Source organism: Oncorhynchus mykiss, chromosome 9 (assembly GCF_057628025.1).
Source record: "Oncorhynchus mykiss isolate SJ-2025 chromosome 9, ASM5762802v1, whole genome shotgun sequence".
In the NCBI taxonomy this organism is placed as follows: Eukaryota; Metazoa; Chordata; class Actinopteri; order Salmoniformes; family Salmonidae; genus Oncorhynchus; species Oncorhynchus mykiss.
This window is the reverse complement of record NC_143030.1, coordinates 6,788,260-6,845,568: the sequence shown is the minus strand read 5'-3', so window position 1 is coordinate 6,845,568 and position 57,309 is coordinate 6,788,260. Positions and strand designations below refer to the sequence as shown.

The 57,309-nt window shown below is 43.0% G+C and overlaps 2 protein-coding genes and 2 long non-coding RNA genes across 6 annotated transcripts; 1 reads left to right on the top strand and 3 right to left on the bottom strand.

Moving 5' to 3' along the window:
- Window positions 1–6,101: 6,101 nt before the first annotated feature.
- LOC110531336 (ladderlectin-like) lies at window positions 6,102–10,307 on the bottom strand. 2 transcript variants are annotated; one of them, XM_090183385.1, is made up of 6 exons: window positions 10,230–10,307; window positions 8,825–8,890; window positions 8,595–8,692; window positions 7,104–7,280; window positions 6,310–6,418; window positions 6,102–6,210 (listed from the first exon to the last, which is right to left on the bottom strand). In XM_090183385.1, the coding sequence occupies exons 2-6, from the start codon at window positions 8,880–8,882 to the stop codon at window positions 6,119–6,121; spliced, it is 534 nt and encodes a 177-aa protein (XP_090039511.1). In that variant the 5' UTR covers window positions 8,883–8,890; window positions 10,230–10,307; the 3' UTR covers window positions 6,102–6,118. The 2 variants fall into 2 exon arrangements, with proteins under 2 accessions (XP_090039511.1, XP_036842945.2); XM_036987050.2 differs by lacking the exon at window positions 7,104–7,280.
- Window positions 10,308–13,837: 3,530 nt separating this feature from the next.
- Window positions 13,838–14,174, top strand: LOC149980730 (uncharacterized). 2 transcript variants are annotated; one of them, XR_016483037.1, is made up of 3 exons: window positions 13,838–13,931; window positions 13,963–14,000; window positions 14,100–14,174. It is a non-coding gene; the product is annotated as an uncharacterized LOC149980730 (long non-coding RNA). The 2 variants fall into 2 exon arrangements; XR_016483038.1 differs by having other exon boundaries at window positions 14,063–14,159.
- A 2,338-nt stretch (window positions 14,175–16,512) lies between these two features.
- On the bottom strand, window positions 16,513–42,972 carry LOC110531340 (tripartite motif-containing protein 2). Its single transcript, XM_090183377.1, has 15 exons — window positions 42,786–42,972; window positions 37,459–37,972; window positions 36,816–36,967; window positions 36,440–36,620; window positions 36,002–36,158; window positions 29,386–29,488; window positions 27,772–27,910; window positions 27,286–27,465; window positions 26,234–26,426; window positions 25,409–25,512; window positions 25,085–25,252; window positions 19,906–20,074; window positions 19,358–19,428; window positions 19,059–19,199; window positions 16,513–17,620 (listed from the first exon to the last, which is right to left on the bottom strand). The coding sequence occupies exons 2-15, from the start codon at window positions 37,552–37,554 to the stop codon at window positions 17,468–17,470; spliced, it is 2,007 nt and encodes a 668-aa protein (XP_090039503.1). The 5' UTR covers window positions 37,555–37,972; window positions 42,786–42,972; the 3' UTR covers window positions 16,513–17,467.
- Window positions 42,973–50,202: 7,230 nt separating this feature from the next.
- Window positions 50,203–52,981, bottom strand: LOC110531345 (uncharacterized). Its single transcript, XR_002474651.3, has 5 exons — window positions 52,893–52,981; window positions 52,316–52,373; window positions 51,234–51,365; window positions 50,914–50,995; window positions 50,203–50,826 (listed from the first exon to the last, which is right to left on the bottom strand). It is a non-coding gene; the product is annotated as an uncharacterized LOC110531345 (long non-coding RNA).
- Window positions 52,982–57,309: the final 4,328 nt, after the last annotated feature.

Genomic DNA, 57,309 nt, shown 5'->3' with positions numbered 1-57,309 from the left:
ATATTTTGCTACAGGGGTACCATAAGAACCATCTTACACAATAAACCTGTTTCAAGACATTCCCTACATAGTACACTGCTTTTGACCGGGGCCTATAGGGTCACAACTAGTCCACTATGTAAGGAACGGGGCTCTATTTGGGACATACCTCATCCATCTATTCCATCGTCCTGTTCTTCCAGAAATACAGAAAGTCACCTTGATGACAAGGTTTGGTGAAAGAGCGGCTTGACCCTCGCAAAGAAAAGGCACGCTAGTTGTTTACCCTCTCCCACCTTCTCTCCTCCTCACAAAGGAATGCTGCTGGTCCTACGGCATATCTCTCTTCCAATACTTTAGCCTTAAGACATTGATCTATCACCTCTCCTCTCATCTTGCAGACTGTTTTAAATTAAATCACACTGAGATGATGTGGTTTATGGTATTTTTTGCGCAATACTTTTGCACTATGATTATGTAAAAACCCACTACAAACTTCTGCTAACATTAGCCACCGCTAGCTGAGAATCATTGGTAGCGGTGGGGCAGGCTGTGCCTGTACTCCTCTCTTTGTTTTGCATTTTCAATGGTCTGAAAGATGCTGGAAATGAATATCTTGTTAATGCAAAGACCAGGAAACTCTGGAAAAAAATACAAGTCGATTATTTAAATGAATGGCTCTGAATGCACTGTCGGCATGCAGCCAAAAGTTACCAACCACTTTTGGAGCTAACTAGCTGGTGCTCATAACATGGCTAACATTACAAGTTATATTAACAGGATAGATAGCTGGCCATTAGCAACATTGGGTTGTCAATGAGACAGAGCTCGCTAACCAGCTGAGCCAGCAAACAATATAACAAAATAATAATTTTGTATTTGAAAAAACTCCAGGAAGGAATCACAGGAATCACAGTAGCAAGTATCCCTGGTGCACTGTTAAAATACTTAGCAATTTAAACTATCAGTTTTTCAATGAAAATTTTTTTTTTTTTTTGTAATCCTCTCAATGGATTTCATGTCTCATGAGCTTGTCCAAGGTGTTGGTCTTGACGACAGTTGCTACGTCAGTTGCTCTGATCAGTTGCCCAACATTCTGGGACAAAAGATCAATGAGACAGACAGCAGTTAATTCAAATGAATGTAACATTCCAGAACTTATAGTTAAAGTGATGCTGCATCTAAAGTCTGTCTGGTGACATCACAATGAATGTAACATTCCAGAACTTATAGTTAAAATGATGCTGCATCTAAAGTCTATCTGGTGACATCACAATGAATGTAACATTCCAGAACTTATAGTTAAAATGATGCTGCATCTAAAGTCTATCTGGTGACATCACAATGAATGTAACATTCCAGAACTTATAGTTAAAATGATGCTGCATCTAAAGTCTGTCTGGTGACATCACAATGAATGTAACATTCCAGAACTTATAGTTGAAATGATGCTGCATCTAAAGTCTATCTGGTGACATCACAATGAATGACAAAAGGTTTTCCTGCTCATTATTTATCTCCTTCTGAAATAGCATTGTGTTTCCAAGACATTGTAATGCACTTCAGACTACATCTTCATCAGCTTCAATGAGGTAGAATTAAGTCTCTTCATAACAATATTGTGACCCGATATGCAACACCTGAATGTGTTACAAAAGTTGAATACCTTCACTTTGAATTGACCCCAACCCTGTCAAACAGGTAGATGTCAGACAGGTCCAGCAGGGTTTGGGCTGGACAGAAAGTATGTGGAGGGTTGAAGGATGAGAGCGAGAGAGAGAGCGAGAGAGAGAGAGAGAGAGAGAGAGAGAGCGAGAGAGAGAGAGGTAGAGAGAGAGAGCGAGGGAGAGAGAGCGAGGGAGAGAAATTTTGAAAAATAGAGGGAGGGGTCTGACTGGACAGGTCCTTTAAAAAGGAGTTGAGGTAGAACTCAACTCACAGGCAGGACAGAGAGAGAGAGACCCAGTGAAGACCTTTGAAGAAGTGAAGCTACAACTGAAGACTTCAGAAGGTGAGATTTCAACATCTGTTCATTTAAAAGTGTACCTGCCTATGTCCCAACTGACCTCCCATTCCCTTTGTAGTGCACTACTTCCCTTTGTGGCCATGAGCTATTCTCTATTTAGTTCACTGTGGGCCCTGGTCCAAAGTAGTGCACTTACATAGGGGATAAGAAGCAATTTGGGAAGCATCCATGTTCCAATGTCCGTTGGTCGTGTGAGTATCTGTGCCTTGTTGTTTTGGCTTTCGTGCCACTTGTATTGTGCATAGATGATTAGGGGTCTCGTCCCGTGTTGTATCATTTTGTGCTTGTGTTTTCGGGTCTCCTCCTGTGTATTTATTTGAGGTACTCCTCTCTCTTTTGAATGGGTTTCAGCCCTGTGTTTTGTATATGTGTTTGCTTGGTCTTCGTCCCCATGCCTTTACATGGCACACTGTAATTTGGGAAAATAAAAAAACCCTATTACGCATTCCTGTCTCCTTTATGACAATGTGACACTCTCCTCCAGTACCCCCAGCTATACAGTAGGTTATGTACAACACAGTGTCTCCTATCCTCTCCTCTAGTACACCCAACTATTCCAGTGATTTGTAGTGTTCCAGTACAATCACAGCTGATTCTAATGCTCATCTCTCTCTCTCTCCAGACTATCACCATGGTGACATTGACCATCATTCTGCTTGTCAGCACAGCTTTTGCTCTGGGAGACACCTTTGTTCCCATAGGTAAGAGTGACACACCTCACACTGACAGTTGAAGTCTGAAGTTTACATTCAGTTACATACGTTTTTCAACCACTCCACAAATGTATTGTTAACAAACTATCGTTTTGGCAAGTCGGTTAGGACATCTACTTTGTGCATGACACAGGTCATTTTTCCAACAATTGTTAACAGACAGATTATTTCACTTATAATCCACTGTATCACAATTCCAGTGGGTCAGAAGTTTACATACACTAAGTTGACTATGCCTTTAAACAGCTTGGAAAATTCCAGAAAATGATGTCATGGCTTTAGAAGCTTCTGATGGGCTCATTGGCATCATTTGAGTCAATTGGAGGTGTACCTGTGGATGTATTTCAAGGCCTACCTTCAAACTCAGTGCCTCTTTTCTTGACATCATGGGAAAATCAAAATAAATCAGCCAAGACTTCTACAAGTCTGGTTCATCCTTGGGAGCAATTTCAAAATGATAAATAAAAGCTGAAATAAATCAATAAATCATCTATTATTCTGACATTTCACATTCTTAAAATAAAGTGGTGATCCTAACTGACCTAAAACAGGGAATTGTTACTCTGATTAAATGTCAGGAATTGTGAAAAACTGAGTTTAAATGTATTTGTCTAAGGTGTATGTAAACTTCCGACTTCAACTGTACTAAGTCAACAATTTTATAAATATAAACATTACTGGGTGTTTATCTGTCCCATGTCACACAAGTACAATTATTAATACCCAGGTGTGATTTGGAAATATGTTTCTTTGTACATCTCATTCTCCTTGGGACACCCTCAGAGAGGACAGCCTCAATTTAACCTTTAGTTAAGAACACATTCTTATTTACAATGATGGCCTACCGAAAGGGATTCAAAATAAACACTATAGGACAAAACACACAAGAGAGACAACGCTACACTACATAAAGAGAGCTCTAAAACAACAACACAGCATGGCAGCAACACATGACAACACAGCATGGCAGCAACACATGACAACACAGCATGGCAGCAACACTGCATGGCAACAACACAACATGACAACAGCATGGCAGCAACACATCATGAAAACAACATGGTAGCAGCACAACATGGCAGCGGCACAACATGGTAGCAGAACATCATGAGGCAATGGTGACATCATTGAGGACCTTTAAGGTTGCAGTGACACATGCATAACCTGAGCGGAAACCAGACTGCATACCATAGAGAACATTATAGACATCAAGAGAGCCAGTCAGTTGATTGACAAGTTCTTCAAAACTTTTGATAAACAGGGCAAAATAGAAATAGGCCTATAACAGTTAGGATCCGCTTGATCTCCCCCTTTAAAAAAAGGACAAACCGTGGATGTCTTCCAACCAATGGGAACCTCCCCAGAGAGGAGAGACAGGTTCAAAAGGTCAGCCGTGACACCAGATAAATTAAGGTTGTGCCCAAGGGCATAGACAGATATTTCAACTTCTCATCTCAGGGATTCAAACTAGCAACCTTTGTGTTACTGGCCCAACTCTCTAACCGCTAGGCTACCTGAGACTCCTCTTGTTCCAGAGATGTATGTTGATGTATAAGATTGAGATTGACAGCCCAAGCTTCCAGAATGTTTGTCCAGCAATGTTATGTCATGTACACATTACAATGTATGTTACCTGTCTATCAAGATGGCATCTTCCACCTCAAGACCCGCTGTGAGCGTGCTAGAGATGCCGCGACACACGGCCCAATTGGAGCCTTCATCCCCACTTGTGACGACGATGGACAATACACCCCTGAGCAATGTTCAGGCTCTACAGGTTAACATGCACACACACAGAAGCACACAGTAAATTCTCCAATTGAGTTGAACGTGACAAATTCAATGTGTTACAGTCATGTATAAATATATATTTAACAAGTTGTTAACATGTCTTTCTGGTAGGTTACTGTTGGTGTGTGACCAGTACTGGACAGAAGATCCCGGGTACTGAGACTCCACCAGGCACTGCTAGCAACTGCTAGCAACTGTTCCACCAAGGTATATACACACACAAAAACACTCTCATTCACTAAATCTTATTTCTTTGCAGCTGGTTCTGGATGTTCTTGTATGTTGTTGTTTTGTCTGTAATTGTAGATGGACGTAGATGAAAAGCGTTGGAACGAAGACGTTGAAGACTTGACAGTTGTCTTTGCTGTACTACAGGAACTAATTCACTTTCCATACAAATAAAAGCCAGAGATTAAACTGATTTCTTTGGTGTGATATGCTGAACAATTTATATGAACCTGTCAAATTAATCGTTTACCTTCGATCGGATGTTTTCACTCACGAGACTCCCAGTTGCACAATAAATGTTCCCCTATTTGTTTGGCGCATTATGTTCAGAAATCCACAGAAGTGGCACGACAAATTACAAATAGTTTCCGTAACGTCCACAGAAACATGGCAAACTTTTTTTTTTTCTTCATAATCAAGCCTCAGAATAAAATATAGTATCGATAATATCAACCGCAACGGTCTTGTTCAGTAGGAGGGAACGGCAATGGCTTCCCACACTCTGTTGCGCGAGCGGAACTCATGCGAACACTTGATGGATGTTGTTCTGGCTCATTTTTCAAAATAAAACCCTGAAACTGGCTGAAGACTGACAACTTGAGGAAGCGATAGGAAAAGGAAGCTGGTTGATATCCCTTTAAATGGCACAAAGGGAGGCTATGGAACATGAAGTTAAAATAGAAGCCACTTCCTGGTTTGATATTACTCAGGGTTTCACCTGCAATAGCAGTTGGTTTATACACAGACAATATTTTGACAGTTTTGGAAACTTGAATGTTTTCTATCCAATACTAATATGCATATATTAGCAACTGAGACTGAGGAGCTGGCCGTTTACAATGGTCACCTTTTCATCCAAGCTACTCAATACTGCCCCTGCAGCCATAAGAAGTTAAACATGTCTGTTGAACCTTCAGTATCCTAAACATACTGTGTCATTTCACAGGTCTACATTTACAAAGTTAAGCACAGTGACAATTGTCCTGGTGGCTCAGTCAAGCATGGCACTTGCAACATAAAGGTTGTGGGTTTGAGTCCCACAGGGGAAGAAAGAGTACCAACTACAACATGTGTTATGATGCAGAGTTTCAGGTGAAGTGTTACAGGTTGTACTTAATGTCAATTTGACACAAGTTTTGTACGTAATATCTATTTGACAAATCCATTTTGGGATGCGAATGTACCTTTTAGAAAACTCTAAAAACATGGGACAATTTTGGCAGTATGATTCATCTCGTGAGACAAAAAGTGTATATATTTTATTGGCTGCAAACAATTCCTCAACATTTGTGTAGTAACAGACTTCATTTAACAGCAACAAAGTATTTGACTTTCCCATTAAGTATTAGGACAAAGACACTACAGAATAGCATTGCTGCTTTTAATGGATACTCTGGCGAAGCGGCAGGAGCCTCAGGGAGCACACAGAGGGCAAGCTCCTTTCACATAATGCATTGTTCCAGAGCTGTTGACCTGAAGACAAAACCAGAATATTCAGCTGCACACACAGTAGGAAAGTTAAATTAACTAGGAATAAGTTTAATTTGATGACTGATACTGAGTTTACTGTACCTCCAAAGTTGATATGAACACAAGACTCTCTGGCACCAGCATCAGGCCTTCCTTCAGCCCAGTTCTGGTGATCAAAGTCGGAGCCATCACTCCAGAACCACCGCCTGTCCTGAGGGGGGAAAGTGGGGTTTGAGAATAGAAACTAAATGTAGTCCTTCCTCTACCACCTGAAACCAAACAGTTTAAGCTACCACTACTTCAAAACCCACCGACTGGGACTGTTGCTTGTGTAAAGATCGTACAGTCTACTCCTCACATTTGCAATCATCCCGATGCATTTCTAAGACTATAACAAGTCAACTTTTGAAGCTAGAAACCCCACACGTTTAACAAGACTGTATGGAAGATATTACTTTGATCAAATGTATACTTACCTAGAAACATTTTACATGAGTATAAAGGCCTCCTGAAGTTCAACGTAAAATAATTTAGCAGATTCATCTAGAATGACCTACAGGGTCAATTAGGATTAAGGGCGTTGCTCAAGGGCACATCAGATTCCACGGAGTGAGCTCTGGGATTCAAACTAGCCTTTATTGGCCAACGGCGAGGCTACCTGTCGCCTGGCAACTCTTGATATTTTATATGGAAACCATTACAATAGCTGGGGTCCACACAAAATGACATCATAACATTAGACAACTCAGACAGAACTACATGAACAAATTACAGGTAGCCTACATGCCACATCTCCCATTTTTAACCAGGTTTGCTGTTCACTTGAGCAATAGGAGATGGAACGGCGTTCCTTGCAATAATGGCTCTATATAACACTGTAGGCTTAATGGTCCCACCTTAACAGAATAAAATCCGCCAATCCAGGTAGGAGGGAAACCAACAGTCTTGACTAAGACCAACGCCTGTAGAAAATGGTCCTCCTCAGAGCTGTGCACAGATGCCAGGTTTGCGCCAAGGTACTCCACAACGTTGGGTACAGACACCAGTTGATCACCAAGGGACACACAGTACCGCTAGAGAAGTATTAATTTAACTAGGCAAGTCAATTGTTATCTACAGTAACAGCCAAGCAGTAGATGGGAACAAAGACATTTCATGTATTAGTCAGCCTTGCTGAGAATTTGTCTTCTGGACTCTCAACCAAATATTGACCATCACAACTAATTCCTTTTTAAAACTCTTAAAGATACTAGTTTATGTCAGTCTTAAGCCATGTCCGGTGGGTTCCAGTATACAGGAGGCACGATTCCACATTAAATATTTAAAATGTATAGAAAACTCCCATCTTAAACCTGTTGCGACTCTAGGGGCTGTATTTTCATTTTTGGAAAAAACGTTCCCGTTTTAAAACGGGATATTTTGTCAGGACAAGATGCTAGAATATGCATATAATTGACAGCTTTGGATAGAAAACACTCGAACGTTTCCAAAACTGTAAAGATATTCTGTGAGTATAACAGAACTAATGTTGCAGGCGAACGCCTGCGATAACGCCAGTCCGGAAGTGCCCCATATTTTGAAAGCGCTGCGTTCCAATGAGTCCCTATTGAGCTGTGAATGTCCTATCAACGAGCTTACGCTTTCTACGAATTCCCCAAGGTGTCTACAGCATTGTGACGTAGTTTTACGCATTTATGTTGAATACCCGTAGGCGGCTATATTGCGTAAGTGTTCACATGATGGCTCCCAGGGTGACTCTCGCGTAAAATACAGAGGTAGCCATTACTCCAATCGGTCCTACTGAAAAACTAATTGTCCCGACGGATATATTATCGAATAGATATTAGAAAAACACCTTGAGGATTGATTATAAACAACGTTTGCCATGTTTCTGTCGATATTATGGAGTTAATTTGGAATATTTTGCACCGTTTTCATGACTGGAATTTCCAGGCGATTTCTCAGCCAAACGTGAAGAACAAACGGAGCTATTTCACCTACAAAAATAATATTTTGGGAAGAAATGAACTTTGGCTATCTACCTGGGCGTCTCGTGAGTGAAAACATCCGAAGCGCAAAGGTAAACGATTTAATTTGATTGCTTTTCTGATTTCCGTGACCAAGTTACCTGCTGCTAGCTGGACAAAATGCTATGCTAGGCTATCGAAAAACTTACACAAATGCTTGTTATGCTAATTAGTTTCAGGCGAAGATTACGCTCCCGCATGCAGGTTTGGGAGTCACAAGAAGCATCTTAAAGGGAAGTTCAGTATTTCACATCAGTCATGTGTTGCCGTTTAAGAAAGTAGCACCTTCACGGTAATGTCAAAGAGCTAATTTCAACTACATTTCCCCTTCAAATTCACAGTAGATGGTAAGGGTGATACCTCTGCTTCAGGCCAGCTCCTTGTAGTCTTTACAAACATTAAACAGCGTGATCCATATTTGGTCCAACCGGAAGGACACAAGTCTTCTAGCAATGAATCTGTAAGGAGAATTTACATGTGGCTTTTAGGCAAATGGAGACAGTTGTACTAATCACAGCAACAATATTTGTTGATCAGTCAGTCACCTCTGCTACAAGAAAAATACAGAACGAGTCAAGACAGACTCTTACTTGCATCTCCCAGAGCAAAGGCAGCACTGAGAAGCAGAAGACTGGTCAACATGGTCATGGAGTCTCCTGAGAGAAACAGAGTGAAGCCATTAAAACAACAGATTCAACTCCACATACAGTAGATTAGAACAGGAATATGTCTGCTTTCCTAAATGCCAACCTATTCCCTAAACAGAGCCGAGGAGAATTTCTGGGCAGTTATTCCTCTCCACTCATACAGGAATAGAGGCCTAGTTACCCAATGTAGAAATGCCCTGCAACTTTGGCTACTGACAAAGGTGTCAGAAATCAGGCATTATGGTTGAACCATATTCAATTGGTTATTTTATTATCCCCAAAAAATAAAAGCACAGTACAAAAGGCTGGCAGGTAAGGCATAGTGGCTTGTAACACCAGCAGGTAAGGCTTAGTGGCTTGTAACACCAGCAGGTAAGGCTTAGTGGCTTGTAACACCAGTCGGTAAGGCTTAGAGGCTTGTAACACCAGCAGGTAAGGCTTAGTGGCTTGTAACACCAGCAGGTAAGGCTTAGTGGCTTGTAACACCAGCAGGTAAAGCTTAGTGGCTTGTAACACCAGCAGGTAAGGCTTAGTGGCTTGTAACACCAGCAGGTAAGGCTTAGTGGCTTGTAACACCAGTCGGTAAGGCTTAGTGGCTTGTAACACCAGTGGGTAATTTAGAATGGCCATCAGGAAAGGCTGTGATACGTTGTCGTGCTGGAGGGAATACACCACATTAACATACAACTGACCAGTAAGTTCCACCACAGCCCAATATTAGATTAATCAATGAAGCAAGGTCTGAGGATATTCCATAGCAACAGCTTGCTAGATGACATGGTTCAATAAGGTACCTGCTAGCACAATGGGGTCCCACCGCTGAAGATCCAGCCATAATACACTAGATGGTTCTGATAAAGCAGCATTTACAGCACTGAGCAGTGATCAATAACTAAATCTAGTTTAGACAAGGCCCATCCAAATATGGCAGCCAATGTTTTGTTCTGGCTTGGCACGTACATGTCTCCTCTACTTCCAGTCTGGCCCTGCATGGTTCCCATAGTGTGTGAGATGGATTAACTGACCACAACATGGAACCCATTTCAGTTTTTTTTTTTTTGGGGGGGGGGGGGGGGCTACTGGATTTCATAGTTTCTTGTTCACTGAGACGCAGTGCAACCAATCAGAACAGTCTACAGGATTATAGATGTAAGACACATTCTTCTAGCAGGAACCATCATTATACCATGTCTCATCTCACAAGCTGTAACACTTCCCTTACAGTTCAATTAAAGGTCTAATACTGGGCCAGCTACACCATAACAATATACTTGCTAGGATGAACAGGATATTACACCACAATGCAGGAAGTTAAAACCCTAGAAAAGTTACAATAGCAGGAACTTACTTTAGCCAATCAACAACAGGAACTGGGACACCACAAATGCTGAACAAACCCAGGTAGAACAAGCTGCTTATATACCAGAAGAATGGAAGAGGAATTGGTGATTAGCAGAGTGAGTTCAGGTGTGGTGAGTTAGCAGGAGAGGGGCGTGTCAGGGTATAATTGGGAGTTTGTGGAATTAGCATTAACCTTCAAAACAAGTGCACTACATGTGTCCAGGGCAACATATTCACTATGGGCTCTGGTCAAAAGTAGTGCACTTCATAGGGAATAGAGGGCTATATGGGATACATTCACATACAGAATTAGATAAACCGATGTTGAAATCTCACTTTCTGAAATCCTGCCTGTGAGTTGAGTTCTACCTCTCCCTTTGGCTGAGATTGAGTTCTACCTCTCCCTCTTCTCCTTTTTAAGGACCCATCCAGTCAGACCCCTCACTCTCGAGTTTTGTGAGGAAGTTGGTGGAGATGGCGGAAGCAAAAGGGTCATTTGAAGTTGAAAGCAGGTTGAGTACAGTTAGCGAGAAAGATGAGTGGAGAACAGTGAAGTCCAAGAATGGAACAAAAACGGGTTCAAATTGTTGTGGAAAATGAGTCTGATTAATCGTTGTTTGTTGGGGTACGTGATGTCATCACATAACTATAAATCTTCAATCCTTTAATTATAAAAGCAAAGTGATTTATTTTGACGTTTATTATGCCCACTGCATGCCATTTTTCATATTTTCTATAAAAAAAAATTGCATTAAAATTACTATCGTGACTTTCAAGAATGCCGGAATTGCTTCACCTTGCTCTTCTGGTAGGCTCGATGCAGGATTCACCATACAATTATTTCAGACATACAATGCAGTTCCACCATGGCACGGACCATGATGATACCTTGGTGCAGACCATGATGATACCTTGGTGCAGACCATGATGATACCTTGGTGCAGACCATGATGATACCTTGGTGCCGACCATGATGATACCTTGGTGCAGACCATGAGGATACCTTGGTGCAGACCATGATGATACCTTGGTGCAGACCATGATGATACCTTTGCGCAGACCATGGTGATACCTTGGCGCAGACCATGATGATACCTTGGTGCAGACCATGATGATACCTTGGTGCAGACCATGATGATACCTTGGCACAGACCATGGTGATACCTTTGCACGGACCATGACGATACCTTGGCGCAGACCATGATGATACCTTGGCACAGACCATGGTGATACCTTTGCACGGACCATGACGATACCTTGGCGCAGACCATGATGATACCTTGGCACAGACCATGGTGATACCTTTGCACGGACCATGACGATACCTTGGCGCAGACCATGACGATACCTTGGCGCAGACCATGATGATACCTTGGCACAGACCATGGTGATACCTTTGCACGGACCATGGCGATACCTTGGCGCAGACCATGACGATACCTTGGCGCAGACCATGACGATACCTTGGCGCAGACCATGACGATACCTTGGCGCAGACCACCTCTAGGTACATTTTGTTTTTGTTGGGGGGGCGGGGTGAAGTTATTACGTCCAGTTGTTTTTATCGACACAACAGTTCAACGAAATCTCACTGTAGCAGGCAATTCTTGGGTACTAGAGTAGTATTCAGATGATTTACAAGAAAACAACATGTACACTGAATTCTATAGTGTTATTCAGATGATTTACATGAAAACAACATGTACGATGGGTAACATAGTAGTATTCAGATGATTTACATGAAAACAACATGTACAATGGGTACCATGGTAGTATTCAGATGATTTACATGAAAACAACATTTACAATAGGTACCATAATAGTATTCAGATAATTTACATGAAATCAACATGTACAATGGGTACCATGGTAGTATTCAGATGATTTACATGAAAACAACATGTACAATGGGTACCATGGTAGTATTCAGATGATTTACATGAAAACAACATTTACAATAGGTACCATAATAGTATTCAGATAATTTATATGAAATCAACATGTACAATGGGTACCATGGTAGTATTCAGATGATTTACATGAAAACAACATGTACAACGGGTACTATAGTGGTATTCAGATGATTTACATGAAAACAACATGTACAATGGGTACCATGGTAGTATTCAGACGGTTTACATGAAATCAACATGTACACTGGGTACTATAGTGGTATTCAGATGATTTACATGAAAACAAAATGTACAATGGGTACTATAGTAGTATTCAGATTATTTACATGAAAACAACATGTACAATGGGTACTATAGTAGTATTCAGATGATTTACATGAAAACAAAATGTACAATGGGTACTATAGTAGTATTCAGATGATTTACATGAAAACAACATGTACACTGGGTACTATAGTGGTATTCAGATGATTTACATGAAAACAAAATGTACAATGGGTACTATAGTAGTATTCAGATGATTTACATGAAAACAACATGTACAATGGGTACTATAGTAGTATTCAGATGATTTACATGAAAACAACATGTACAATGGGTACTATAGTAGTATTCAGATGATTTACATGAAAACAACATGTACAATGGGTACTATAGTGGTATTCAGATGATTTACATGAAAACAACATGTACAATGGGTACTATAGTAGTATTCAGATGATTTACATGAAAACAACATGTACAATGGGTACTATAGTAGTATTCAGATGATTTACATGAAAACAACATGTACAATGGGTACTATAGTAGTATTCAGATGATTTACATGAAAACAACATGTACAATGGGTACTATAGTAGTATTCAGATGATTTACATGAAAACAACATGTACAATGGGTACCATGGTAGTATTCAGATGATTTACATGAAAACAACATGTACAATGGGTACCATGGTAGTATTCAGATGATTTACATGAAAACAACATGTACAATGGGTACTATAGTAGTATTCAGATGATTTACATGAAAACATAAATACATATATACATACATTATTCCATAATACATAAATAAATAGCATTATAAACACACCAAAATGATTATTTTTAAATTATGTTTTATTGTTACATACACCATCGTAGTATGATACGTGCAGTGTATTGTGCTGTTTTACAGGGTCAGCCATAGTAGCATGATAGGTGTTGTTTTACAGGGTCGGCCATAGTAGTATGATAGGTGTTGTTTTACAGGGTCAGTAGTATGATAGGTGTTGTTTTACTGGGTCAGTCATAGTAGTATGATAGGTGTTGTTTTACAGGGTCAGTCATAGTAGTATGATAGGTGTTGTTTTACAGGGTCAGTAGTATAATAGGTGTTGTTTTACAGGGTCAGTAGTATGATAGGTGTTGTTTTACAGGGTCAGTAGTATGATAGGTGTTGTTTTACAGGGTCAGTAGTATGATAGGTGTTGTTTTACAGGGTCAGTCATAGTAGTATGATAGGTGTTGTTTTACAGGGTCAGCCCATAGTAGTGTGATAGGTGTTGTTTTACTGGGTCAGTCATAGTAGTATGATAGGTGTTGTTTTACTGGGTCAGTCATAGTAGTATGATAGGTGTTGTTTTACTGGGTCAGTCATAGTAGTATGATAGGTGTTGTTTTACAGGGTCAGTCATAGTAGTATGATAGGTGTTGTTTTACAGGGTCAGTCATAGTAGTATGATAGGTGTTGTTTTACAGGGTCAGTCATAGTAGTATGATAGGTGTTGTTTTACAGGGTCAGTAGTATAATAGGTGTTGTTTTACAGGGTCAGTAGTATGATAGGTGTTGTTTTACAGGGTCAGCCCATAGTAGCATGATAGGTGTTGTTTTACAGGGTCAGTAGTATGATAGGTGTTGTTTTACAGGGTCAGTAGTATGATAGGTGTTGTTTTACAGGGTCAGTCATAGTAGTATGATAGGTGTTGTTTTACAGGGTCAGCCCATAGTAGTGTGATAGGTGTTGTTTTACAGGGTCAGTCATAGTAGTATGATAGGTGTTGTTTTACAGGGTCAGTCATAGTAGTATGATAGGTGTTGTTTTACAGGGTCAGTCATAGTAGTATGATAGGTGTTGTTTTACAGGGTCAGCCATAGTAGTATGATAGGTGTTGTTTTACTGGGTCAGTCATAGTAGTATGATAGGTGTTGTTTTACTGGGTCAGTCATAGTAGTATGATAGGTGTTGTTTTACAGGGTCAGTCATAGTAGTATGATAGGTGTTGTTTTACTGGGTCAGTCATAGTAGTATGATAGGTGTTGTTTTACTGGGTCAGTCATAGTAGTATGATAGGTGTTGTTTTACTGGGTCAGTCATAGTAGTATGATAGGTGTTGTTTTACAGGGTCAGTCATAGTAGTATGATAGGTGTTGTTTTACAGGGTCAGTAGTGTGATAGGTGTTGTTTTACAGGGTCAGTAGTATGATAGGTGTTGTTTTACAGGGTCAGCCCATAGTAGCATGATATGTCCAGGAATAAATAACCCCAAATAATGAATAATAACATAAATACATTCAGAATGTGAACCGAAATGTTCTTCAGTATTGTTGGGGTCACTTCCTATAAGTGTTGGAAATGTAGGTTAGACATTTGTTTGATAGTCAGTATTCTACATAGCACCCTGTCGTGCCTAACTTCGACCAAGGTCCACAGGGCTCTGGGAAACAGGGTTCCATTTGGCACACAACCCCCTGATTCCTCATCCAATCCTTCCCATTAGCCTACAGATGTTACAGTATTGTATATTTATTTACCATTATTTAACGAAGCAAGTCAGTTAAGAACCAATTCTTATTTTCCATGACGGCCTAAAAACAGTGGGTTAACTGCCATGTTCAGGGGCAGAACGACAGATTTTTTACCTTGTCAGCGCAGAGATTCGATTTTGCAACCTTTCGATTACTAGTCCAACGCTCTAACCACTAGGCTACCCCATGGTATGGATACAGGTTTGAAAAGTGCTTTTAATTTTCCCATATTTCCATGCAGACTTTCCAGAAATCCAAGTTATAAAATTCTAGGATTTCCTGCATATTCCTTCCTGATTCCGGGAATCTTACAACCAGGATTTCTGGGAAACCTGCGTTGAATTTTTAGGGAACTTACCAGAATTTTGGAACTCTGAATATGATTCTAACAGAACTCTGTTTGATCCTAACAGATAGATGCGGTAAAGGAGTCAATGGAACACAGACGTTCCGTTGACCAGATTGGCGCACATTCAACAAATTCTGATGTAACCGAGAGGATATTTGTCAAATCCATCATGATTTATGTATTGTAAGAGGCCCACAATGTGGTTACTGAAGTTCAAATTGGATATATTTGTCTGTTTTCGCTGCATGATAAATGGAAGTTGTCCCTTTTTTAGATTTAAGAAATGACTGCTAAATGTGAACTCCCGTTCGTATAAGCTGGTTGGCATCGTTAGCATACAGAAATTGGTGGTGGAAGTTTTTTTTAACTGTAATGCGGTTGATTGGTAATGATGACGTGTTGGGGTTGACATCCATACAAGCATCATACTCTGATTTTTACCTCAACATACCGTGAAATACAAATGTTAACATTAGCCTAAATGTAGGCAAATTTTGCTGGGGGGGGCAATGAAGAGATTCAGGATCTTTCCCCCATGGCCGTTTCCATGGCAATTCCATTGTTCCGGTTGAGTTCTGTTGAGCTCTATTGATACAGTGACTGAAAACAAAAAGCATGCTTCTAGAATACAAGTTTTTTTTTCTTCTAGAAAACACTGGAATTGTTCTAGAATACTCTGGTATTCCGTTATGAGTGATATATTACTGTACTGACAAGCAACAGCGAACTTAACCATAAAGAAACTCATTTGGAATCCTTAACAAGAAAATGATTAATCAAATATTAAGGGCTCAATTCATGAAGATCTACGCTATAGCGTAATAGAAATTTAAAAGCAATGTTCCCGCGTTCCTGGAGACTGCATTCACGGTTCAATCAGAAAGGACCTTTGAATTTAAATCGTGCTGAGCCCTACTTCTAAAATTTTATATATTTTTCTAATGAGGGGGTGAAAACAGCATTGATGAGAGTTAGTTTGCAAATGGTTATTGATCGGTATTAATAATAAGGATAAGTCCCAAATATATATACTCTTCCATGTTATCTTTCAACTGTGTCCGTCTCCCAAATAGCACTTTGTTCCCTACGTAGTGCACTACATAGGGAAGCGATTTGGAAAGCACCCAGTATTTTATTTTCTTCTGAAAAATTGTACTGGTTGAATAAATACCTCATCCAAGTGTAAAGTCACAAGTTGCCTTTTAGCTCAATCAATCAAGTCAACCAATCATCAATAATGAATGAATTGATTGATTTATTAATATATCTGTGGAGTGTTAGAATAACCATAGCCACGTTCTTGAACATTACTGAGCATTCCTTATTGATTTTGCACACAATGATCCTCGAACGAACCATAAATATTATTATTCTATAGAACGTACATTTATCAATATTGTTCTCTAGAACCCATATGAACAATTTGTATCGTACTTTAGAACCCATACGAACAATTTGTATCGTTCTTTAGAACCCATACGAACAATTTGTATCGTTCTTTAGAACCCATACGAACAATTTGTATCGTTCTCTAGAACCCATACGTACAATTTAATATTGTTCTGTAGACTCCATAGGTTTAAGAACAGATTAACAGGTTGAGATTAGTTTGATATTGAGTCAGATTAACAGGTTGAGATTAGTTTGATATTGAGTCAGATTAACAGGTTGAGATTAGTTTGATATTGAGTCAGATTAACAGGTTTCCACGGTGGGATGGGGAGCTGTGACACCATTTTGGCAAGCCGAGAGCTAGGTCTCAGGACCAATGCTCTCACTGTGCAGCTCTGGCCAATAGTAAGGCAGATGAGTGACGTGTCGTCAGTGCAAAGAGAAGAGCAGATTTGATTGGTCGTCATTTAAGTTCACACCAGGAAGTGGTAGACCTTGAAACGGTGATTCTGTCCATCCATCTCTCCATCTCTCTTCTCCCTCCATCCATTCTCCCATACCTCCCTCCCTCTATTACTGTAGGTATCTGTAGACCTTGAAACAGTGGTTCTGTCCATCCATCTCTCCATCTCTCTTCTCACTGCCTCTATTACTGTAGGTATCTGTAGACCTTGAAACAGTGGTTCTGTCCATCCATCTCTCCATCTCTCTTCTCACTCCCTCTATTACTGTAGGTATCTGTAGACCTTGAAACAGTGGTTCTGTCCATCCATCTCTCCATCACTCTTCTCACTCCCTCTATTACTGTAGGTATCTGTAGACCTTGAAGCAGTGGTTCCCAGAGTCGGCCACCACCACGTGTCCATCAGAGGTGAGAGCCAGACCCTGAGGTCCGTAGAGAGGGTCAGCTGATGTGTTGATATAGGACAGGAAGGAGCCACTACCGTCAAACACCTGGAGAGGAGAGGGGGAGGATACTTATGTAAATGTCACACCTGGAGAGAGGGGGGAGGATACTTATGTAAATTAATACTTGGAGAGGAGAAGGGGAGGGTACTTATGTAAATTAACACCTGGAGAGGAGAGGGGGAGGATACTTATGTAAATTAACACCTGGAGAGGAGAGGGGGAGGATACTTATGTAAATTAACACCTGGAGAGGAGAGGGGGAGGATACTTATGTAAATTAACACCTGGAGAGGAGAGGGGGATGATACTTATGTAAATTAACACCTGGAGAGGAGAGGGGGAGGATACTTATGTAAATTGCTTGCCTGCTTATATGTCGCCTGTATGTCGCCTGTATGTCACCTGTATGTCACCTGTATGTCACCTGTATGTCTCCTGTATGTCTCCTGTATGTCTCCTGTATGTCACCTGTATGTCTCCTGTATGTCACCTGTATGTCTCCTGTATGTCACCTGTATGTCTCCTGTATGTCACCTGTATGTCTCCTGTATGTCACCTGTATGTCTCCTGTATGTCTCCTGTATGTCTCCTGTATGTCTCCTGTATGTCTCCTGTATGTCACCTGTATGTCTCCTGTATGTCTCCTGTATGTCTCCTGTATGTCACCTGTATGTCTCCTGTATGTCACCTGTATATCTCCTGTATGTCTCCTGTATGTCTCCTGTATGTCTCCTGTATGTCTCCTGTATGTCACCTGTATGTCACCTGTATGTCTCCTGTATGTCTCCTGTATGTCACCTGTATGTCACCTGTATGTCACCTGTATGTCTCCTGTATATCAAACAGCGGGTTTGGAATCAAAAATCTCAAATTTGGACTCATCAGACCAAAGGACAGATTTCCACCAGTCTAATGTCCATTGATTGTGTTTCTTGGCCCAAGCAAGTCTCTTCTTCTTATTGGTGTCCTTTAGTAGTGGTTTCTTTGCAGCAAAGGCACACCTGTTAATTTAAATGCTTTCCAGGTGTTTACCTCATGAAGCTGGTTGAGAGAATGCAAAGAGTGTGCAAAGCTGTCATCAAGGCAAAGGGTGGCTACTTTGAAGAATCTAAAATCTAAACAATATACTGATTTGTTTAACACTTTTTTGGTTACTACATGATTCCATATGTGTTTTTTCATAGTTTTGATGTCTTCACTATTATTCTACAATGTAGAAAAGAGTAAAAAGAAAAACCCTTGAATGAGTGGGTGTGTCCAAACCTATGACTGGTACTGTATATCTATATATATATATATATATATATATATATAAAACTATACCTGTAGGACTGGTACTGTATATCTATATAAATATATCTATATATAAAACTATACCTGTATGACTAGTACTGCATATCTATATATCTATATATATATATATATACATATATATCTATATCTATATCTATATCTATATCTATATATATAAATACAACTATACCTGTATGCGGCTGTTGCCCCAGTCAGCTACAATGATGTTCCCGTTCACATCAACGGCCACACCTGTAGGAGCATTAAATTGACCGTTGCCCTCTCCGTTAGATCCAAACTTCAACAGCAGCTCTCCCTCTGGGGTGAACACCTGGGAGGGAGGGAGGGAGGGAAATGGGGACTTTTTTAATTGAACCAGGACTTTTTTCCCATTCATTCTGTTGGTTTAATTAACAAAGGTAATGTTTAGTTGATCCACCAGACCTAGTAAATATTGGGTGGAAGTGTCCTGATAAGTTAGTTGCTTACCTTGACAGAGTGGTTGTGAAAGTCTGTCACTATGATCTCATTGTTGTTGTTGACGGCTGCAAAATGAGGACCTGGTCGGAAGAGAGGAGAGTGGAGGCAAGGAGGTGGAGAGAGGAGGCAAGGAGGTGGAGAGAGAAGGAAAGGAGTAGGTGGAGAGAGGAGGCAAGGAGGTGGAGAGAGGAGGAAAGGAGGTGGAGAGAGGAGGCAAGGAGGTGGAGAGAGAAGGAAAGGAGTAGGTGGAGAGAGGAGGCAAGGAGGTGGAGAGAGAAGGAAAGGAGGTGGAGAGAGGAGGAAAGGAGTAGGTGGAGAGAGGACAAATGAAAAGGAGGTGGAGAGAGAAGGAGAGGTGAAGAGGAAGTGGAGAGAGGAGAGTGGAGGCAAGGAGGTGGAGAGAGAAGGAAAGGAGGTGGAGAGAGGAGGCAAGGAGGTGGAGAGAGAAGGAGAGGTGAAGAGGAAGTGGAGAGAGGAGAGATGAATCATGATCATCACCATCATTATCATTCCCATCATCATCACCATCATGACCCTCAGCATCATCATCAACACACCTGCAAACTGTTTGTCTCCGTTGCCGCGGCTACCGAATTTAGAAACGAGCTTGCCGGTTGGCTGGAAGATGAAGACGGTGCATGCCTTGTTGTCAACGACGATCACATGACCGTTCTGATCCACTGACACGCCCTTCGGTCCCATTAGCCTACCAGAGCCCAGCTTGGCCTGACAGACAGACAGATGACACAACCAATCAGAGGACAGGTAAGCCTGACATACACAACCAATCAGAGGACAGCTTGGTCTGAAAATAGAATAAAGTTAACTGTATGTCACTTTTATGTCACTTATATGTCACCTGTAGATTGTTGTGCTCAGACATTTGGAGGGGTCTATGCCAAAAGTACCCCCCCCCCAAAAAAAAAAGATTGCCTGAACAAAAGTGCCATTTTGTTATGTTCCTTATTCTAAAATGGATTATATTAAAAAATGTACTCAGCAATCTAAACACAATATCCTATAGTGACAAAGTGAAAAAACAGGTTTTCCCGAATTTTTTTTGTGAATTTATTTAAAAAAATAAAAAAACAGAAATACTTTATTTGCATAAGTATTCAGACCCTTTGCTATGAAACGTGTAAATATGTGCAGGTGGAAGATGTTTCCATTGATCAACTTGATTGGAGTGGTAAATTCGATTGATTGGACAGGATTTAGAAAGGCACACACCTGTCAGATCAAAAACCAAGCCATGAGGTCGAAGGAATTGTCCATAGAGCTCCGAGACAGGATTGTGTCGAGGTACAGATCTGGGGAAAGGTACCACAACATTTATGAAGCATTGAAGGTCTCGAAGAACACAGTGGCCTCCATCATTCTTAAATGGAAGAAGTTTGGAACTACCAAGACTCTTCCAAGAGCTGGCCTCTGGCAAAACTGAGCAATCGGGGGAGACGGGCCATTGTCAGGGAGGTGACCAAGAACCCGATGGTCACTCTGACAGAGCTCTAGTGTTCCTCTGTGGAGATGGGAGAACCTTCCAGAAGGACAACCAATATTGAACATCTGGAGGAAACCTGGCACCATCCCTAAGGTGAAGCATGGTGGTGGCAGCATGATGCGGGGGGGATGTTTTTCAGCGGCAGGGACTGGGAGACTAGTCAGGATCGATGCAACAATGAACAGAGCAAAGTACAGAGAGATCCTTCATGAAAACCTGCTCCAGAGCGCTTAGGACCTCAGACTGGGGCAAAGGTTCACCTTCCATCAGGACAACAACCCTAAGCACACAGCCAAGACAATGCAGGAGTGGCTTTCGGAAAATTATTTGAATGTCCATTAAGTGGCCTAGCCAAAATAGCTGTGCAGCGACTCTTCCCATCCAACCTGACAGAGCTTGAGAGGATCTGCAGAGAAGAATGGGAGAAACTCCCCAAATATAAGTGTGCCAAGTTTGTAGCGTCATACCCAAGAAGACTCGAGGCTGTAATCGCTGCCAAAGGTGTTTCAACAAATTAGTGAGTAAAGGATCTGAGTACGTAAATGTAATATTTCAGTTGTTTATTTTTTATATATGTGCAAAAATATATTTTTTTACTGTTTTTGCTTTGTCATTATAGGATTAACCAATAATGTGCAGCTGGCTAGCTAGTAATGATATGCAGCTTCCGGTCAGCTAGCTAGCTAATCAGTAATATGCAGCTGGCTAGTTAGCTAGTTAATAATATAGCTAAAAAAGGAAACAACTTAATACAATTGAACTAAAAATGTAGGTTGGGGAGGAGCATCCTCCTCAGTGAATTTCATAAAAATGAAGTGGCGACTCCGGGATGCTGGCCAAAGAAAAAGCCATATCTCAGACTGGCCAACAAAAAGAAAAGATTAAGATAGGCAAAAGAACACAGACACTGGACAGAGGTACTTTGCCTAAAAGGCCTTCATCCCGGAGAGGATGTGAGGTGTCTGTTTCTAAAACTAGTTTGTGCTGTTCTGTGAAGGGAGTAGTACACAACGTTGTACGAGATCTTCAGTTTCTTGGCAATTTCTCGCAATTGCTAGCCTTCATTTCTCAGAACAAGAATAGACTGATGAGTTTCAGAAGAAAGTTATTTGTTTCTGGCCATTTTGAGCCTGTAATCAAACCCACAAATGCTGATGCTCCAGATACTCAACTAGTCTAAAGAAGGCCAGTTTTACTGCTTCTTCAATCAGGACAACAGTTTTCAGCTTTGCTAACATAATTTCAAAAGGGTTTTCTAATGATCAATTAGCCTTTTAAAACGATAAACTTGGATTAGCTAACACAACGTACCAATGGAACACAGGAGTGATGGTTGCTGATAATGGGCCTCTGTACGCCTGTCTAAATATTCCATTAAAAAAATCAGTCGTTTCCAGCTACAATAGTCATTTACAACATTAACAATGTCTACACTGGATTTCTGATCATTTTAATGTTATTTTAACGGACAAAACAATGTGCTTTTCTTTCAAAAACAAAGACATTTATAAACTTTTGAACGGTAGTTGTTGTATTTTTTTTTTTTTTCAAATTCACGTACTTAGCTAGCAAATGCAGCTAGCTAATTTAGCCTGCTCAAACAACCGGCTCAAACAGAGAGAGATGCTATGTTAGCTAGCTGGCTATGGCTATCCAACAGAGAGGGATGCTATGTTAGCTAGCTGGCTATGGCTATCCAACAGAGAGGGATGCTATGTTAGCTAGCTGGCTATGGCTATCCAACAGAGAGAGATGCTATGTTAGCTAGCTGGCTATGGCTATCCAACAGAGAGGGATGCTATGTTAGCTAGCTGGCTATGGCTATCCAACAGAGAGGGATGCTATGTTAGCTAGCTGGCTATGGCTATCCAACAGAGAGGGATGCTATGTTAGCTAGCTGGCTATGGCTATCCAACAGAGAGGGATGCTATGTTAGCTAGCTGGCTATGGCTATCCAACAGAGAGGGATGCTATGTTAGCTGGCTGGCTATAACAGAGGGATGCTATGTTAGCTAGCTGGCTATAACAGAGGGATGCTATGTTAGCTAGCTGGCTATAACAGAGGGATGCTATGTTAGCTAGCTGGCTATAACAGAGGGATGCTATGTTAGCTAGCTGGCTATAACAGAGGGATGCTATGTTAGCTAACTGGCTATAACAGAGGGATGCTATGTTAGCTAGCTGACTATAACAGAGGGATGCTATGTTAGCTAGCTGGCTATAACAGAGGGATGCTATGTTAGCTAACTGGCTATAACAGAGGGATGCTATGTTAGCTAGCTGGCTATAACAGAGGGATGCTATGTTAGCTAGCTGGCTATAACAGAGGGATGCTATGTTAGCTAACTGGCTATAACAGAGGGATGCTATGTTAGCTAGCTGACTATAACAGAGGGATGCTATGTTAGCTAGCTGGCTATAACAGAGGGATGCTATGTTAGCTAACTGGCTATAACAGAGGGATGCTATGTTAGCTAGCTGGCTATGGCTATCCAACACTGGAACTCTTCTAAGTCAAGGTAAGCTTTTGGTTTTATTAATGTATTGCCACCGGGTCCTGCACGTGTAACTGCTAAACTGTTTGCTGACTGTACACTGTACTGCATGATCGTAGCGGGTTTTCTAACGCGTTGGTTCCAGTAGCTATTTTCACTATGACGTTAGCTAATAATGGTGACAATGATGTAGGCTGTGTGTAGCGGTTAGCGGTTACGGTTTCGCCTGGTCACAGAGAGCTGATGTGTTGTGCAGTGAAGTCCACAAGCGAAGGGAAAATGTGAGTGGAGGATGATGGGAGAAGGAATTATAAAACAATAAAAGGGATCATGCAGTTTGTATGTGGCTGCTATGACAGTGAACTGTGTTTGCGTGTGATCAGGGGTGTATTCATTCCACCAATTCTTTAAAAAAAAAAGAACATTTTATTAAATGGAAGCAAAGGATAAACATACCTGAATTTGTCCAATAGAAACTCTCGCTTGAAACTGCTAGACTAATGATTACAACCTATGTCAGGTAGATGCAGGCAATAGTGTTAAAGGCGGTATTGTGTCACTTTCTGACACCTTGATTACTCAAGATCCTCTCGACCTACGTTGTAAACTTTCATTCCTAAGCTTTAGGTTGTAGCAACCTCATGATGGGGAACATTTGTAGTTACCTAAACCCATCGCTGTTACATTGAGCTGGGTGAATATGAATCATCCAGTATACTGTAATAGAAATACGGTCGTGCTGATGAAAATAATGATGGTCCTCCCTCATCCCGAACGGCACCGACCGGTGTTGGAACACAGGAGAACATGTATCAAAGCCCCTGTGACAATAACATTAGTCTCTGTGTATGGGATGAATGATTCACGGCAGAAGACTGAAAATGAAACATCATTCTCACTCGGCATTAACTTTATTTTTCTGACTTTCTTGACTGAGCGCTGTGTCGTCGATAGCGCCATATGAATTCAGGGTAAAAGCTGTGTAACGTTGCATTAAATGTTTGCAAAAATGTGATTCATCCAAAGACCTGTCAATATTCACACACGGTAACGTTAGCTAGCTAACTTCTGTGTTTTTGACAGAAGAAGCCCCTCTCTTGTTCTAATGTCGGAGGTTACATATGGACGTACCAGATGAATAAACGATCGTTTGCCCATTGTAATAAGATCGCCATGTGACGTTATGGGGCCAAGAAAGTAGATTTAAAGTGACATTAAAAAATGTTATAATAAAAAATTTAAAAAACACCAATCTGAAAGTTCGTTTTTCTGTAGGGAAGATGCTCAGGTACCCTTAGACCTCTATCTGTGCACGTGCCTGCCTATATGTCGCCTGTATGTCTCCTGTATGTCACCTGTATGTCTCCTGTAAATCACCTGTATGTCTCCTGTATGTCTCCTGTATGTCTCCTGTAAATCACCTGTATGTCTCCTGTATGTCACCTGTATGTCACCTGTATGTCTCCTGTAAATCACCTGTAAATCACCTGTAAATCACCTGTATGTCACCTGTATGTCACCTGTATGTCTCCTGTATGTCTCCTGTATGTCTCCTGTATGTCTCCTGTATGTCACCTGTATGTCACCTGTATGTCTCCTGTAAATCACCTGTATGTCTCCTGTATGTCTCCTGTATGTCTCCTGTATGTCTCCTGTATGTCACCTGTATGTCACCTCTTTGTCTCCTGTATGTCCCCTGTATGTTCCTATATGTCCCCTATATGTCCCCTGTATCTTCACCTTGTATTTGCCCTCGCTGGAGAAGATGCTGACCCACTTGTTGTCGTAGTCGGCGATGATGATGTCACCGTTGGGGTGAACAGCCACACCCGTTGGTCGTTGGAGTTGCCCTGGCGACCGACCCCTCACCCCAAAACGACTGTTAAATTCCCCCTCATTAGAGAAGATCTGTCCGGGGGGGGGGGACAGACACACACACACACAAACGATCAAAATTGGTGTGTGTGTGTGTGTGTGTGTGTGTGTGTGTGTGTGTGTGTGTGTGTGTGTGTGTGTGTGTGTGTGTGTGTGTGTGTGTGTGTGTGTGTGTGTGTGTGTGTTTACCTGGACACACTGGTTATTGCTGTCTGCTATTAGAATCCTGCCATTGGAGGACGCCGATACACCCTGCAGGTTAGTAAACTCTCCTTTATTTCTCCCCTTAGTACCTGGAGTGCACAGAGTGAAAACATTATTCATGGAGAAACTAGAGCTAGAGAGAGAAATAAAGAGAGAAGCAGACAGAGAGAGAAGCAGAGAGAGAGAGAACGAGAGAGAGAAGCAGAGAGAGAGAGAACGAGAGAGAGAAGCAGAGAGAGAGAGAACGAGAGAGAGAAGCAGAGAGAGAGAGAACGAGAGAGAGAAGCAGAGAGAGAGAGAACGAGAGAGAGAAGCAGAGAGAGAGAGAACGAGAGAGAGAAGCAGAGAGAGAGAGAACGAGAGAGAGAAGCAGAGAGAGAGAGAACGAGAGAGAGAAGCAGAGAGAGAGAGAACGAGAGAGAGAAGCAGAGAGAGAGAGAACGAGAGAGAGAAGCAGAGAGAGAGAGAACGAGAGAGAGAAGCAGAGAGAGAGAGAACGAGAGAGAGAAGCAGAGAGAGAGAGAACGAGAGAGAGAAGCAGAGAGAGAGAACGAGAGAGAGAACGAGAGAGAGAACGAGAGAGAGAGCGAGAGAGAGAACGAGAGAGAGAGACAGACAGACAGACAGACAGACAGACAGACAAAGAAAGAGAAACAGACAGAGAGAAAAACAGACAGAGAGAGAAGCAGACAGAGAGAGAAACAAACAGAGAGAGAAACAGAGAGAGAGACAGACAGACAGCGAGAGAGACAGACAGAGAGAGAGAGAAACAGAGAGAGAAAAATAAATAAAAATGGACAGATCTCTCACCGATCCTGAAGATAAGATCATCTTCGATGGGATTCTCTTTGCGTCTGGGTGTTCCCAGGGCACTGCCTGTCCTCCTGGACCCCTTCTTCTTACTCCCAGGGGACTTTCCTCTCCGCTTAGCCCCCTCAGAGGAGCCTGTGGACGGGGTGGCGGTGGCCGTCAGAGAGGTGGCGGTGGTGGTGGGAGGAGACTCCTGGAAAATACATTGAACATGGAGTTAGAGGGACGGTAGACGGTCCTCCCAAAACAAACACTTTCCATCATCCTAATTTAACATCTTCTCTGCATTCCTTCTCTTGTTTCCCCTCCCTCCTGCCCTCTATTTTTCACAACCCCTCTCCCTGCAGTAAATCTTGCAGTGTATTCTGGGTAGCAGTGAGGCTGTCTTGTTATTGTTGAGCCATGACTTGGCTCAGTCTCTGAGTCTCTCTCTCTCTATATAGATATATATAGATATAGATATAGATATAGATATATATCTATATCTATATATATATATATATATCTATATATATCTATATATATCTATATAGAGAGAGAGAGACTCAGAGACTGAGCCAAGTCATGGCTCAACAATAATATATTTCACCCAGTGGATATGAGAGTTTATCAAAATTGGATTTGTTTTCGAATTCTTTGTGGGTCTGTGTAATCTGAGGGGAATATGTGTCTCTAAAATGGTCATACATTTGTCAGGAGGTTTAAAAAGTGCAGCTCAGTTTCCACCTCATTTTGTGGGCAGCGTGCACATAGCCTGTCTTCTCTTGAGAGCCATGTCTGCCTACGGCGGCCTTTCTCAATAGCAAGGCTATTCTCACTGAGTCTGAACCTTGATCCAAACTTAAGGAAAGCTTTGACTGTCACAGTGGTCAGGTATCCTGTCACTGTGTACTTTCTGTTTAGGGCCAAATAGTATTTCTAGTTTGCTCATTTTTTTTGTTGAGTCTCTCCAATGTGTCAAGTAATTATCTTTTTGTTTTCTCATGATTTGGTTGGGTCTAATTGTGTTGCTGTCCTGGGGCTCTGTGCGATCTCTCTCTATCTCTCATTACCTCAGGGTCAGGGGACCTGGTAACTCTGAGTCTGAAGGGACTTCCTTTGATGTGTTGGTCATAGAGCCGGAGAGCCAATGAAAACTCTCCTTCCTTGTTTACAGTGTAAACAAAATCATATGTTCCGTTCTTATAGTCGAGTATCTCCCCGTCCGCCACGCTGCCATCTGGAGTACACACCTGGAAGGAGATATAACAACACTATTTATCCATGTGTGGTAATTAGTTTAGTGTAACGTAGCATAGCTTAGCATAGTGTAGCATACATTCATTTATTTTATCTTAGTTTAACGTAACGTAGCATAGCTTAGCATAGCGTAGCATACATTCATTTATTTTATCTTAGTTTAACGTAACGTAGCATAGCTTAGCATAGCGTAGCATACATTCATTTATTTTATCATAGTTTAGCGTAATGTAGCATAGTGTAGCATACATTAGCTTAGTTTGTTTCAGTTTAGCTGAACGTGCGTGTCGGCCCCCCACCTCAGCAGACAGGATGGCATTGCCGCTCCTGCATGGTCCGCCGGCCTTGTCTCTGGTCATTATGGTTACGCAGGCTGGGAGACCCACGATGCACTGCTCCAGTCCCACACCCGACGCCTCACTCTGGCTCGCCACCGCGCTTGGGACGACAATCATGATGTCATTATTTTTATTTAATTTATATGAATTGTTTCATTTAATTTTTAATACAAAAAATACATTTTGTTCATTCATAATTTATTTGTTTATTCATATTTTATCTCTGATACCAGCAGCAAGTTCACGTCCCACCATTCCATCGCTCCTCCCGGGACGTGAATCAGCCACCTTTCGGATACTGGTCCACCTGACGACACTGACCTGGTAGTGATGATAGACCCCATCTGATATAGACTGACCTGGTAGTGATGATGGACCCCAGCTGATATAGACTGACCTGGTAGTGATGATGGACCCCAGCTGATATAGACTGACCTGGTAGTGATAACGGTTCCCAGCTGATATAGACAGACCTGGTAGTGATGATAGACCCCATCTGATATAGACTGACCTGGTAGTGATGATGGACCCCAGCTGATATAGACTGACCTGGTAGTGATGATGGACCCCAGCTGATATAGACTGACCTGGTAGTGATGATGGACCCCAGCTGATATAGACTGACCTGGTAGTGATGATGGACCCCAGCTGATATAGACTGACCTGGTAGTGATGATAGACCTCAGCTGATATAGACTGACCTGGTAGTGATGATGGACCCCAGCTGATATAGACTGACCTGGTAGTGATGATAGACCTGAGCTGATATAGACTGACCTGGTAGTGATGATGGACCCCAGCTGATATAGACTGACCTGGTAGTGATGATAGACCTGAGCTGATATAGACTGACCTGGTAGTGATGATGGACCTCAGCTGATATAGACTGACCTGGAAGTGATGACAGTTCCCATCTGATATAGACTGACCTGGTAGTGATGACAGTTCCCATCTGATATAGACTGACCTGGTAGTGATGACGGTTCCCATCTGATATAGACTGACCTGGTAGTGATGACGGTTCCCAGCTGATATAGACTGACCTGGTAGTGATGACGGTTCCCATCTGATATAGACTGACCTGGTAGTGATGATGGACCCAATCTGATATAGACTGACCTGGTAGTGATGACGGTTCCCAGCTGATATAGACTGACCTGGTAGTGATGATGGACCCCAGCTGATATAGACTGACCTGGTAGTGGTGACAGTCCCCAGCTGATATAGACTGACCTGGTAGTGATGACGGTTCCCATCTGATATAGACTGACCTGGTAGTGATGATAGACCCCAGCTGATATAGACTGACCTGGTAGTGATGATGGTCCCCAGCTGATATAGACTGACCTGGTAGTGATGATGGACCCCAGCTGATATAGACTGACCTGGTAGTGATGATAGACCCCATCTGATATAGACTGACCTGGTAGTGATGATGGACCCCAGCTGATATAGACTGACCTGGTAGTGATGACGGTTCCCAGCTGATATAGACTGACCTGGTAGTGATGACGGTTCCCATCTGATATAGACTGACCTGGTAGTGATGACGGTTCCCATCTTATATAGACTCACCTGGTAGTGATGATAGTCCCCAGTTTGTGGATAGACTTTCTCAGCCCCTCTGTCTCCATCAGTAAATCCAGCTGATCGTTCTCCTCAGCCTGGAACGGTAGCCCTACCGGAAATACACATGTTAAAAACGGTAGCTCTACCGGAAATACACATGTTAAAAACGGTAGCCCTACCGGAAATACACATGTTAAAAATGGTAGCCCTACCGGAAATACACATGTTAAAAATGGTAGCCCTACTGGAAATATACACGTAAAAATGGTAGCCCTACTGGAAATATACACATTAAAATGGTAGCCCTACCGGAAATACACATGTTAAAATGGTAGCCCTACTGGAAATATACACGTTAAAATGGTAGCCCTACCGGAAATACACATTTTAAAAAAGGTAGCCCTACCAGAAATACACATGTTAAAAATGGTAGCCCTACTGGAAATATACACGTTAAAATGGTAGCCCTACTGGAAATATACACGTTAAAATGGTAGCCCTACTGGAAATATACACGTTAAAATGGTAGCCCTACTGGAAATATACACATTAAAATGGTAGCCCTACCGGAAATATACACGTTAAAATGGTAGCCCTACTGGAAATATACACGTTAAAATGGTAGCCCTACTGGAAATATACACGTTAAAATGGTAGCCCTACTGGAAATATACACGTTAAAATGGTAGCCCTACTGGAAATATACACGTTAAAATGGTAGCCATACCGGAAATACACACGTTAAAATGGTAGCCCTACTGGAAATATACACGTTAAAATGGTAGCCCTACTGGAAATATACACGTTAAAACGGTAGCCCTACTGGAAATATACACGTTAAAACGGTAGCCCTACTGGAAATATACACGTTAAAACGGTAGCCCTACTGGAAATATACACGTTAAAACGGTAGCCCTACTGGAAATATACACGTTAAAACGGTAGCCCTACTGGAAATATACACGTTAAAACGGTAGCCCTACTGGAAATATACACGTTAAAACGGTAGCCCTACTGGAAATATACACGTTAAAACGGTAGCCCTACTGGAAATATACACGTTAAAACGGTAGCCCTACTGGAAATATACACGTTAAAATGGTAACCCTACTGGAAATATACACGTTAAAATGGTAGCCCTACTGGAAATATACACGTTAAAATGGTAGCCCTACTGGAAATATAAACGTTAAAATGGTAGCCCTACTGGAAATATACACGTTAAAATGGTAGCCCTACTGGAAATATACACGTTAAAACGGTAGCCCTACTGGAAATATACACGTTAAAACGGTAGCCCTACTGGAAATGTACACGTTAAAATGGTAGCCCTACTGGAAATGTACACGTTAAAATGGTAGCCCTACTGGAAATATACACGTTAAAATGGTAGCCCTACTGGAAATATACACGTTAAAATGGTAGCCCTACTGGAAATATACACGTTAAAATGGTAGCCCTACTGGAAATATACACGTTAAAATGGTAGCCCTACCGGAAATATACACGTTAAAATGGTAGCCCTACTGGAAATATACACGTTAAAATGGTAGCCCTACTGGAAATATACACGTTAAAATGGTAGCCCTACTGGAAATATACACGTTAAAATGGTAGCCCTACTGGAAATATACACGTTAAAAAGGTAGCCCTACTGGAAATATACACGTTAAAATGGTAGCCCTACTGGAAATATACACGTTAAAACGGTAGCCCTACTGGAAATATACACGTTAAAATGGTAACCCTACTGGAAATATACATGTTAAAATGGTAGGCCTACTGGAAATATACATGTTAAAACGGTAGCCCTACTGGAAATATACACGTTAAAATGGTAACCCTACTGGAAATATACACGTTAAAATGGTAGCCCTACTGGAAATATACACGTTAAAATGGTAACCCTACTGGAAATATACACGTTAAAATGGTAGCCCTACTGGAAATATACACGTTAAAATGGTAGCCCTACTGGAAATATACACGTTAAAATGGTAACCCTACTGGAAATATACACGTTAAAATGGTAGCCCTACTGGAAATATACACGTTAAAATGGTAGCCCTACTGGAAATATACACGTTAAAATGGTAACCCTACTGGAAATATACACGTTAAAATGGTAGCCCTACTGGAAATATACACGTTAAAATGGTAGCCCTACTGGAAATATACACGTTAAAATGGTAACCCTACTGGAAATATACACGTTAAAATGGTAGCCCTACTGGAAATATACACGTTAAAATGGTAGCCCTACTGGAAATATACACGTTAAAATGGTAGCCCTACTGGAAATATACACGTTAAAATGGTAACCCTACTGGAAATATACACGTTAAAATGGTAGCCCTACTGGAAATATACACGTTAAAATGGTAGCCCTACTGGAAATATACACGTTAAAATGGTAACCCTACTGGAAATATACACGTTAAAATGGTAGCCCTACTGGAAATATACACGTTAAAATGGTAGCCCTACTGGAAATATACACGTTAAAATGGTAGCCCTACTGGAAATATACACGTTAAAATGGTAGCCCTACTGGAAATATACACGTTAAAACGGTAGCCCTACTGGAAATATACACGTTAAAATGGTAGCCCTACTGGAAATATACACGTTAAAATGGTAGCCCTACTGGAAATATACACGTTAAAATGGTAGCCCTACTGGAAATATACACGTTAAAATGGTAACCCTACTGGAAATATACACGTTAAAATGGTAACCCTACTGGAAATATACACGTTAAAATGGTAACCCTACTGGAAATATACACGTTAAAATGGTAGCCCTACTGGAAATATACACGTTAAAATGGTAGCCCTACTGGAAATATACACGTTAAAATGGTAGCCCTACTGGAAATATACACGTTAAAATGGTAGCCCTACTGGAAATATACACGTTAAAATGGTAACCCTACTGGAAATATACACGTTAAAATGGTAACCCTACTGGAAATATACACGTTAAAATGGTAGCCCTACTGGAAATATACACGTTAAAATGGTAACCCTACTGGAAATATACACGTTAAAATGGTAACCCTACTGGAAATATACACGTTAAAATGGTAGCCCTACTGGAAATATACACGTTAAAATGGTAACCCTACTGGAAATATACACGTTAAAATGGTAACCCTACTGGAAATATACACGTTAAAATGGTAGCCCTACTGGAAATATACACGTTAAAATGGTAACCCTACTGGAAATATACACGTTAAAATGGTAACCCTACTGGAAATATACACGTTAAAACGGTAGCCCTACTGGAAATATACACGTTAAAATGGTAACCCTACTGGAAATATACACGTTAAAATGGTAACCCTACTGGAAATATACACGTTAAAATGGTAACCCTACTGGAAATATACACGTTAAAACGGTAGCCCTACTGGAAATATACACGTTAAAATGGTAGCCCTACTGGAAATATACACGTTAAAATGGTAGCCCTACTGGAAATATACACGTTAAAACGGTAGCCCTACTGGAAATATACACGTTAAAATGGTAGCCCTACTGGAAATATACACGTTAAAACGGTAGCCCTACTGGAAATATACACGTTAAAATGGTAACCCTACTGGAAATATACACGTTAAAATGGTAGCCCTACTGGAAATATACACGTTAAAATGGTAGCCCTACTGGAAATATACACGTTAAAATGGTAGCCCTACTGGAAATATACACGTTAAAATGGTAGCCCTACTGGAAATATACACGTTAAAACGGTAGCCCTACTGGAAATATACACGTTAAAATGGTAGCCCTACTGGAAATATACACGTTAAAACGGTAGCCCTACTGGAAATATACACGTTAAAATGGTAGCCCTACTGGAAATATACACGTTAAAACGGTAGCCCTACTGGAAATATACACGTTAAAATGGTAGCCCTACTGGAAATATACACGTTAAAATGGTAGCCCTACTGGAAATATACACGTTAAAATGGTAGCCCTACTGGAAATATACACGTTAAAACGGTAGCCCTACTGGAAATATACACGTTAAAATGGTAGCCCTACTGGAAATATACACGTTAAAACGGTAGCCCTACTGGAAATATACACGTTAAAATGGTAGCCCTACTGGAAATATACACGTTAAAATGGTAGCCCTACTGGAAATATACACGTTAAAACGGTAGCCCTACTGGAAATATACACGTTAAAATGGTAGCCCTACTGGAAATATACACGTTAAAACGGTAGCCCTACTGGAAATATACACGTTAAAATGGTAGCCCTACTGGAAATATACACGTTAAAACGGTAGCCCTACTGGAAATATACACGTTAAAATGGTAGCCCTACTGGAAATACACACGTTAAAATGGTAGCCCTACTGGAAATATACACGTTAAAATGGTAACCCTACTGGAAATATACACGTTAAAATGGTAACCCTACTGGAAATATACACGTTAAAATGGTAGCCCTACTGGAAATATACACGTTAAAATGGTAGCCCTACTGGAAATACACACGTTAAAATGGTAGCCCTACTGGAAATATACACGTTAAAATGGTAGCCCTACTGGAAATACACACGTTAAAATGGTAGCCCTACTGGAAATATACACGTTAAAACGGTAGCCCTACTGGAAATACACACGTTAAAATGGTAGCCCTACTGGAAATATACACGTTAAAATGGTAGCCCTACTGGAAATATACACGTTAAAATGGTAGCCCTACTGGAAATATACACGTTAAAATGGTAGCCCTACTGGAAATATACACGTTAAAATGGTAGCCCTACTGGAAATATACACGTTAAAATGGTAGCCCTACTGGAAATATACACGTTAAAATGGTAGGCCTACTGGAAATATACATGTTAAAATGGTAGCCCTACTGGAAATATACACGTTAAAACGGTAGCCCTACTGGAAATGTACACGTTAAAATGGTAGGCCTACTGGAAATATACATGTTAAAATGGTAGCCCTACTGGAAATATACACGTTAAAATGGTAGGCCTACTGGAAATATACATGTTAAAATGGTAGCCCTACTGGAAATATACACGTTAAAACGGTAGCCCTACCGGAAATATACACGTTAAAATGGTAGCCCTACCAGACTGTACAAAAATATAAAAATATGTTTATTTCAAGAGCAAAAAAAAAAAATCCTAGAAATGTTCCATATGCACAAAATATTATTTCTCTCAAATGTTGTGGAGAAATTACACAGGTGCACCTTGTGCTGGGGGAAAATAAAATTATTTTTTTAAAATGTGAAGTTTTATCACACAATACAATGCCACAGATGTCTCAAGTTTAGAAGGAGCGTGCAGTTGTCATGCTGACACCAGAGCTCTTTCCAGAGAATTTATTGTTCCTTTTTCTACCATAAGCCGCCTGCCTCTAACATCGTTTTTAGAGAATTTGGCAGTACGTCCAACCGGCCTCACAACAGAAGACCATGTGTAACCCCGCCAGCTCAGGACCTTCACATCCGGCTTCTTTATCTGCAGGACTGTCTGAGGGGAGGGGGGTGGGGGGGGGGGGGGGGGGGGGGGGGTACAGAGGAGTATTTCTGTCTGTAATAAAGCCCTTTTCTGGGGATAAACTCAATCTGGTTGGTTGGGCCTGGCTCCCAAGTGGCTGGGCCTGGCTCCACAGTGGCTGGCCTTTTCCCTCTAAGGACCACCCATGGCTACACTCTTGACCAGTCGTGAAATCCATAGATAATGGGCTAAATAATTAATTAACTAAGGAATTGAATTCGATTGAACGATTTCCTTATATGAACTGTAATTCAGTAAAATATTTTAAATTGTTGCATGTTTCGTTTATATTTTTATTCAGTAATCATGTTAAAAACCGTAGCCTTACCAGAAATAAACATATTTATAACAGTAGCCATACAGGAAATAAACATGTTAAAAACAGTAGCCATACAGGAAATAAACATGTTAAAAACAGTAGCCATACAGGAAATAAACATGTTAAAAACAGTAGCCATACAGGAAATAAACATGTTTATAACAGTAGCCATACAGGAAATAACCATGTTTATAACAGTAGCCATACAGGAAATAAACATGTTTATAACAGTAGCCATACAGGAAATAAACATATTTATAACAGTAGCCATACAGGAAATAAACATGTTTAAATTAGTAGCCATACAGGAAATAAACGTGTTTTATAAATGTATCCATACAGGAAATAAACATATTTATAACAGTAGCCATACAGGAAATAAACATGTTTAAAACAGTAGCCCAGGTTATCAAGTTATTTCACATTAGCCTGGCGGACCAACGCATGTGATTCACAATGCAGGGAGTGCTGTGACCACACTGGTCTGGAAAGGAGGCCATTTCCTAATGCAATATTAGCTCAGAATATGGTTCTCTTGTTGTCCAACCATTGTAATAGAAGGGGGCGGGGCTCAGAGGCTGTGTGTGTTTGAGTGAGAGGAGAGCCAACCAGTAAAAGAACAGCTCCCCTTCATTATCAACGCATTGTGCCAACAACATCAAACATCCTTTCCAGACTCTGAAGACAGGAGGACTTTAAAAGTTAGGTGTTAGCCTAATTTCACATGCCATGGAATGGAACATGTTACAATTTACAGACCTTGGCTGGCCAGATCCCTCAGCCTCTCCCCAAGGCCTCTCTCAGCCTGCAGGCTCGCGGCGCGGGCCTCCACGCTCAGGGCCTTCTCTGTCTGGGTACATGTGTCAACGATACCCCCCTGGCCATGGAGTAAGGTGTCCAGCTGGGCCTGCAAGACCTGGGGAGAGAGACAGAGAGAGAGACAGAGACAGAGAGAGAGAGAGAGAGAGACAGAGACAGAGACAGAGACAGAGACAGAGACAGAGACAGAGAGACAGAGACAGAGAGAGAGAGACAGAGAGAGATACAGAGAGAGAGAGAGAGAGAGAGAGACAGAGACAGAGAGAGACAGAGAGAGACAGAGACAGAGACAGAGAGAGAGACAGAGAGAGAGAGAGAGAGAGATATGTAGGACTATTTTTGTACTCCCTCCCTCCCCACTCTTTCATTCCTCCCTACCTTCTGTTTCAGTCCGTAGGTGACCTCTAGCTCCATCAGTAGGACACTCTTCCTGACGTCCAGGGTCTTGTGGAGCTCTTCGAAGCTGACGTGGATGTCCTCCTCGATCAAAGCTCTCTGATTGGTCAGCTGCTGTAGGATCTCTCTCAGAGACACCAGGGCCTCCGAGATCTGAGGCAGTCTTGACGTAAGCACACACACACACACACACACAGATCAGAGGACACACACACAGATCAGAGAGGGTGTGGGGGAAGGTGAGAGAGAGAGAGAGAGAGAGAGAGACAGATAAACAGAGAGACAGAGACAGAGAGAGGAAGAGAGAAAACGATGGGGTGGGGGGAATGAAATTTGACAATAAAACAGTGAACAATACCTGTTCTGTGCAGCAGTCAGTCTCTCCTGCAGGCCGTCTCTGTGTGTCCCCAGAGCTGCTAATAACGGTCCCGTGGGGTGGTCTGCATGCTCCCCCAACGCACACACCTCACACACACACACCTCACACCCTGAACAGTACAGCTCCGTCACCTGGTGACAACACACATACACATCGTTAACATGTCTGTGGATGAGGAGTGTGTGTGTGTGTGTGTGTGTGTGTGTGGGGGGGGGGGGGGGGGTTGTGTGTGGAGGGTTGTGTGTGTGAAGGAGGGGGTGTGGAGGGTTGTGTGTGTGGAGTGTGTGAAGGGGGGGTGGAGGGTTGTGTGTGTGGAGAAGGAGTGTGTGGAGGGGGGGGGGGGGTTGTGTGTGTGAAGGAGGAGTGTGTGGAGGGGGGGTTTGGAGGGTTGTGTGTGTGTGGAGAGGGGGTGTGGAGGGGGGGGTGTGGAGGGTTGTGTGTGTGGAGGAGGGTGGAGGGTTGTGTGTGGAGGGTTGTGTGTGTGGAGAGGGGGTGTGGAGGGTTGTGTGTGTGGAGAGGGGGTGTGGAGGGTTGTGTGTGTGGAGGGGGGGGTGTGGAGGGTTGGGGGGAGGGGAGGAGGATGAGTGTGTGGGGGGATGGGAAGGGTGTGTGTCTGTCCTACCTTGCCAGTGTGTGTGTGACAGGCCAGTCCCGATAGATTCTCCAGTACTGTACACTCCTCATTACTGCTGTCAGGTGACGGATGTCCCGCCTCCATCAGGCCAGTCCACACCCCTTTCTGTACACCGGCGCACAGACACACCCCTTTCTGCAGTCAGGGGGAGGGGCCAGACAAACAGACACACCCCTTTTACTGCAGCTAAAGGAGGGACTGCAGTAAATCTGGACGGGTTCACCTCAGGACTGCAGTAACTCTGGACGGATTCACCTCAGGACCGCAGTAACTCTGGACGGATTCACCTCAGGACCACAGTAACTCTGGACGGATACACCTCAGGACCGCAGTAACTCTGGACGGATTCACCTCAGGACTGCAGTAACTCTGGACGGATTCACCTCAGGACCGCAGTAACTCTGGACGGATTCACCTCAGGACTGCAGTAACTCTGGACGGATACACCTCAGGACCGCAGTAACTCTGGACGGATTCACCTCAGGAATGGAAACTCATTGTCCTACATGGAGATATGGGACACGTGGGTTAGAGAGATACTTCTGGAGGTCCTGATCAATAACGACGAGGAGCGGAGACACAGCTTCATGATGTCTTTCTGTTAAAGAACCTTAAAGAAGCTTTAACCTCATATGTTTTACCATGAGACAAACACAGACATACGGGATTTATTATTTATGTTGAAGGGGTTCTCTCTGGTCACTTCTACTGATATAATCCTGATATAATCCTGATATAATCCTGATATAATCCTGATATAATACTGATATAATCCTGATATAATCCTGATATAATCCTGATATAATCCTGATATAATCCTGATATAATCCTGATATAATCCTGATATAATCCTGATATAATCCCCCCTCCACTTGACTGGTATGAGAGAAAATCTGTAAAATACATATTAATACACATAGCTATTTGAAAAGTAATCAGACCCCTTGACTTTTCCCACATTTTGTTATTTTACAGCCTTATTCTAAAATTGGATCAAATTGTTTTTCCCTCAACAATATGTATAAACTATATCCCGTAATGACAAAGCAAAAAACAGTTTTTTTTTAAACTTGTTACAAACTTATAAAAAAAAAAAATGAAATATCACATTAACTCGGTACTTTGTTGAAGCACCTTTGACAGAGATTCCAGCCTCGAGTCTTCTTGGGTATGACGCTACAAGTTTGGCACACCTGTATTTGGGGAGTTTCTCCCATTCTTCTCTGCAGATCCTCTCAAGCTCTGACATGTTGGATGGGGAGCGTCGAATCATTTTGCACGCCCAATTTTTCAGTTTTTGATTTGTTAAAAAAAGTTTGAAATATCCAATAAATGTCGTTCCACTTCATGATTGTGTCCCACTTGTTGTTGATTCTTCACAAAAAAAATACAGTTTTATATCTTTATGTTTTGAAGCCTGAAATGTGGCAAAAGGTCGCAAAGTTCAAGGGGGCCGAATACTTTGGCAAGGCACTGTATATAGAAAAAAAAATATATAGGTCACAAAATGTCTGTCAATAGAGTGGCTCTGGTTCCTATGGTAACACTGGGAGGAAAAGAAAAAAGGAAACGCCCACACAAATCTAAAGTCTTCCAATCACGTGCTTTCTACTCTCTACCCCCAATTCCACGACACAGTGAATATGAATGAAATAGGGTAAAACACATTTCCTAAAGAGGGGAGATTATGGTAATGTTGAGCTAGCAGAGCTGGTGTTCATTTCCATCGTCCTAATTAATATATATGGAAATATATATACAGTGCTCAAAAAAATAAAGGGAACACTAAAATAACACATCCTAGATCTGAATGAATGAAATATTCTTATTAAATACTTTTTTCTTTACATAGTTGAATGTGCTGACAACAAAATCACACAAAAATGATCAATGGAAATCAAATGTATCAACCCATGGAAGTCTGGATTTGGAGTCACACTCAAAATTAAAGTGGAAAACCACTACTACAGGCTGATCCAACTTTGATGTAATGTCCTTAAAACAAGTCAAAATGAGGCTCAGTAGTGTGTGTGGCCTCCACGTGCCTGTATGACCTCCCTACAACGCCTGGGCATGGCGGATGGTCTCCTGAGGGATCTCCTCCCAGACCTGGACTAAAGCATCCGCCAACTCCTGGACAGTCTGTGGTGCAACGTGGCGTTGGTGGATGGAGCGAGACATGATTTCCCAGCTGTGCTCAATTTGATTCAGGTCTGGGGAACGGGCAGGCCAGTCCATAGCGTCAATGCCTTCCTCTTGCAGGAACTGCTGACACACTCCAGCCACATGAGGTCTAGCATTGTCTTGCATTAGGAGGAACCCAGGGCCAACCGCACCAGCATATGGTCTCACAAGGGGTCTGAGGATCTCATCTTGGTACCTAATGGCAGTCAGGCTACCTCTGCGGCCCCCCCAAAGAAATGCCACCCCACACCATGACTGACCCACCTCCAAACTGGTCATGCTGGAGGATGTTGCAGGCAGCAGAACGTTCTCCATGGCGTCTCCAGACTCTGTTACGTGCTCAGTGTGAATCTGCTTTCATCTGTGAAGAGCACAGGGCGCCAGTGGCGAATTTGCCAATCTTGGTGTTCTCTGGCAAATGCCAAACGTCCTGCACGGTGTTGGGCTGTAAGCACAACCCCCACCTGTGGACGTTTGGCCCTCATACCACCCTCATGGAGTCTGTTTCTGACCGTTTGAGCAGACACATGCACATTTGTGGCCTGCTGGAGGTCATTTTGCAGGGCTCTGGCAGTGCTCCTCCTGCTCCTCCTTGCACAAAGGCGGAGGTAGCGGTCCTGCTGCTGGGTTGTTGCCCTCCTACGGCCTCCTCCACGTCTCCTGATGTACTGGCCTGTCTCCTGGTAGCGCCTCCATGCTCTGGACACTACGCTGACAGACACAGCAAACCTTCTTGCCACAGCTCGCATTGATGTGCCATCCTGGATGAGCTGCACTACCTGAGCCACTTGTGTGGGTTGTAGACTCTGTCTCATGCTACCACTAGAGTGAAAGCACCGCCAGCATTCAAAAGTGACCAAAACATCAGCCAGGAAGCATAGGAACTGAGAAGTGGTCTGTGGTCACCACCTGCAGAACCACTCCTTTATTGGGGGTGTCTTGTTAATTGCCTATAATTTCCACCTGTTGTCTATTCCATTTGCACAACAGCATGTGAAATTTATTGTCAATCAGTGTTGCTTCCTAAGTGGACAGTTTGATTTCACAGAAGTGTGATTGACTTGGAGTTACATTGTGTTGTTTAAGTGTTCCCTTTATTTTTTTGAGCAGTGTATTTAGGTCACAAAATGTCTGTCAATGGAGTGGCTCTGGTTCCTATGGTAACACTGGGAGGAAAATAAAAAAGGAAACGCCCACACAAATCTAAAGTCTTCCAAACACGTGCTTTCTACTCTCTACCCCCAATTCCATGACACAGTGAATATGAATGAAATAGGGTAAAACACATTTCCTAAAGAGGGGAGATTATGGTAATGTTGAGCTAGCAGAGCTGGTGTTCATTTCCATCGTCCTAATTAAACACCATCTTCTCTGCTTTGCGTTCCTTCTCTTGTTTCCCCTCCCTCCTTCCCACTATTTTTCTCAACCCCTCTCCCTGCAGTAAATCTTGCAGTGTATTCTGGGTAGCAGCGAGGCTGTCTTGTTTTTGTCGAGCCATGACTTGGCTGAGTGTGTCTGTCACTGACAGATGGTCTCTCTCTCTCTCTCTCTCTCTCTCTCTCTCTCTCTCTCTCTCTCTCTCTCTCACTCACTCACTCACTCACTCACTCACTCACTCACTCACTCACTCACTCACTCACTCACTCACTCACTCACATTGAGGTAATATGTGTGTGTTGATGATGAGTTTGAGTTGGTTAGTGGAATAATTTGAATCAGCTGTGTGGTGCTAGGGGGCAAAAAAACAAAAACGTGGGGCCCAGGACCGAGGGAATCCCCTCTAAATAACCTGACGGATGCAGTGCACATCTCTACCCTATTCCTTATGGGTCCTGGTCAAAGTAGTGCACTATGTAGGGTATATAATGCCATTTGGCCCTGGTCAATAGTAGTGCACTATATAAGGAATATAATGCCATTTGGCCCTGGTCAATAGAAGTGCACTATATAGGGAATATAATGACATTTGGGACGTTGATAAGTTTATTGTCCAGGCCCTGAGCAAATGTGCGTGACAAATGGCATCCTATTCTCTTTATAGGGCACTACTATTGACCAGGACCAAATGGCATTATATTCCCTTTGTAGTGCACCATCTTGACCAGAGCCCTGATATCCCTGATTACTATCTGAGGAAATGACGCACATTCCACCTCCGAGCTGCAGTTGCCGCCTTGTAAAGATCTCTAGCGCAGGCCTCACGCAAACACACACACACACACACACACACACACACACACACACACACACAGGGAGAATCGCAGACCGCTCTGAAAGGCCTGAGACAGAACAGAACTCCATCCGTCCCTCCCTCTCTATTCACATCCCTCTCATTCTCCCTTCTTCCCTCCCTCTCTCCCTCCCCTCTTCCCCTCTTCTCTCCTTTCCCATCACAATCCCTCTATTTCTCCCTTCTTCCCTCCTTCTCTCCCTCCCCTCTTCCCCTCTTCTCTCCTTTTCCCATCACAATCCCTCTCTCCCTCCCCTCTTCCCCTCTTCTCTCCTTTTCCCATCACAGTCCCTCTCTCCCTCCCCTCTTCCCCTCTTCTCTCCTTTTCCATCACAATCCCTCTCTTCCTCCCTTCTTCCCTCCTTCTCTCCCTCCCCTCTTCCCCTCTTCTCTCCTTTCCCATCACAATCCCTCTCTTTCTCCCTTCTTCCCTCCTTCTCTCCCTCCCCTCTTCCCCTCTTCTCTCCTTTTCCCATCACAGTCCCTCTCTCCCTCCCCTCTTCCTCTCTTCTCTCCTTTTCCCATCACAGTCCCTCTCTTCCCCCCCTCTTCCTCTCTTCTCTCCTTTTCCCATCACAATCCCTCTCTCCCTCCCCTCTTCCCCTCTTCCCCTCTTCTCTCCTTTTCCCATCACAGTCCCTCTCTCCCTCCCCTCTTCCCCTCTTCTCTCCTTTTCCCATCACAATCCTTCTCTCCCTCCCCTCTTCCCCTCTTCTCTCCTTTTCCCATCACAATCCTTCTCTCCCTCCCCTTCTTCCCTCCTACCCTTCTCCATCCCTTTCTCCCTCCCCCTTTCTCAGGAAAACACACTGTGACACAGATGCTACTGTCATCATCCCTCCTTCTCTTTCTCTCCACTATCTTTCCATCCCCCTCTCCTCTCCATCTCCTGTAGACTTACTGTGTTGCCTGGTTGTTGTGGTGATAGTAGTACCTCTGGATATTCCACGGTGGATCCATCTTTATAGTGATAAAGGCCAGGTCTATCCGTCCGTGTGTTATGCTGCTCGGTCTGAGGGAGAGAGAGGAGATCGCTACGGCAACAGAGATGGAGAGAGAGAGAGATGAAACAGAGCTGCAGCAGGAAACAGAGGGGGGGGGACTAGGGACTGGCTACACGGGCAGCAGCCATTCAGAAATAAAAGAGAGGATAGAGGCAGCTGATTGGTTGGTTGATGAGCTCACTTAGTCTCTCTCAAGTGCTCTCTCTCTCTCTGTCTCTCTCGCTCTGTCTGTTTCTTTCTCTCTTTCTCTGTCTCTGTGTGTTTCTCTCTCTGTCTCTCTTTCTCTCCTCCCCCTCCCTCTCTATTGTCATATGTGGCAATAAGGGTTACTGTAATTTGTGTACAGCTAGCCTAGCAGTTAAGAGCATTGGGCCAGTTAACTAAAGATTGCTTGTTCAAATCCCAGAGTCGACTAGGTGAAAAATCTGTTGAAGGGCCCTTGAGCAAAGCACTTAACCCTAATTGCTCCTGTAAGTCGCTCTGGATAAGGTTATCTGTTATTAACCCACCCCTTTATGTGTGTGAGCAAAAATCATGTTAGGTTGACTCCAATTACCTGAAGAGGCACAACTGCATGGCTCTCCTCATAATTTTGTCACTTCTAGGTTAGACTACTGCAATGCTCTACTTTCCGGCTACCTGGATAAAGCACTAAATAAACTTCAGTTAGTGCTAAATACGGCTGCTAGAATCCTGACTAGAAGCAAAAAATTTGATCATATTACTCCAGTGCTAGCCTCTCTACACTGGCTTCCTGTCAAGGCAAGGGCTGATTTCAAGGTTTTACTGCTAACCTACAAAGCATTACATGGGCTTGCTCCTACCTATCTCTCTGATTTGGTCCTGCCGTACATACCTACACATACGCTACGGTCACAAGACGCAGGCCTCCTAATTGTCCCTAGAATTTCTAAGCAAACAGCTGGAGGCAGGGCTTTCTCCTATAGAGCTCAATTTTTATGGAACGGTCTGCCTACCCATGTAAGAGACGCAAACTCGGTCTCAACCTTTAAGTCTTTACTGAAGACACATCTCTTCAGTGGGTCATATTGATTGAGTGTAGTCTGGCCCAGGAGTGTGAAGGTGAACGGAAAGGCTCTGGAGCAACGAACCGCCCTTGCTGTCTCTGCCTGGCCGGTTCCCCTCTTTCCACTGGGATTCTCTGCCTCTAACCCTATTACAGGGGCTGAGTCACTGGCTTACTGGGGCTCTCTCATGCCGTCCCTGGAAGGGGTGCGTCACCTGAGTGGGTTGATTCACTGATGTGGTCATCCTGTCCGGGTTGGCGCCCCCCCTTGGGTTGTGCCATGGCGGAGATCTTTGTGGGCTATACTCAGCCTTGTCTCAGGATGGTAAGTTGGTGGTTGAAGATATCCCTCTAGTGGTGTGGGGGCTGTGCTTTGGCAAAGTGGGTGGGGTTATATCCTTCCTGTTTGGCCCTGTCCAGGGGTGTCCTCGGATGGGGCCACAGTGTCTCCTGACCCCTCCTGTCTCAGCCTCCAGTATTTATGCTGCAGTAGTTTATGTGTCGGGGGGCTAGGGTCAGTTTGTTATATCTGGAGTACTTCTCCTGTCCTATTCGATGTCCTGTGTGAATTTAAGTGTGCTTTCTCTAATTCTCTCTTTCTCTCTTTCTTTCTCTCTCTCGGAGGACCTGAGCCCTAGGACCATGCCCCAGGACTACCTGACATGATGACTCCTTGCTGTCCCCAGTCCACCTGGCCGTGCTGCTGCTCCAGTTTCAACTCTTCTGCCTTATCATTATTCGACCATGCTGGTCATTTATGAACATTTGAACATCTTGGCCATGTTCTGTTATAATCTCCACAGCCAGAAGAGGACTGGCCACCCCACATAGCCTGGTTCCTCTCTAGGTTTCTTCCTAGGTTTTGGCCTTTCTAGGGAGTTTTTCCTAGCCACCGTGCTTCTACACCTGCATTGCTTGCTGTTTGGGGTTTTAGGCTGGGTTTCTGTACAGCACTTAAAGATATCAGCTGATGTACGAAGAGCTATATAAATAAATTTGATTTGATTTGATATTGAGGGATTGATGCACCTTTCTCTCTCCTCCTCATAATTAGGGATTGAGGCCCCTTTCTCTCTCCTCCTCATAATGAGGGATTGATGCCCCTGTCTCTCTCCTCATAATGAGGGATTGATGCACCTTTCTCTCTCCTCATAATGAGGGTTTGAGGCCCCTTTCTCTCTCCTCCTCATAATGAGGGATTGAGGCCCCTTTCTCTCTCCTCCTCATAATGAGGGATTGAGGCCCCTTTCTCTCTCCTCCTCATAATGAGGGATTGATGCCCCTTTCTCTCTCCTCCTCATAATGAGGGATTGATGCACCTTTCTCTCTCCTCCTCATAATGAGGGATAGATGCCCCTTTCTCTCTCCTCCTCATAATGAGGGATTGATGCACCTTTCTCTCTCCTCATAATGAGGGATTGATGCACCTTTCTCTCTCCTCCTCATAATGAGGGATTGATGCCCCTGTCTCTCTCCTCATAATGAGGGTTTGAGGCCCCTTTCTCTCTCCTCCTCATAATGAGGGTTTGAGGCCCCTTTCTCTCTCCTCCTCATAATGAGGGATTGAGGCCCCTTTCTCTCTCCTCATAATGAGGGATTGATGCCCCTTTCTCTCTCCTCCTCATAATGAGGGTGTGGTATCCCAGGAGGTCTACCCCGGGGGATGGTAATAGAGGGGAGGTACGTGAGGCGACGTTGGCTCCCTCTGCTGGGGATACGGGAGCTGGGCACCCCGACGCGAACAGCTAAGTGGAGGTAACCAGAGGAAAGTGCCAACCAGCCGTGGAGGCTAAATAAAAGGAGCACGAAGGCACACCTTGGGAGAGAAGGGAGAGAGACAGACACCAGTTAAGAGAGAGAAGGAAAAACGAGCAAAACATACGTTTTTATTTGATATATTTATTTTCTGTCTTAGTAAAGGTGTTTTTTGTGGACCAAAGCCTCCCTGTCTCTGTGTCAATATCTGCTCGCTCAACCCAACACCCCACGGTTTACTACAAGGGATAGATGCACCTTTCTCTCTCTCCTCCTTATAATGAGGGATGGATAAACCGTTCCCTCTCTCTCCTCCTTATAATGAGGGACGGATAAACCTTTCCCTCTCTCTCCTTATAATGAGGGATGGATTAACCTTTCCCTCTCTCTCCTCCTTATAATGAGGGATGGATAAACCTTTCCCTCTCTCTCCTCCTTATAATGAGGGATGGATAAACCTTTCCCTCTCTCTCCTCCTTATAATGAGGGATGGATAAACCTTTCCCTCTCTCTCCTCCTTATAATGAGGGATGGATAAACCTTTCCCTCTCTCTCCTCCTTATAATGAGGGATGGATAAACCTTTCCCTCTCTCTCCTCCTTATAATGAGGGACGGATAAACCTTTCCCTCTCTCTCCTCCTTATAATGAGGGATGGATAAACCTTTCCCTCTCTCTCCTCCTTATAATGAGGGACGGATAAACCTTTCCCTCTCTCTCCTCCTTATAATGAGGGATGGATAAACCTTTCCCTCTCTCTCCTCCTTATAATGAGGGATGGATAAACCTTTCCCTCTCTCTCTCCTCCTTACAACGAGGGATGGATAAACCTTTCCCTCTCTCTCCTCCTTATAATGAGGGATGTATAAACCTTTCCCTCTCTCTCCCCCCACATTCAGTACCTGGGCTGGGTTTCCCAAATGTATCGTAGCACTGAGATCATTTTAATTCCGTTGAAACTAAAATGTACTAAAGATGATCTCAGTGCTACGATGCTATTGGGAAACCTAGCCCAGAGCTCCAGCTCCATGCTCTGGCACAGCCACACAGCTGGGAGTTGACTAGCGGAGGGACAGAGCTCTGGAGCAACACTACCAGGAGTCGACTTGCGGAGGGACAGAACTCTGGAGCAACACCACCAGGAGTCGACTAGCGGAGGGACAGAACCCTGGAGCAACACCACCAGGAGTCGACTTGCGGAGGGACAGAACTCTGGAGCAACACCACCAGGAGTCGACTAGCGGAGGGACAGAACACTGGAGCAACACCACCAGGAGTCGACTAGCGGAGGCACAGAGCTCTGGCACAGCCACACAGCTGGGAGTTGACTAGCGGAGGGACAGAACACTGGAGCAACACCACCAGGAGTCGACTAGCGGAGGGACAGAACACTGGAGCAACACCACCAGGAGTCGACTAGCGGAGGGACAGAGCTCTGGAGCAACACCACCAGGAGTCGACTAGCGGAGGGACAGACCACGGGAGCAACACCACCAGGAGTCGACTAGCGGAGGGACAGAGCTCTGGCACAGCCACACAGCTGGGAGTTGACTAGCGGAGGGACAGAACACTGGAGCAACACCACCAGGAGTCGACTAGCGGAGGGACAGAACTCTGGAGCAACACCACCAGGAGTCGACTAGCGGAGGGACAGAGCTCTGGAGCAACACCACCAGGAGTTGACTAGCGGAGGGACAGAGCTCTGGAGCAACACCACCAGGAGTCGACTAGCGGAGGGACAGAGCTCTGGAGCAACACCACCAGGAGTCGACTAGCGGAGGGACAGAGCTCTGGAGCAACACCACCAGGAGTCGACTAGCGGAGGGACAGAGCTCTGGAGCAACACCACCAGGAGTCGACTAGCAGAGTACAGTAAATGCGCTCTGGAAGTTTCACATCTTTTTCACAGCATTCAAGTTTGAGCTCAGAAGACCTGAAATTTGCACACTTCCAAAAAATGTGCGTCCGGTTGGACATACTGTCGAATTCTCAACAAAAAAAAACATTGGCGGCAGTTTACGGTAGAGAAAATTAACCTTCAATTCTCTGGCAACAGCTCGTGTGGACATTCCTGCATTCAGCCAATTAAATGCTCCCTCAAAACGTTAAGCCTGTGTGTGTGTGTATCGTGTTGCGTGACAAAACTGCACATTTTTAGAGTGACCTTTTATTGTCTGCAGCACAAGGTGCACCTTTGTAATGATCATGATGTTTTATCAGCTTCTTAATCCATCCAACCTGACAGGTGTGGCATATCGTCTTGGCAACGGAGAAAGGCTCACTAAAAGGGATGTAAACTCAATAACATAAGCTTATTGTGCGTACGGAACATTTCTGGGATATTTTACTTCAGCTCATGAAAACATGGGACCAACACTTTACATGTTATGCGTTCATATTTTATGCGTTCATATTTTATGCGTTCATATTTTATGCGTTCATATTTTTTGGTTCAGTGTAGTTCCACAAGCTTTGCCGTAATCAGGGCATTGCCCTTTGCTCGTACATTTCAACAGTATTGGCATGCTATGGGTCAGTCTGTTCACGGTGAATTACTCTGCCTAGTTTGGTTGTTTTGGATGGTTGCCGGGCAACAGTGAACAGTATCAGGGCCTGGGGGGTTTCCACTGCTCTCGTGCTCACGTCAGTGATTTCGGCAGTGTGGCACATTTCAATGGTAGTTCATGTTAAGCCAATCCGGTGCATGTCCTCATTTGCAAATTCCCAGTACTTGTTACCGACTGTTACGAGAAAGAGCTACAGACAGATAGGGGAAAGGCAGACGGAGGAGCCCTCCCCTGACCTGCTGAGACCTTGAAGGTTTAAGAGCAGAGAGGAGAAGGGGGGCCAGGAAATGAGCTAGATAGGAGTGACAAAGAATTGATACAGGATAGACATGAACGGACGCTCAAGGGAGAATTGGACATGTGGAGAATGAAAGGGGCGCTCCTACATGATGATGTCAGACATAAGGATAATTTACTAATCTTACCTAAATCATTGTTTAGATGGAGATCAATGCAACTGCCACAGCAAAACCTCAGTTGATAACCATTCCCTTTCCATCTGATGGCATTGATACACCGAGGGGAATGGCCTGAATGGTAAAGCTGTTCATGAAGGCAGGGAAACCAGACAATGACAGTTGCATTGATCTCCATTATATGTATCCCCATGTACCCACGAGATCCAGATTACCCCATTCACAGTTACAGGACATTATTATTGCTCGCTACATCACACACGGATGGGACGTAAGGGAAGTAAGAACATGCAATAGGACAGAGAATGCTACAACCGGCAAGACAATGAGGGATCTGACAGATGAAAAGGCTTAGAGTGTGGAGGTATGAAGCTGTGGCCCACCAATTGGACCGGTAGTTGTGCACTAGTGCAGTTTGGCATGCTCTTTACCCTTACCCAGAGCCAGGTAGAAGAGAGAGGAGGAGTGCTCCGTCAGGATCTTTTGACAATAGAGTTTACATTGATAGCATTGGAGTTACCTGATGAGTTCTGGATTGGAGTCAAGCATCTTGTGGTGATAACAGCTGCAACTAGGTTGATGGGATGACAGAATAGAATAGCCTTGGATATGCTACTGGCAGAAAAGGGTAGGGGGTGTATGAGAATCTGAGCAGAATGTTGTAATTTCATCCCCAATGGCACAGCAACCAAGGCCCTGGCTGGGTTAACCACCTCAGCTCATTAATTAGCAGAAAACTCTGGGGTGGATATTTCTGATGAGTTGTTTGACAGTATGTTTGGAAAATGGGAAAATGTGATTAGAGTTGTGGGCAACTTTCACCTGTGTGACTTTCAGTTTTGTGCGGATGTGGTTTGATTCCGTGCGTGAACATTCTCATTTCCAGGACTCGAGAGAGATTGACTCAAGATGGTGAGCTACGGAACGATGCAAAGCTCTGACCAGTGGGATGAAGAATACGGACTTCCAGGCCTAGGAGAGGGCTCGGTCTTTTAATTACGAGGAGCCTGTTTGATGAGACCATTTTTGATGTTTCCTTGTAGATAAAAAATCCTGATAAGAGTCATGCTTCAGGCCTGGAACCGTCAATGTAATTATATATCGGTAGCTGTTAGTTTGATTTTGGATAACAGACGCTTAAAATAGATGTGCTTGTGAGTATAATTAGTCAGTGTGGATTATGGGATTTATGAATAATGACATACATTTAACGTAGGGTAGAATTGTCTTCCTAGTAGTGTTAAATAATGTTTGTTCATTAGGAACGGGTTATGTAGCATAGATCTAGGAAGAAATGAATGCATGTGTGTCGAGAGAGAACATAGAGGTTCATTGACCTATGTTTGAACCGACCTGGCTGTAAATCTGGGGAGAGACCCTCCAGAACTCTAGTATCTGGGGGAGCCTGGAACTGTCAGCTGAGTGGTTATAAACTGGGGTGAGACTCATGAGAAAAATCCCTATGTATGTGCGTAGGTTAGAATGGTGTAAAAGGAATGCATTTATGTATGCACGAGAGAGCTCTCGCAAATAAATCTGGATCTGCGCAGTTGTGAGCTGGGAATTCAGTTTTTTTATTTAAGACCAGAACTTTACAACCTCTGGGTATCAGACAGATAATTGGAATTTATGAACATCGATTACAAAATTACTGAACAATAGTCTTAAGTCACTCCTACTGGTGTGTATACGTGTAATTTGTTAGATACTACTGGGCTGTCAGAGCGAGATGCACAAGCATTTCACTACACCCACAATAAAATCTGCTAATCACATGTACAATGATCAATAGTTGATTTGCAATTACATTGCTAGTGATTAGAGGGCAATAAAGTACCAGGAAGTACAGTAGACTACTCATGACCATCAGCAGCACAATAGCTTGTTAAAGCCTAGTTACCATGACGAAGTGGTCACATGGAATTTGACTGCCTTTATGACACGTGTGGTGATCATACGGGTCATCATAGTCGCCCAAGTCATTCCTCCATGTCCCAGAAACGCTCAGCTAAAATGTTCGGCAAATCAAACCAATAAAGGATGTAATGCAACAATCGTATCTCTGGATCTCTTCATGTATACGGAACGTGAGTCTGCTCCCATAGTACAGTAAAGACAACCCAGCAATGTATTTCGCAGTCTTCTCTTCCAACACCTTTCATCTGCAAGTACCACTACAATTACACACAAAAAAAAAACTAATATTAACATTCAGAACCAGCTACAAATAATTAACATTTAGTGAACGAGAGAGCGTGTACCTGCATGCACATTTGATTGGTGCAGTGCCAGGATGAGTTTCCGGGATAGTCCATCCAGTTCTGGTAAGACACGAAGAGGAACCTACCAGCAGTAGACATGTTTGAAACATTATGCATAAGTCCACAACAAGAAAAATAAACCACAAATGACCTGGTGACATTTTGTTAGTCCCCATGAGGTCAAAATGCTATTTTCAATTGGGGGGGGGGGGGGGGGGGGTTAAGGTTAGAATTAGCAGTTTGGTTTAAGGTAAGAGTACAGGTTAGTGGTAAGAGGTAAGGTTAGCTGTACAAGGCGCTGTTGATGTGCGAGTGGTAACCTGTAGAGCCCCAGTGGTGCTCAGGAGTGTATTCTCCCTGGCAGTCGCACGTGGAACCGTAGTCTCCAGGCGGGCCATTTTTCACAGTATTTATAGGAGGTTCACGGGGGGTCTTGGGTCCTTTCGTAGCATCTGGACACAGGTAACATACATCGTAATGTGGACATAACATTCTGGAAGCGTCGGCTGCATCTGGAATCCCGTACGGGACTCAATATGGGCTCTGGTCAGAAGAAGTTTATATGGAATAGGGTCCCATTTCAGATGCAACTAAGTGGCTTCCTAGATAAATATTGAAGTTCTGTTAGCATCCTCACAGGGGGTCTTGGGTCGTATCATAGCATCTGGACACAGGTAACATACATTGTAATGTGGACATAAAATTGCAGGACATATTCTGGAATCTTAACGCATCCCCTATGGGACCCCATTCAGAAGTAGTTTATACAGAATAGTGTTCCATTTCAAATGCTACCTAGGTACTTCCCAGCTAAATATTGACGTTCTGCTACTTATTTAAAGGGCCCGTGCAGTCAAAATTCAGTTTCTGTCTTTTGTATAACAGCTGATGAAACTAAGACTGTAAATTGTATCCGTGTTATTTCCTGATAGTTAGACAATCCAGTTGAATGATCAAACCATTCATATCAGAATACCTCAGTCCAGCATCTAGATATACATCTCTGGAACTAGAGGAGTGGCAGGTAGCCTGCGGTTAGAGAGTTGGGCCAGTAGTTCAAATCAGTGAGCTGACAAGTTATAAAGAGCCATCTATGTGCCCTTAAGCAAGGCACAAGCTTAATCTCGCCAGTGTCACAGTTGATAATGGCTGACCTCTCAGAGGGTGTCCCATGGAGAACCGATAATGAATAGAAAAACATTTCCAAATCACACCTGTGTATTAACATCTACAAGTGTGTGCAGTCGGCGTATTGTGTTTAATTTAAGGTGTCCCATGGAGTTCCGGTTATGAAACGAAACGTTACAACACCTGCATAGTAATACCTATGTGAAATAGGACAGAGCAGCACCCACTGTTTTCATTAAAATGTTGATGAGTAAGTGGAAGGAAGGTCACTTACCTCCCAGAGAAAAAGCTGTGCTGACAAGCAGAATGACAGTCAATAGCGCCATGATGGTCTACAGAGAAATATATTACATTTAATCAGCTGAGATTGTACTGGATCAGTGGAATGACTGGTGGTACTAGAGAGGTTAAGGAAACCCTGCGTTGGGTACCAAACTTAAGCAACTGCTAAGGCAGCAATTTCTAAATCTGGTCCTGAAGACCCCGAGAACCGAGTTCAGGCAACATGGTGCTACTAGTCGGCCCAAAACTCAGGTATCATTTTCTTCAAACAAATAGCCTGGCACACAGGAATATGTATCCTTCCCAAATGGCTCCTCATTCCTTATGTAGTGAACCATCTTTGACGAGGGTCCACAGTGCACAACATAGGGAATGGGAATCATCCTAGATCTAGTCAGACTACCCATTTACTGCAAAGGTAACTAGTAGTCTATGCTCTTAATTTCAGGGGGTCACTCCACAAAAATGCACTACAAAATGGCACAACTACATAGTGCACTACGTTTGACAAGGGCATTTAGGTAACATTGGAGATGCATATAGTCTATTAAATAATGATGCACTCTCACCTTCTGCACTCTTCCAAGGGATTCACTGGGTGTGTCTCTCTGTTGTCTGTAAGTTATGGTCTACCTCTTCCACCTCTCCTTTTAAAGGACCTGTCACAGGTGTGACTAGTTGCCTCATTAACCCAACGAGAGATCCCGATGTCGGACATTAGTTAGTGGTGTAAAGTACTAAGGTAAAAATATTTGAAAGTACTAATAAAGTAGTTTTATTGTGGGTGTCCTTACTATTTATATGTTTGACAACTTTCACTAAACTACATTCCCAAAGATTATATTTCATTTGAAATATAATTTAATTTTGATACTTCAGGATATTTGTTGAAACTTTCAGACCTTTTCTCAATAAATATTTTACTGGGTGACTTTCACTTTTACTTGAGTAATTTTCTATGAATGTATCTTCACAGGCAGGGAAGAGAGTAGTAGAGGAAGATGGGTCCAGGTTCGAGGGATCCTGATAGGCTCCCTGGGAGAATGACGAGGCCAATAGAGAGTGACAGGAATAAGATGTGTTTCAGCAAGGTTGGTTTCTTAGCATTCATAGCCATGGTTATCAACTGGTTATCAACATAAATAGAACATAAATGACAGAGAAAAGAGTTACAAGGTGTGATGAACGATAGTGTCTCGTTCTCCCAGGCTGCCGGCCTGCTGCAGGACAAAGCCCACGCAGTAGGACTCAGCCCTCGCACTAGGATTCAGTCCACCCAGTAGGACTCAGCCAACCTCATAGTATGATTATTCATGTAATGCTTTTGTTATGAAATGATATTTTTATTTTGAAAATGATCTTCCCCAAACGTGAAACTCATGCGCTGCATGTTCATGCCAGTTAGGCTCTACACCCATTGTAAAAAGGTTATTTGGCCACTTCAGTTGTAATTCAAATGCAGCCAGGTGGTTAAATGGCATAGTTGTATTCATGTATATCCACTAGATGGCACTGTCCCTTTAAGAGATTCACGAATAAGGTGTGCAAGCAGTTATGGGATTGTGTGGAAGAGTAAGCAATTACACTGGAGAGCTACTGAAATCCATCGTGGGTCCAACGTTCCTTTGGCTTGACATGGGGATGTTAGCTTCTTGCTAGCTGAATACCAGTGCTCTCAGAGACATGTTGTGGAGTTAATCATTACATTATTTAAAGCTGCTGTGTGGGTGACGATCTACTGTTCCGTGTGGGGTTAGGGTGTCACGTGGGCAGTGTGTTTAAAGCAGAGACACTACTCAGATTGATTTTATGCACTTTAATAACAGATGTATTTCACTTGATTGTGATTTGGACTGAATTTAACTTCATGGTGACTTCCTCTTGTGGTGATTTCCCTCCGACATTATCCGATTTTAACTGTAAGCTTCGACAGTATGAACAACCCCAAATCATTTTGTGTGTCCTGTGCTGGGTTGACTTTCGCCAGTCTACACAAACCTTATCAAAACATATAGGCCTATGGGCTAGGCTACATGAGGTGTGATCCTAACCTTATCAAAACATATAGGCCTATGGGCTAGGCTACATGAGGTGTCGCACTATAATTTGAAAAAGTTGCCAAAAAAAAGGTATGCATTGTTTCTTGCCTTCGACTGGGCATCATTCACAAGTGATGGGCATCATTCACAAGTGATGGGCATCATTCACAAGTGATGGGCATCATTCACAAGTGATGGGCATCATTCACAAGTGATGGGCATCATTCACAAGTGATGGGCATCATTCACAAGTGATGGGCATCATTCACAAGTGATGGGCTAATATTGTCACCCATCAGACTATTCTTGATTTAATGTCTTTACATGTACTAAATAATATGTGAAATTTGTTTTGATTTAGAATGGACAATTATCATGCACCTGACTTGAAACAGGCAGGGGTAAAAAAATTAATTTAATCTATGCACTTAAATAGCGAATGGAGGACGCTAATTAATCGTGAATCACACTTACTCGTTCATTTTCATGACAGCCAGGTAGGCTGTACACCTGTTGTAAATATAAGCAATGTGCTTAATATTAGGAAAGTTGATAAATACAGTACCAGTCAAAAGTTTGGACACACCTACTCATTCAAGGGTTTTTCTTAATTTGTACTATTTTCTACATTGTAGGATACTAGTGAAGACATCAAAACTATGAAAGAGCACATACGGAATCATGTAGTAACCAAAAAAGTGTTAAACAAATCAAAATATATTTTATATTTGAGATACTTCAGTGTTGCCAGCCTTTGCCTTGATGACAGCTTTGCACACTCTTGGCATTCTCTCAACCAGCTTCAACTGGAATGCATTTCCAACTGTCTTGAAGGAGTTCCCACATGTGCTGAGTACTTTTTGGCTGCTTTTCTTAACTCTGTGGTTCAACTCACTGAGACTGCACTCGTGGAGGTGGTAAATGACCTTTTAATGGCGTCAGACCATGGCTCTACCTCTGTCCTCGTGTTCCTAGACCTTAGTGCTGCTTTGATACCATAGATCACCACATTCTTTTGGAGAGATTGGAAACCCAAATTGATCTACACGGACAAGTTCTGTCCTGGTTTAGATCTTATCTGTCGGAAAGATATCGGTTTGTCTCTGTGGATGGTTTGTCCTCTGACAAATCAACTGTGTATTTCGGTCTATGTAGACAGTCTACATAACAGACAGTCTACATAACGGACAGTCTACATAACGGACAGTCTACATCACTGACAGTCTACATCACTGACAGTCTACAAAACTGCCAGTCTACATAACAGACAGTCTACATAATGGACAGTCTACATAACGGACAGTCTACATAACGGACAGTCTACATCACTGCCAGTCTACATAACAGACAGTCTACAAAACTGCCACTCTACATAACAGACAGTCTACATAATGGACAGTCTACATAACGGACAGTCTACATAACAGACAGTCTACATAACGGACAGTCTACATAACGGCCAAACTTTTGAACACTAATCAATTAGTGGAGACAGCTGAGGGGGAGGAAGGCTCATAATAATGTCTGGAACGGAGCTAATGGAATGGCATCCAACTATGTGTTAGATGTATTTGACCCCCTTCCACCCGTTCCGCTCCAGCCATTACCACGAGCCCATCCTCCTCAATTAAGGTGCCACCAATCTCCTGTGTAATCAATATTATACAGTTTTATCAATGAATCAACAACGTATTTATGCAGTTTTATCAATGAATCAACAACGTATTTACGCAGTTTTATCAATGAATCAACAACGTATTTATGCAGTTTATCAACTAATCAACAACACAGTTATTCAGGAACTACAGAGTTTAGCCTGAACCATGGAAAACAGGCCCAGACCTGTATTTCTCATCCACCAAACTTTACAGTTGGCACTATGCATTCGGGGAGGTAGCATTTTCCTGGCATCCGCCAAGCCCAGATTTGTCCGTTGGACTGCCAGATGGTGAAATGTGATTCATCACTCCAGAGAACGCATTTCCACTGCTCCAGAGTCCAATAGCAGTGAGCTTTACAGCACTCCAGCCAACACTTGACAAACCCATTTCACGAAGCTCCTGACGAACAGTTCTTGTGCTGACGTTGCTTCCAGAGGCACTACATGCTTCAGCACTCTGCGGCCCGTTCTGTGAGCTTGTGTGGCCTACCACTTCTCAGCTGAGCCGTTGTTGCTCCTAGAAGTTTCCACCTCACAATAACAGCACTTACAGTTGACCGGGGCAGCTCTAGCAGGGTAGAAATTTGACAAACTGACTTGTTGGAAAGGTAGCATCCTATGACGGTGCCACGTTGAAAGTCACTGAGCTCTTCAGTAAGGCCATTCTACTGACAATGTTTGACTATGGAGATTGCATGGCTGTGTGCTCAATTTTATACACTTGTCATCAACGGAGGTGGCTGTAATAGCCAAATCCACTAATATGAATGGGTGTCCACATACTTTTGGATATATATAGTCTGTCAAGTTCTCTTTATTCATTCATTCGTCCTCATTCCTTCATATTTATTAGCAAACTGTGAGTAGAAGATCAGTAGGTAGATCAAACTCAGTTGAACTAAGTGGAACGCTGTCCATGGTGCTGAAGCACTTACTGATATCTCTGTCTGTCTCTGTCTCTTTCTCTCTCTGTCTCTCTGTCTCTGTCTCTCTCTCTCTCTCTCTCTCTCTCCCTGTCTCTGTCTGTCTCTCTCTCTCCCTGTCTCTCTCTCTGTCTCTCTCTCTCTCCCTGTGTCTCTCTCTCTGTCTGTCTCTGTCTCTCTCTGTCTCTGTCTCTCTCTCTCCCTGTCTCTGTGTCTCTCTCTCTCTTTCTGTCTCTCTCTCTCTCTCCCTGTCTCTGTCTGTCTCTCTCTCTCCCTGTCTCTCTTGCTCTAGGTCTCTGTCTCTGTGTCTCTCCCTACCCCTCTCTCTCCGTCTCTGTAGTTCTCTCCCTGTCTCTCTCTCTCT

What these genes read in the sequence shown, in the direction of transcription:
- LOC110531340 (XM_090183377.1), bottom strand. Translation starts at nt 37,554, where the DNA reads ATGGAGGCGGGACATCCGTCACCTGACAGCAGTAATGAGGAGTGTACA. An exon ending in GAGGGATCTGGCCAGCCAAG is followed by an intron (nt 29,489 to 36,001) that starts GTCTGTAAATTG and finishes TATTTCCGGTAG; the next exon opens with GGCTACCGTTCCAGGCTGAG. An exon ending in TTCACAACCACTCTGTCAAG is followed by an intron (nt 19,200 to 19,357) that starts GTAAGCAACTAA and finishes CCTCCCTCCCAG; the next exon opens with GTGTTCACCCCAGAGGGAGA.
- LOC110531336 (XM_090183385.1), bottom strand. Translation starts at nt 8,882, where the DNA reads ATGACCATGTTGACCAGTCTTCTGCTTCTCAGTGCTGCCTTTGCTCTG. An exon ending in GCGGATTTTATTCTGTTAAG is followed by an intron (nt 6,419 to 7,103) that starts GTGGGACCATTA and finishes TTCCCCCCTCAG; the next exon opens with GACAGGCGGTGGTTCTGGAG. An exon ending in TGTTCATATCAACTTTGGAG is followed by an intron (nt 6,211 to 6,309) that starts GTACAGTAAACT and finishes TTTTGTCTTCAG; the next exon opens with GTCAACAGCTCTGGAACAAT.